The sequence below is a fragment of the Haematobia irritans genome, chromosome 3 (genome assembly GCF_050003625.1).
Source record: "Haematobia irritans isolate KBUSLIRL chromosome 3, ASM5000362v1, whole genome shotgun sequence".
In the NCBI taxonomy this organism is placed as follows: domain Eukaryota; kingdom Metazoa; phylum Arthropoda; class Insecta; order Diptera; family Muscidae; genus Haematobia; species Haematobia irritans.
In genome coordinates, this window is record NC_134399.1 from 70,231,859 (window position 1) to 70,303,947 (window position 72,089).

General features: G+C 35.9%; 1 protein-coding gene across 1 annotated transcript; it reads left to right on the forward strand.

The window, feature by feature from the left end:
* Window positions 1-22,637: 22,637 nt before the first annotated feature.
* LOC142230974 (uncharacterized) lies at window positions 22,638-58,458 on the forward strand. The gene is made up of 2 exons (XM_075301593.1): window positions 22,638-27,401; window positions 58,291-58,458. The coding sequence occupies exons 1-2, from the start codon at window positions 22,638-22,640 to the stop codon at window positions 58,456-58,458; spliced, it is 4,932 nt and encodes a 1,643-aa protein (XP_075157708.1).
* The last annotated feature ends 13,631 nt before the right edge of the window (window positions 58,459-72,089 follow it).

Below are 72,089 nucleotides of genomic sequence, written 5' to 3' on the forward strand. Positions count from 1 at the left end.
AGCATTGTAGCTATGCGTGCCAAATTTGGTTGAAATCGGTTCAGATTTATATATATCTCCCATATATATCTTTCGCCCGATATGCACTTATATGGACCTAGAAGCCAGAGTTTTATCCCGAATGGCTTGAAATTTTGCACAAGGAGTACAATTGGTATAGTCATGTGTGCCAAATTTGATTGAAATCGGTTCAGATTTAGATATAGCTTCCATATATATTTTCGCCCGATGTGGACTTATATGGCCCCAGAAGCCAGAGTTTTTGCCCAATTTGGGTGAAATTTTGCACTAGGAGTACAATTAGTAATATAGTAATGTGTGCCAAATTTGATTGAAATCGGTGCAGATATAGATATAGCTCCCATATATATGTTTTTCTGATTTCGACAAAAATGGTCAAAATACCAACATTTTCCTTGTAAAATCGCCACTGCTTAGTCGAAAAGTTGTAAAAATGACTCTAATTTTCCTAAACTTCTAATACATATATATCGAGCTATAAATCATAAATAAACTTTTTTCGAAGTTTCCTTAAAATTGCTTCAGATTTAAACGTTTCCCATATTTTTTTTTTACTAACATTATGTTCCACCCTAGTGCATTAGCCGACTTAAATTTTGAGTCTATAGATTTTGTAGAAGTCTATCAAATTCTTCCAGATCGAGTGGTATTTAAATGTATGTATTTGGGACAAACCTTTATACGAGTATATAGCCCCCAACACATTTGACGGATGTGATATGGTATCGAAAATTTAGATCTACAAAGTGGTGCAGGGTATAATATAGTCGGCTCCGCCCGACTTTAGACTTTCCTTACTTGTTAAACACTCTATTTTGGTTCAATTTCAATAATAAGTAATCATTCCATATTTACTTCGTCTCCATCAATTGTACAAACGCACACATCATGTAACTGCAAATAAAAATAAATTATATCATATAGCAAAATGCAGAACAAAAACCAGGTAAATTTTTCAATTACATTTTACCTTTTTGTGTTCACATAAAACCACGTGCCACTTATGAATAAATAAATTAACACAAAACACAGTAATTCCGCATTCTCCGTCCATTTCAACAATCAACACACGACTGACGCGCAAAATGAAAATCGTGTGTACCTGCTCAATGTTCTTATAAAATTCTTTTCGCTTCGAAAAAGTTAAAAAATTAAATTGTCACGAAAACACTCTAGATGGTCTTTATGGCCATGTCTGAACGTAACCTATAAAAATACTTTTTTCTGTGCAAAAAGTCAAAAAATTGAGTGGTCAGGTACATGATTTTCCCGACCATGTAATGGTCTCAAATTCTATCATTTAAATAATAGAACATGTTTGCGGCATTTGAGAACCATTTAAATGCTTACTGCCAGCATACATTTTTCTCTGCTCGAAATTATTTTTACAAAGACAAAATACATGGTTTTCGCGACAATTATTGCTATAAATAAGCATTAAACGGATGCGGCAACCAAACAAGTTTTTTCTGTGCGTGTATGTATAACAAAAATTTTTATACAAATTTAACTACTTAAAATTTTTTGGGAGCAATATAAAGGTTTATATTCCCAAAATCTCTAGATTTACAATTTAAATCCGCAAACTCCCTGGGACGAAACACAATGTTAGTAAAAATAGATATGCGAAATATAAAGCTAGAGCCATTTTTATGCAATGGCACAGAAGTGAATTTATGACTTATCGAGCGATACATACCATATGTTATCGCCACTATCCACCCTAATGTTTTGTTTAAATCGATTATTGATTGATGTTTAAACAATTTCTATCAATTCAATGTGAATATATGATAAATTTCTCTAGCTCGGTATACTATATCTTATGTATCATTTATAAATTAAAGTTTGAAGATAACACATAGGAAAATTTGTAAGGAGTTGCGCTTAGTTTTCACACCAAAAAGTATATGTAATTTCGAATACATTTCATTAATATACATTTAAAATTAATAGGAATTTTAACAAATCAAATATTCAACCTAAAACCTGAATTGTTGCGACGGTAATTTTTGTTCAAAATCCTGTAGAAGCTGAGCGCTCGGGCCAATTCCAGTAACAACATATGTGTTAGAATTATCTACCATATATTTCGCAAAGTTGTGATATTTTTAAAATTTTTGCAACTTAACAGTGGGAATATGGGGGTTGTGGGGTTTGTGTGGTGAAGGGTATAATATAGTTGGCCCCGTCCGACTTTAGTCTTTACTTACTAGTTTTTGGCTTACGTTTGTTATTAAGAAAATGAATAATTTCATAAATTTAGAAAACCCCACAATAAAAATGTATTATTTTAGGAATGTATTATGATAGTAGTTCATTTGTAAGGAACGTCTGAATGCACTAAATTTAAAATACAATTTTAAATATCAAACACAAGTCGCTTAATTTGGACTTTCCTTACACAGAAAAAAAAATGCTCTCGTAAATTTAAGAAGATTTTTACAATAATTTATTACAAGAATTTTCCAGAATTTTAGTTCATTTTTCGTATCTTCAACGAAAATTAACTACTCGATAGGAAATTTTACAAATTCTAAGTAGCAATCGTTTAGTTCATGGCCTACAAAATACGATGGAAATTTCCTGAAAAAATTTCTTAACTGGTAGTTAAAAATTCGTTTGTCATGCTATAAAACTACTTGTGAAATGTAAAGTATTTTCTAAATAATAAGTGCCATTTACTATAAGATTTTTTTGTATGAGAAAATATTTTTTTACGAAAAATGAACTTGAAGGTGGATAGCAATTTCTTACTGACAATTCCTATAGTTAATAATTGTTGGTAAAAAATTACCCAATGAAATATTTTTAGTTCACATGTAATTAAATTTATAGACATTTTCGTCAAAAATGGTAGATAACATTTCATGAAAATTTTGCAAATTTTAAGTTAAACGTTTCATCGTTCATAAACTGGTGTGCCTTTACGAATATTATTCTTAGAGTAAATTGTCAGCAGACGCTATGAACTAATGCATACTACAGAGATCTTTATCGGCATAGTGGAATGTGATTAATGTAAAGATGATGTTACTTGAGTTTTGTTGTGTATACATGAGTGTGGGGTTGTTTTTATTTTTGTCCATTTAGTGGTTTGTGTGTGTGTGTTTGTTATTCGCGGATGGTTTATTTGGCTGGATGAGGTGTTGTTTTCAATAAAGGCACATGTGTTTTTGTTGTTGTAGGAATGTTTTGGCTTTGCTTGGTTTTGTTTGGCATGCTTCAGTTGTATAGTTGGCGTGGGCTGTTGCATCTTTTAAGTAGGTATGCAACAAGGTAATATAAAGGCATGGAATATTTTGGATTTTTGAGACATATATTAGCGTTTGTTTATTAAACCTTTTAAATGAAAGTTATTAATATTTTATCGGTAGTTTAGAAAAAAGGTATTAAGAATATTTAGGAAAATATGTTGAAATTGAAAGTGTATTGAAATTTTTATTATTCTATGTAAAAAATTAATGTTCAATTCCAGATGAATTTGGATATCTCAGCGTATAGTTTATTCATAAATTGGTAAGTATTTTTATACCCTCCATTATAGGATGGGGGTATATTAACTTTGTCATTCCGTTTGTAACACATCGAAATATTGCTCTAAGACCCCATAAAGTATATATATTCTGGGTCGTGGTGAAATTCTGAGTCGATCTAAGCATGTCCGTCCGTCCGTCCGTCTGTTGAAATCACGCTAACTTCCGAACGAAACAAGCTATCGACTTGAAACTTGGCACAAGTAGTTGTTATCGATGTAGGTCGGATGGTATTGAAAATGGGCCATATCGGTCCACTTTTACGTATAGCCCCCATATAAAGGGACCCTCAGATTTGGCTTGTGGAGCCTCTAAAAGAAGCATATTTCATTCGATCCGGCTGAAATTTGGTATATGGTGTTGGTATATGGTCTCTAACAACCATGCAAAAATTGGTCCACATCGGTCCATAATTATATATAGCCCCCATATAAACCGATCCCCAGATTTGGCTTGTGGAGCCTCTAACAGAAGCATATTTCATCCGATCCGGCTGAAATTTGGTATATGGTGTTGGTATATGGTCTCTAACAACCATGCAAAAATTGGTTCACATCGGTCCATAATTATATATAGCCCCCATATAAACCGATCCCCAGATTTGGCTTGCGGAGCCTAAAAGAGGAGCATATTTCATCCGATCCGGCTGAAATTTGGTATATGGTGTTGGTATATGGTCTCTAACAACCATGCAAAAATTGGTCCACATCGGTCCATAATTATATATAGCCCCCATATAAACCGATCCCCAGATTTGGCTTATGGAGCCTCAAACAGAAGCATATTTCATCCGATCCGGCTGAAATTTGGTATATAGTGTTGGTATATGGTCTCTAACAACCATGCAAAAATTGGTTCATATCGGTCCATAATTATATATAGCCCCCATATAAACCGATCCCCAGATTTGGCTTGCGGAGCCTAAAAGAGAAGCAAATTTTATCCGATCCGGCTGAAATTTGGTACATGGTGTCACTATATGGTCTCTAACAACCATGCAAAAATTGGTACCCATCGGTCCATAATTATATATAGCCCCCATATAAACCGATCCCCAGATTTGGCTTGCGGAGCCTCAAAGAGAAGAAAATTTCATCCGATCCGGCTGAAATTTGGTACATGATGTTGGTATATGGTCTCTAACAACCATGCAAAAATTTGTCCATATCGGTCCATAATTATATATAGCGCCCATATAAACCGATCCCCAGATTTGGGTTGCGGAGCCTCAAAGAGAAGCAAATTTGATCCGATCCGCCTGAAATTTGGTACATGATATTGGTATATGGTCTCTAACAACCGTGCAAAAATTGGTCCACATCGGTTCATAATTATATATGGGCCCCATATAAACCGATCCCCAGATTTGGCTTGCGAAGTCTCCAAGAGAAGCAAATTTCATCCAATCCGGTTGTAATTTGGAACATGGTCCATATCGGTCCATAATTATATCTAGCCCCCATATAAAACGTTCTCCAGATTTGACCTCCGGAGCCTCTTGGAGGAGCAAAATTCATCCGATCCGGTTCAAAGTAGGAACGTGGTGTTAGTATATGGTCGCTAACAACCATACCAAAATTGGTCCAATCACACAAAAATTGGTCCATATCGGTTCATAATCATGGTTGCCACTAGAGCCAAAAATAATCTACCAAAATTTTATTTCTATAGAAAATGTTGTCAAAATTTTATTTCTAGAGAAAATTTTGTTAAAATTTTATTCGGTTCATAATAAAATTTTCATCAATGTCAAAATTTTATTTCTATAGAAAATTTTGTCAAAATTTTATTTCTATAGAAAATTTTGTTCAAATTTTATTCGGTTCATAATCATAGTTGCCAGTCGAGCCAAAAATAATCGACCAAGATTTTATGTCTATAGAAAATTTTGTCAAAAGTTTATTTCTATAGAAAATTTTGTTAAAATTTTATTTCTGAAAAAATTTTTGTTAAAATTTTCTTTCTATAGAAAATTTTGTCAAAATTTTTATTTCTATAGAAAATTTTGTGAAAATTTTATTTCCATAGAAAATTTTTTAATATTTTCTTTCTATTGAATTATATACGTATTGGATCGATCTTTTTATACCCTCCATCATAGGATGGGGGTATATTAACTTTGTCATTCCGTTTGTAACACATCGAAATATTGCTCTAAGACCCCATAAAGTATATATATTCAGGGTCGTGGTGAAATTCTGAGTCGATCTAAGCATGTCCGTCCGTCCGTCCGTCCGTCCGTCCGTCTGTTGAAATCACGCTAACTTCCGAACGAAACAAGCTATCGACTTGAAACTTGGCACAAGTAGTTGTTATCGATGTAGGTCGGATGGTATTGAAAATGGGCCATATCGGTCCACTTTTACGTATAGCCCCCATATAAAGGGACCCTCAGATTTGGCTTGTGGAGCCTCTAAAAGAAGCATATTTCATTCGATCCGGCTGAAATTTGGTATATGGTGTTGGTATATGGTCTCTAACAACCATGCAAAAATTGGTCCACATCGGTCCATAATTATATATAGCCCCCATATAAACCGATCCCCAGATTTGGCTTGTGGAGCCTCTAACAGAAGCATATTTCATCCGATCCGGCTGAAATTTGGTATATGGTGTTGGTATATGGTCTCTAACAACCATGCAAAAATTGGTTCACATCGGTCCATAATTATATATAGCCCCCATATAAACCGATCCCCAGATTTGGCTTGCGGAGCCTAAAAGAGGAGCATATTTCATCCGATCCGGCTGAAATTTGGTATATGGTGTTGGTATATGGTCTCTAACAACCATGCAAAAATTGGTCCACATCGGTCCATAATTATATATAGCCCCCATATAAACCGATCCCCAGATTTGGCTTATGGAGCCTCAAACAGAAGCATATTTCATCCGATCCGGCTGAAATTTGGTATATAGTGTTGGTATATGGTCTCTAACAACCATGCAAAAATTGGTTCACATCGGTCCATAATTATATATAGCCCCCATATAAACCGATCCCCAGATTTGGCTTGCGGAGCCTAAAAGAGAAGCAAATTTTATCCGATCCGGCTGAAATTTGGTACATGGTGTCACTATATGGTCTCTAACAACCATGCAAAAATTGGTACCCATCGGTCCATAATTATATATAGCCCCCATATAAACCGATCCCCAGATTTGGCTTGCGGAGCCTCAAAGAGAAGAAAATTTCATCCGATCCGGCTGAAATTTGGTACATGATGTTGGTATATGGTCTCTAACAACCATGCAAAAATTTGTCCATATCGGTCCATAATTATATATAGCGCCCATATAAACCGATCCCCAGATTTGGGTTGCGGAGCCTCAAAGAGAAGCAAATTTGATCCGATCCGCCTGAAATTTGGTACATGATATTGGTATATGGTCTCTAACAACCGTGCAAAAATTGGTCCACATCGGTTCATAATTATATATGGGCCCCATATAAACCGATCCCCAGATTTGGCTTGCGAAGTCTCCAAGAGAAGCAAATTTCATCCAATCCGGTTGTAATTTGGAACATGGTCCATATCGGTCCATAATTATATCTAGCCCCCATATAAAACGTTCTCCAGATTTGACCTCCGGAGCCTCTTGGAGGAGCAAAATTCATCCGATCCGGTTCAAAGTAGGAACGTAGTGTTAGTATATGGTCGCTAACAACCATACCAAAATTGGTCCAATCACACAAAAATTGGTCCATATCGGTTCATAATCATGGTTGCCACTAGAGCCAAAAATAATCTACCAAAATTTTATTTCTATAGAAAATGTTGTCAAAATTTTATTTCTAGAGAAAATTTTGTTAAAATTTTATTCGGTTCATAATAAAATTTTCATCATTGTCAAAATTTTATTTCTATAGAAAATTTTGTCAAAATTTTATTTCTATAGAAAATTTTGTTCAAATTTTATTCGGTTCATAATCATAGTTGCCAGTCGAGCCAAAAATAATCGACCAAGATTTTATGTCTATAGAAAATTTTGTCAAAAGTTTATTTCTATAGAAAATTTTGTTAAAATTTTATTTCTGAAAAAATTTTTGTTAAAATTTTCTTTCTATAGAATATTTTGTCAAAATTTTTATTTCTATAGAAAATTTTGTGAAAATTTTATTTCCATAGAAAATTTTTTAATATTTTCTTTCTATTGAATTATATACGTATTGGATCGATCTTTTTATACCCTCCATCATAGGATGGGGGTATATTAACTTTGTCATTCCGTTTGTAACACATCGAAATATTGCTCTAAGACCCCATAAAGTATATATATTCTGGGTCGTGGTGAAATTCTGAGTCGATCTAAGCATGTCCGTCCGTCCGTCCGTCCGTCCGTCCGTCCGTCTGTTGAAATCACGCTAACTTCCGAACGAAACAAGCTATCGACTTGAAACTTGGCACAAGTAGTTGTTATCGATGTAGGTCGGATGGTATTGAAAATGGGCCATATCGGTCCACTTTTACGTATAGCCCCCATATAAAGGGACCCTCAGATTTGGCTTGTGGAGCCTCTAAAAGAAGCATATTTCATTCGATCCGGCTGAAATTTGGTATATGGTGTTGGTATATGGTCTCTAACAACCATGCAAAAATTGGTCCACATCGGTCCATAATTATATATAGCCCCCATATAAACCGATCCCCAGATTTGGCTTGTGGAGCCTCTAACAGAAGCATATTTCATCCGATCCGGCTGAAATTTGGTATATGGTGTTGGTATATGGTCTCTAACAACCATGCAAAAATTGGTCCACATCGGTCCATAATTATATATAGCCCCCATATAAACCGATCCCCAGATTTGGCTTATGGAGCCTCAAACAGAAGCATATTTCATCCGATCCGGCTGAAATTTGGTATATAGTGTTGGTATATGGTCTCTAACAACCATGCAAAAATTGGTTCACATCGGTCCATAATTATATATAGCCCCCATATAAACCGATCCCCAGATTTGGCTTGCGGAGCCTAAAAGAGAAGCAAATTTCAACCGATCCGGCTGAAATTTGGTACATGATGTTGGTATATGGTCTCTAACAACCATGCAAAAATTGGTACCCATCGGTCCATAATTATATATAGCCCCCATATAAACCGATCCCCAGATTTGGCTTGCGGAGCCTCAAAGAGAAGAAAATTTCATCCGATCCGGCTGAAATTTGGTACATGATGTTGGTATATGGTCTCTAACAACCATGCAAAAATTTGTCCATATCGGTCCTTAATTATATATAGCGCCCATATAAACCGATCCCCAGATTTGGGTTGCGGAGCCTCAAAGAGAAGCAAATTTGATCCGATCCGCCTGAAATTTGGTACATGATATTGGTATATGGTCTCTAACAACCGTGCAAAAATTGGTCCACATCGGTTCATAATTATATATGGGCCCCATATAAACCGATCCCCAGATTTGGCTTGCGAAGTCTCCAAGAGAAGCAAATTTCATCCAATCCGGTTGTAATTTGGAACATGGTCCATATCGGTCCATAATTATATCTAGCCCCCATATAAAACGTTCTCCAGATTTGACCTCCGGAGCCTCTTGGAGGAGCAAAATTCATCCGATCCGGTTCAAAGTAGGAACGTGGTGTTAGTATATGGTCGCTAACAACCATACCAAAATTGGTCCAATCACACAAAAATTGGTCCATATCGGTTCATAATCATGGTTGCCACTAGAGCCAAAAATAATCTACCAAAATTTTATTTCTATAGAAAATGTTGTCAAAATTTTATTTCTAGAGAAAATTTTGTTAAAATTTTATTCGGTTCATAATAAAATTTTCATCATTGTCAAAATTTTATTTCTATAGAAAATTTTGTCAAAATTTTATTTCTATAGAAAATTTTGTTCAAATTTTATTCGGTTCATAATCATAGTTGCCAGTCGAGCCAAAAATAATCGACCAAGATTTTATGTCTATAGAAAATTTTGTCAAAAGTTTATTTCTATAGAAAATTTTGTTAAAATTTTATTTCTGAAAAAATTTTTGTTAAAATTTTCTTTCTATAGAAAATTTTGTCAAAATTTTTATTTCTATAGAAAATTTTGTGAAAATTTTATTTCCATAGAAAATTTTTTAATATTTTCTTTCTATTGAATTATATACGTATTGGATCGATCTTTTTATACCCTCCATCATAGGATGGGGGTATATTAACTTTGTCATTCCGTTTGTAACACATCGAAATATTGCTCTAAGACCCCATAAAGTATATATATTCTGGGTCGTGGTGAAATTCTGAGTCGATCTAAGCATGTCCGTCCGTCCGTCCGTCCGTCCGTCCGTCTGTTGAAATCACGCTAACTTCCGAACGAAACACGCTATCGACTTGAAACTTGGCACAAGTAGTTGTTATCGATGTAGGTCGGATGGTGTTGAAAATGGGCCATATCGGTCCACTTTTACGTATAGCCCCCATATAAAGGGACCCTCAGATTTGGCTTGTGGAGCCTCTAAAAGAAGCATATTTCATTCGATCCGGCTGAAATTTGGTATATGGTGTTGGTATATGGTCTCTAACAACCATGCAAAAATTGGTCCACATCGGTCCATAATTATATATAGCCCCCATATAAACCGATCCCCAGATTTGGCTTGTGGAGCCTCTAACAGAAGCATATTTCATCCGATCCGGCTGAAATTTGGTATATGGTGTTGGTATATGGTCTCTAACAACCATGCAAAAATTGGTTCACATCGGTCCATAATTATATATAGCCCCCATATAAACCGATCCCCAGATTTGGCTTGCGGAGCCTAAAAGAGGAGCATATTTCATCCGATCCGGCTGAAATTTGGTACATGGTGTTGGTATATGGTCTCTAACAACCATGCAAAAATTGGTCCACATCGGTCCATAATTATATATAGCCCCCATATAAACCGATCCCCAGATTTGGCTTATGGAGCCTCAAACAGAAGCATATTTCATCCGATCCGGCTGAAATTTGGTATATAGTGTTGGTATATGGTCTCTAACAACCATGCAAAAATTGGTTCACATCGGTCCATAATTATATATAGCCCCCATATAAACCGATCCCCAGATTTGGCTTGCGGAGCCTAAAAGAGAAGCAAATTTTATCCGATCCGGCTGAAATTTGGTACATGGTGTCACTATATGGTTTCTAACAACCATGCAAAAATTGGTACCCATCGGTCCATAATTATATATAGCCCCCATATAAACCGATCCCCAGATTTGGCTTGCGGAGCCTCAAAGAGAAGAAAATTTCATCCGATCCGGCTGAAATTTGGTACATGATGTTGGTATATGGTCTCTAACAACCATGCAAAAATTTGTCCATATCGGTCCATAATTATATATAGCGCCCATATAAACCGATCCCCAGATTTGGGTTGCGGAGCCTCAAAGAGAAGCAAATTTGATCCGATCCGCCTGAAATTTGGTACATGATATTGGTATATGGTCTCTAACAACCGTGCAAAAATTGGTCCACATCGGTTCATAATTATATATGGGCCCCATATAAACCGATCCCCAGATTTGGCTTGCGAAGTCTCCAAGAGAAGCAAATTTCATCCAATCCGGTTGTAATTTGGAACATGGTCCATATCGGTCCATAATTATATCTAGCCCCCATATAAAACGTTCTCCAGATTTGACCTCCGGAGCCTCTTGGAGGAGCAAAATTCATCCGATCCGGTTCAAAGTAGGAACGTGGTGTTAGTATATGGTCGCTAACAACCATACCAAAATTGGTCCAATCACACAAAAATTGGTCCATATCGGTTCATAATCATGGTTGCCACTAGAGCCAAAAATAATCTACCAAAATTTTATTTCTATAGAAAATGTTGTCAAAATTTTATTTCTAGAGAAAATTTTGTTAAAATTTTATTCGGTTCATAATAAAATTTTCATCATTGTCAAAATTTTATTTCTATAGAAAATTTTGTCAAAATTTTATTTCTATAGAAATTTTGTTCAAATTTTATTCGGTTCATAATCAAAGTTGCCAGTCGAGCCAAAAATAATCGACCAAGATTTTATGTCTATAGAAAATTTTGTCAAAAGTTTATTTCTATAGAAAATTTTGTTAAAATTTTATTTCTGAAAAAATTTTTGTTAAAATTTTCTTTCTATAGAAAATTTTGTCAAAATTTTTATTTCTATAGAAAATTTTGTGAAAATTTTATTTCCATAGAAAATTTTTTAATATTTTCTTTCTATTGAATTATATACGTATTGGATCGATCTTTTTATACCCTCCATCATAGGATGGGGGTATATTAACTTTGTCATTCCGTTTGTAACACATCGAAATACTGCTCTAAGACCCCATAAAGTATATATATTCTGGGTCGTGGTGAAATTCTGAGTCGATCTAAGCATGTCCGTCCGTCCGTCCGTCCGTCCGTCCGTCTGTTGAAATCACGCTAACTTCCGAACGAAACAAGCTATCGACTTGAAACTTGGCACAAGTAGTTGTTATCGATGTAGGTCGGATGGTATTGAAAATGGGCCATATCGGTCCACTTTTACGTATAGCCCCCATATAAAGGGACCCTCAGATTTGGCTTGTGGAGCCTCTAAAAGAAGCATATTTCATTCGATCCGGCTGAAATTTGGTATATGGTGTTGGTATATGGTCTCTAACAATCATGCAAAAATTGGTCCACATCGGTCCATAATTATATATAGCCCCCATATAAACCGATCCCCAGATTTGGCTTGCGGAGCCTAAAAGAGAAGCAAATTTTATCCGATCCGGCTGAAATTTGGTACATGGTGTCACTATATGGTCTCTAACAACCATGCAAAAATTGGTACCCATCGGTCCATAATTATATATAGCCCCCATATAAACCGATCCCCAGATTTGGCTTGCGGAGCCTCAAAGAGAAGAAAATTTCATCCGATCCGGCTGAAATTTGGTACATGATGTTGGTATATGGTCTCTAACAACCATGCAAAAATTTGTCCATATCGGTCCATAATTATATATAGCGCCCATATAAACCGATCCCCAGATTTGGGTTGCGGAGCCTCAAAGAGAAGCAAATTTGATCCGATCCGCCTGAAATTTGGTACATGATATTGGTATATGGTCTCTAACAACCGTGCAAAAATTGGTCCACATCGGTTCATAATTATATATGGGCCCCATATAAACCGATCCCCAGATTTGGCTTGCGAAGTCTCCAAGAGAAGCAAATTTCATCCAATCCGGTTGTAATTTGGAACATGGTCCATATCGGTCCATAATTATATCTAGCCCCCATATAAAACGTTCTCCAGATTTGACCTCCGGAGCCTCTTGGAGGAGCAAAATTCATCCGATCCGGTTCAAAGTAGGAACGTGGTGTTAGTATATGGTCGCTAACAACCATACCAAAATTGGTCCAATCACACAAAAATTGGTCCATATCGGTTCATAATCATGGTTGCCACTAGAGCCAAAAATAATCTACCAAAATTTTATTTCTATAGAAAATGTTGTCAAAATTTTATTTCTAGAGAAAATTTTGTTAAAATTTTATTCGGTTCATAATAAAATTTTCATCATTGTCAAAATTTTATTTCTATAGAAAATTTTGTCAAAATTTTATTTCTATAGAAAATTTTGTTCAAATTTTATTCGGTTCATAATCATAGTTGCCAGTCGAGCCAAAAATAATCGACCAAGATTTTATGTCTATAGAAAATTTTGTCAAAAGTTTATTTCTATAGAAAATTTTGTTAAAATTTTATTTCTGAAAAAATTTTTGTTAAAATTTTCTTTCTATAGAAAATTTTGTCAAAATTTTTATTTCTATAGAAAATTTTGTGAAAATTTTATTTCCATAGAAAATTTTTTAATATTTTCTTTCTATTGAATTATATACGTATTGGATCGATCTTTTTATACCCTCCATCATAGGATGGGGGTATATTAACTTTGTCATTCCGTTTGTAACACATCGAAATATTGCTCTAAGACCCCATAAAGTATATATATTCTGGGTCGTGGTGAAATTCTGAGTCGATCTAAGCATGTCCGTCCGTCCGTCCGTCCGTCCGTCCGTCCGTCCGTCTGTTGAAATCACGCTAACTTCCGAACGAAACAAGCTATCGACTTGAAACTTGGCACAAGTAGTTGTTATCGATGTAGGTCGGATGGTATTGAAAATGGGCCATATCGGTCCACTTTTACGTATAGCCCCCATATAAAGGGACCCTCAGATTTGGCTTGTGGAGCCTCTAAAAGAAGCATATTTCATTCGATCCGGCTGAAATTTGGTATATGGTGTTGGTATATGGTCTCTAACAACCATGCAAAAATTGGTCCACATCGGTCCATAATTATATATAGCCCCCATATAAACCGATCCCCAGATTTGGCTTGTGGAGCCTCTAACAGAAGCATATTTCATCCGATCCGGCTGAAATTTGGTATATGGTGTTGGTATATGGTCTCTAACAACCATGCAAAAATTGGTTCACATCGGTCCATAATTATATATAGCCCCCATATAAACCGATCCCCAGATTTGGCTTGCGGAGCCTAAAAGAGGAGCATATTTCATCCGATCCGGCTGAAATTTGGTATATGGTGTTGGTATATGGTCTCTAACAACCATGCAAAAATTGGTCCACATCGGTCCATAATTATATATAGCCCCCATATAAACCGATCCCCAGATTTGGCTTATGGAGCCTCAAACAGAAGCATATTTCATCCGATCCGGCTGAAATTTGGTTTATAGTGTTGGTATATGGTCTCTAACAACCATGCAAAAATTGGTTCACATCGGTCCATAATTATATATAGCCCCCATATAAACCGATCCCCAGATTTGGCTTGCGGAGCCTAAAAGAGAAGCAAATTTTATCCGATCCGGCTGAAATTTGGAACATGGTGTCACTATATGGTCTCTAACAACCATGCAAAAATTGGTACCCATCGGTCCATAATTATATATAGCCCCCATATAAACCGATCCCCAGATTTGGCTTGCGGAGCCTCAAAGAGAAGAAAATTTCATCCGATCCGGCTGAAATTTGGTACATGATGTTGGTATATGGTCTCTAACAACCATGCAAAAATTTGTCCATATCGGTCCATAATTATATATAGCGCCCATATAAACCGATCCCCAGATTTGGGTTGCGGAGCCTCAAAGAGAAGCAAATTTGATCCGATCCGCCTGAAATTTGGTACATGATATTGGTATATGGTCTCTAACAACCGTGCAAAAATTGGTCCACATCGGTTCATAATTATATATGGGCCCCATATAAACCGATCCCCAGATTTGGCTTGCGAAGTCTCCAAGAGAAGCAAATTTCATCCAATCCGGTTGTAATTTGGAACATGGTCCATATCGGTCCATAATTATATCTAGCCCCCATATAAAACGTTCTCCAGATTTGACCTCCGGAGCCTCTTGGAGGAGCAAAATTCATCCGATCCGGTTCAAAGTAGGAACGTGGTGTTAGTATATAGTCGCTAACAACCATACCAAAATTGGTCCAATCACACAAAAATTGGTCCATATCGGTTCATAATCATGGTTGCCACTAGAGCCAAAAATAATCTACCAAAATTTTATTTCTATAGAAAATGTTGTCAAAATTTTATTTCTAGAGAAAATTTTGTTAAAATTTTATTCGGTTCATAATAAAATTGTCATCATTGTCAAAATTTTATTTCTATAGAAAATTTTGTCAAAATTTTATTTCTATAGAAAATTTTGTTCAAATTTTATTCGGTTCATAATCATAGTTGCCAGTCGAGCCAAAAATAATCGACCAAGATTTTATGTCTATAGAAAATTTTGTCAAAAGTTTATTTCTATAGAAAATTTTGTTAAAATTTTATTTCTGAAAAAATTTTTGTTAAAATTTTCTTTCTATAGAAAATTTTGTCAAAATTTTTATTTCTATAGAAAATTTTGTGAAAATTTTATTTCCATAGAAAATTTTTTAATATTTTCTTTCTATTGAATTATATACGTATTGGATCGATCTTTTTTGATTTAATATATACCACGTATGGACATACAATTTAGAAGATGGTGTTAGGAGGTTTTAAGATACCTTGCCATCGACAAGCGTTACCGCAACTTAAGTAATTCGATTGTGGATGGCAGTGTTTAGAAGAAGTTTCTACGCAATCCATGATGGAGGGTACATAAGCTTCGGCCTGGCCGAACTTACGGCCGTATATACTTGTTTGATTTAATATATACCACGTATGGACATACAATTTAGAAGATGGTGTTAGGAGGTTTTAAGATACCTTGCCATCGACAAGCGTTACCGCAACTTAAGTAATTCGATTGTGGATGGCAGTGTTTAGAAGAAGTTTCTACGCAATCCATGATGGAGGGTACATAAGCTTCGGCCTGGCCGAACTTACGGCCGTATATACTTGTTTTAATATGACTTTCTTTTAAAAAGAATATTTTTATGTATATTATTATGTGTTAATTAATTTTTTTTTGGAAACCAGTTTAATGTTTTTCTTTGTTGTAAAAACAATATTTAATTTCAGAGCAACTCCAGATGGATTCGAACAAATTTGAAAAATAGAGAATTGGTAAGTTTTCTTTTAAAAATTGGCTTTATTTCAACTAGAATATTTACGTTTTTGTGACCTTTTTATTACAGGTTTTTAATGCCTTATTTTAGTATTTCTTTAATCAAATTTTTTGGAAACCAATGTAATATTTTTAATGTAAAAACAAATATGTAATTTCAGAATAACCCCTTAAAAATTTGGACAAATTTTTAGTACTCCTTTGCCTGTAGTTTAATAGTGAATTGGTAAGGATTCTTTAACTTTCTTTTAACCCTGGACAGTCATGATTATTTTTTGTACATTAACGTCATTCTTCGTCATTTTGAGTACGGCTGATTTCAAGACGCTATAATTTTCATCGTGAGCGAAAAAGTGAACCAAACTTGAATTTATTTTCTTATTCAATTTGGTTTTAAATAGTATAAAACAAAAATTCATAAAACGGTCGAATTTGTGTAATTTAAAGTTACCATTTCCCAATAGACTAAAATGCATTTTAAATCGACAATGAAATTACGTGTCATTTTGACGAATGATAACTCTCTAGGGTTATCAAGAATATTTGGTTTTTTATGCATATTATTATTTTTTCATTAGATTTTTTGAAAACCTATTTAATAATTTTATTTAGTGTAAAAAATAAATATTTAATTTCAGAGTAACTCAAATAAATTTTGATAACCTTTTATATTTCCCCTCAGCGTAGAATTTAATAGAGAATTGGTAAGTTTTATATTAAAACTTTGGCTTTATTTCAACTAGAATATTTATTTATATATATATATATCCTATATTTATATCCTTCACATCGACAACAACACAGTTTTATGAGTTTATTTCCAATACTTCATTATTTCTCTAATTGTTTCAGGTACAAATTTTATGAGATACGTTTTCCAAAGAAAAGTTGAATTCTTTACACCATTTGATAAAATGCCCTCAAATATGGTAAGTTACAAGCTAAAATGAAGAATTAAAAAGTATATTTCATTACAAGGTGTTAATTTTTAACAATTTTCATTATTGTTTCCATTTTTTCCAGCAAGATATGTGAAAAAATTACCTACGATGAATAAAACAAGTATATACAGCACTAAGTTCGTCCGGGCCGAATCTTAAATACCCACCACCATGAACCAAATATTAGGATTTCCTTTGAAATTTCAGGAGGGCTTGAGGACTTGAGGACACATCCCGAAGATAAATTTTATGATTTCACCTATGAGGACTATATCAGATTCTGGATTTATAAGAACCATCTCTGTTTGAGTTTTAGAGGAATAATTAACATCTCTTGTAAGTGTGCAAGAAAATTATAAAATAACGTCTTGATTTGAAATCTTAAAACTGTAGAAGTAAAATCTGGAAATTTTACATTGAGTTTCAAGTAATTTTCATGATCAGTGCGCCTTCTACACCCGCAAGAAGTGAAGTCGGTCTATATGGAGGCATTACCAAATGGACCGGTAAAAACTTAATCCGATACACGTTTCTGTGAGCCTAAAATACCAGAATATTTACAATTTCAGGTAAATCAGATAAAAACTACGGTTTCTAGAAACCCAAGGAGTTAAATCGGGAGATCGTTCTTATGGGGGCTATACTAAAATATGGACCGACACTCACCGTTTTCGGCACCTCTTTATGACCCGAAAATACCTCTAGATTTCCAATTTCAGGCAAATAGGATAAAAACTTCGGATTCTAGAAGCCCAAGAAGTAAAATCGGGAAATCGGTCTATATGGGGGCTATACCAAAATATGGATCGATATTCACCATTTTCGGCACACCTCTTTATGGTCCTAAAATACCTCTAGATTTCCAATTTCAGGCAAATAGGATAAAAACTTCGGATTCTAGAAGCCCAAGAAGTAAAATCGGGAAATCGGTCTATATGGGGGCTATACCAAAATATGGATCGATACTCACCATTTTCGACACATCTCTTTATGGTCCTAAAATACCTCTGGATTTCCAATTTCAGACAAATTGGATAAAAACTACGGTTTCTATAAGCCCAAGACCCCAAATCGGGAGGTCGTTTTATATGGGGACCATACCAAAACATGGACCGATACTCACAATTTTTGGCATACGTATTTGTGGTCCTACAATACCTCTACATTTCCAATTTAAGGTAAATTGAATAAAAACTGCGGTTTCTATAAGCCCAAGAAGTAAAATCGGGAGATCGGTCTATATGGGGGCTATACCAAAACATGGACCGATACTCACCCTTTTTGGCACACCTCTTTATGGTCATAAAATACCTCTAGATTTCAAATTTCAGGCAAATTGGATAAAAACTACGATTTCTATAAGCCCAAGACCCCAAATCGGGAGGTCGGTTTATATGGGGACTATATCAAAACCTGGACCGATATAGCCCATCTTCGAACTTGACCTGCCTGCAGATAAAAGACGAGTTTGTGCAAAATTTCAGCACGATTGCTTCATTATTGAAAACTGTAGCGTGATTACAACAGACAGACAGACAGACAGACAGACGGACAGACGGACATCGTTATATCTTCTTAGAATTTCTCCCTGATCAAGAATATATATACTTTATATAGTCGGAAATCGATATTTCGATGTGTTACAAACTTATTATACCCCCGTCACCATTCTATGGTGGTGGGTATAAAAAGGATAAGTCAAAATGTCCAAACAGCGGGTTCAAATGAACTACTCTCTGTTCCACGTGGTCATAACTTGTATTCACAAAAAACATTGTATTAAGAACTTTCATCATAAGTTTTTATAATAAAGTACTTTTGCTTAAAGAAAGTTTAATTTTAATGTATGAAAATGTTCATAATAGTAAAACGGTTTCTTGTTCCTTTAAATATTTAATTTCTCTTTACTGTGGAATGATTGATTTAAAAATAGTTTAGTCGTCGACATTTTAAAGAGACTGTTAACCAATTTTTATTATCGGGTTTCCCACAAAATAAGCAAGTAAACCAAAATAATACTGACTTTTTAACTTGGTAGGAGTATATAAATCTTATGGTGTTGTAAAAATGAACTAAACTACAATGTTATAGATGAACTAAAATTTAAGAGAATTATGAACTAGACAAGTTGAAAAAAATCTTAAGGGCTAAATCATGGTCAATATTTCTACAGATTAGTTCATTTTGCAATTGAAAAGGGTTCACTGTTTTTTCAGTGTAGAGGAGTATACTTAAGTTTAATTAAGCCCCATTCCTATACATTTATTTTTATACCCACCACCTTAGAATGGTGACGGGGGTGAGGGGAGTTTGTCGTTCCGTTTGTAACACATCGAAATATCGATTTCCGACTATATAAAGTATTCTTCTTGATCAGGGAGAAATTCTAAGACGATATAACGATGTCCGTCTGTCTGTTGTAATAACGCTACAGTCTTCAATAATGAAGCAATCGTGCTGAAATTTTGCACAAACTCGTCTTTTGTCTTCAGGAAGTTCAAGTTCGAAGATGGGCTATATCCAGGTCCAGGTTTTGATATAGTCCCCATATAAACCGACCTCCCGATTTGGGGTCTTGGGCTTATAGAAATCGTAGTTTTTATCCAATTTGCCTGAAATTTTAAATCTAGAGGTATTTTATGACCACAAAGAGGTGTGCCAAAAATGGTGAGTATCGGTTCATGTTTTGGTATAGCCCCCATATAAACCGATCTCCCGATTTTACTTCATGGACTTATAGAAACCGCAGTTTTTATTCAATTTACCTGAAATTGGAAATCTAGAGGTATTGTAGGACCACAAATACGTGTGCCAGAAATTGTGAGTATCGGTCCATATTTTGGTATATCCCCCATATAGACCGATCTCCCGATTTTACTTCTTGGGCTTATAGAAACCGCGTTTTTTAACCAATTTACCTGAAATTGGATATCGAGAGGTGTTTTAGAACCGTAAAGAGGTGTGCCAAAAATGGTGAGCATCGGTCCATGTTTTGGTATGGTCCCCATATAAACGGACCTCCCGATTTTACTTCTTGGGCTTATAGAAACCGCAGTTTTTATTCAATTTACCTGAAATTGGAAATCTAGAGGTATTGTATGACCACAAATACGTGTGCCAAAAATTGTGAGTATCGGTTCATATTTTGGTATAGCCCCCATATAGAACGATCTCCCGATTTTACATCTTGGGTTTATAGAATCTGTAGTTTATATACAATTTGCCTGAAATTGGAAATTTATAGGTATTTTAGGACCATAAAGAGGTTTGCCACAAATGGTGAGTATCGGTCCGTGTTTTGATATAGCCCCCATATAGACCGATATCGCGATTTTACTTCTTCGGTTTCTAGAATCCGGAGTTTTTATCCAATTTGCCTGAAATTGGAAATCTAGAGGTATTTTCGGGCCATAAAGAGGTGTGCCGAAAACGGTGAATATCGGTCCATATTTTAGTATAGCGCCCATAAGAACGATCTCCCGATTTAACTCCTTGGGTTTCTAGAAATCGTAGTTTTTATCCGATTTGCCTGAAATTGTTGTTCACGTAAGCATTGGACCCACTGTATTGAGTGGTATTACGTGAACAGATCGCCTTCGCTCTCTGCCGTTTGCCCCTCTCACTCTAATTTCGTTAAGTTCTATTTCGTTAAGTTTTACATTGAAGTGTCAAAAGGGACATTCAATTAATCCAAGTTTTCCTTCTTACAGTTGTTCTTTTAATCCACCAAGAGGCAGACGGCAGTGAATAGTGAAAGATTAAATTAAAGTAGAGACAATAATAAAATATGTTAAATAGTGATTTACCGTTTGTATTTGGAACAATAAGAAAACACTATTTCAAATAAATAAGCTAAAGTGAAATTCAAACGAAGTGTGTGGTTATTTACCAGAGGCAAAATAAATACGCGTTGCCCCAGCATTGTGGCCCTTACTCACGGTTGAGGTAACATAAATAAATAAAGATTAGTGCCCCAACTAAACATTGGTCCTATCGATCCTCCAATTGGAATCAGCAAAGGTACGTACATTTGGTATTTGTACATAATCACAATATTGGCTCGATGCAGATAAATAATTTTTTTTATGGCTCGGCTTATATGTGAATGTCTCGATTATTGACAACATAACCACTCCACTGAGTTTTACATTTGGCTCCCTTTTTATTGTCTGCAATTTCTTAGTTGAAGAAATTGAGAGAGGAATACTCCGAAAATTCAATTGTCTCGGGTGTCCGTTAACTTTTTTTAAAAATCTTTTTACACTGCTATTCTTGTGTTTGCAAATTTCTTGCATTTGTTTTTCGGCAGCATTTACGAAAGTCGGCAGTGGTTGGCTGTCGTCGTTGTCATAATAGTTGATGTTGATGCGCTGTTCGACAGTAGTTGGCTGTCGTTGTCGTCATAGTAGTTGACGTTGGAGCGCTGCTTTCGTACATTGGCTGTCATACGGTTGCCTCGTTGTTTGTTGCATCGTGTGTGTGTGCGTGTTGGTACGCACATTTTGAAGAGTAACTAAAGAGAAAAGCATTAGCTGTAGTCGATCATATAGAGTGACGTCATAGATTTGTCACTTGGTAAATAAAATATTTTTGTTGTTGTACATCAAGTGCAAAGTAATATACGAATATTTTATTGTGGTTGCCACATGAGAGAGCGCATGAAAGCTTCTCTTAATTTATTGTCTCTTAAGCCAACTGATTCGTTTTTGTTTTCAACCCCCATTTGCAAATACTATTGAGTGTTGATTTTTTTGTCTCACCTCGCTCACTGCTTTGGTTGCCCATATCAAGAAGAAGCATATTGTTGGAGTTTTTGTTTTGATTAAAGTATTCTTATATGGTATGGAGTTTTATTGGCTCGACAAATTGTAAATATTAAAAATACATCGAAACAAACTTGAAACAATAATTTTGATAGTATATGAACAAAACAAAAGTAAAATTTATAATTTTACGAATATATTTGGCTCATATATACGTATACATTACGAATTGGAAAATCTTGTTGGTATTATATTTTTTGTGCAACTTCATAGCAAAAAGGGAATTGTTAATATACACTATTTACACATTGAACTTGTCCCTGCAAATATTCTGAGTGGAAAACAGTTGACTTAATCTGTTTACGCGTATTGAAATTTTTATTTATATGGTTTTGGATATATATGCATACTATTGAAAATTTTATTGCCTCTATTGAGTGATCGGATTTTGTAATAATTATTTCAAATTTATATCAAAGCTATATCTGATAATTATTTGGTGAATAAATTTGCATGATTTTTTGGCTCGTTGAGAAAATTATACTACAATCAGAAATCGAAACACAAGTTCCAAATAAAAGCCGATATATTTCGAGAATTCTGATAAATTTGAGTAATTTTCTGTTCGGTCTCGATTAATTTAATCTTAGAGCAGATAATATTCCATACACTGAGTATTTCATAAGAATAAAATTAAACGGATTTTATTGAAATTTTGGCCCGTTGCTGTCAGTAAATTTTCGTTACTGGTTTACAAACTTTTGGTTCAAAGCAAAATTCAACCTTGAATTTTCTGCCATCATTTGTGGTAAACATGGGTTTAGTCGAAGAATTTTTATGTCTATGCGAAGACTTTGAAGCTCATGCTGAGCGAATGAAAGAAACCGACGCGAGTAGTTATAATGAATCGGCAATAGAGGCAGAGAAAAATGAATTGAATGAATTGTGGACAGAACTTAAGGAACTGTATAAAAAATGCAATTCTGACCCAGAGTGTTTGAAAACGAATAAGGCCACTATTAGAAAGAGGAAAGGTGAAGTCCATACGATTTATATGAAATGTATGACAATTGTTGGAAATTGGAAAACTAAATCTGTTGTCTCGTCAGTGAGTCCGAAGACATCTTCTGTTAGTGTCCCACCGTGCGACACAGAGGTATTTTACGGTGATTATGTTTCTTGGCCCAGCTTCCGCGATCTTTTCACGGCAATTTATATAAATAATAAGAAACTTAGCCCAGTAGAGAAATTGTACCACTTGTTTCAAAAAACGAGTGGAGAGGCTAGAGAGATTAATCGGGGAGTACAATTGACATCAGAAGGCTTCGATATAGCTTGGTCCAATTTAAAATCTCAGTATGAAAATAAAAGAATTTTAATAAACAATCAATTGAGAATTCTATTTAATTTGCCTCATTGCTCTCAGGAGTCATCTAGTTGTCTCAAAAAGTTACATAGAGATATTTCAAACTGTATATCTGTGCTTAAATTGTATAAAATTGATGTCGGGTCATGGGATCCAATTTTTGTGTTCCAATGCTCCTCAAAGTTACCCAAGCTCACGTTGTCGCTATGGGAACAGTCGATTGGGGAAAAAACAGAACTCCCAAAATGGGAAGATTTGAGTAAATTTTTAATAGAAAGATTTCAAACCATAGAAAGCGTATCTGATATGATGAATACGCAAGAATCTGGCCCACGACATAAGAAGATTGGCAATTTTGATAATTCGAGGCAATCAAAGGTTCACCACACGAAGGTTAATACGGTGAAGTGTGTGTTGTGTAAGGAAGGGCATGAATTGAAATTTTGTCCCAAATTTCTTAATATGAACCCGAAGCAAAGAATAACTGCAGTTAGAAGAGATAGAAGCTGCTTGAATTGTCTAGCCCGTGGTCATGGGGCAGCAAAATGTAATAGTAAGGCTACATGTACAAAATGTGGCGCTAAGCATCATACTATGTTGCATTTAGTAAGAGACGAGCAACAAAGTAATCCTGGTGTAGGTGATATGTCAGGTGATTTACAGACAACACAGAATATACAGTCCGCTCCAACGCCATCCACATCTCACAATGTGAGGGCATACCATATGTCCGTCTGTAATAAAACAATGTTAGCTACGGCTTGGATTAATATTTTGAAAGATGGTTTGGCTCACAAAGTCAGAGCTTTAATTGACCCGTGTTCTGATGACACATTTATTTCAAAGAAAATACAAAGATTATTGAATTTGCCAACTAAGCCCATCTCGGCCGAAGTAACAGGTTTGGGAGGTGGTGCTGTAACGCGATGTTCTCAAATAGCGTTTTTGACAATTGGCTCAATTCTTAATAACAATTTCACTGCGGAAATTGATGCACTAGTTGTGTGCGATGTTACAGGCGACGTGCCTACTTACTCATTTGATTATTCTTTGGTTGATCAACTTCCAAATTTGGAATATGCTGATCCAAATTTCTTCCATACTGGCCCGATAGATATCCTCATTGGAGGTAATTTATACCCGTTGATTTTGCGAGAAGGAGTAAAGCACGGGATTCTTGGCTCGCTGGTAGCTCAGCAAACAGTATTTGGCTGGATTGTTACTGGCCCAGCGAATGATAGAGATTCAGGACGTGTGGTTCGAGTCTCTCACTGTACTAGGGTGTCAATTGATGAGCAATTGACAAGGTTTTGGGAGGTAGAGGAAGTTGGTAGAGACACCACTATGTCTAAGGATGATTGGCTCTGTGAAAATATTTATAAAAATACGACAAAACGGATGGCCAATGGTAGATATATGGTAGATTTACCTTTTAAGACAGAAAATCCGTTATTTGCTTCAAAAAATTCTAATCGATATGTAGCACTTTGTCAGTTTTTGAGGAACGAAAAATCTTTGTCTCGAAAGCCTCATTTGAAAGAGATGTACGATGAAGTCATCAAAGAATATTTGTCACTAGGACATATGGAGAAAGTTGAAACTCCAAATATTGAAGCCTGCGATTATTTTTATTTGCCTCATCATGGCGTTTTTAAACCAGACAGTACCACGACCAAATTGCGTGTGGTATTTAACGCATCTTGCCCATCGGTAAATAGGAAAAGTCTTAATGACGCACTATATGTTGTCCCAGTGTTACAAAAAGACATCATTTCGTTGATATTAAATTGGCGCTTCTACAAATTCGTGTTTAACGCAGATATCACGAAGACGTATAGACAGATACTTGTCAATCCGAAACATGTCCCATACCAACGAATTTTATATCGTGACTCTCCTGACGAAGACATTCAAGATTACCAATTAAAAACGGTAACGTTTGGCGTCAATTGCGCCCCGTTTTTGGCTCTTCGAACGTTGCTTCAGTTGGCTGAAGACGAGAAAGAGAGGTTTCCGATAGGGTCAAAAATTTTAAAAGAGAACATGTATGTTGATGATTCTTTAGTGGGAGCTCATTCCGTTTCAGAGGCATTAGAAGCTCGAAACCAATTAATTGTGATTTTGGAATCTGCAGGCTTCCAACTAAGAAAATGGACCTCTAATAGAAGAGAAATTTTAGAAGATTTGCCTCGGGACCATTTACTCAATGAACAATTTTTGAGTTTTGATGACAAGAGTTCGGTTAAGACTCTTGGCATAAGGTGGGATGCTGTCTCAGACGAATTTTATTTCGTAACGGAAAAATTGGCCAATAAAGAGACATATACAAAAAGAGAGGTGCTCTCAGTCATAGCGAGACTTTTTGATCCATTAGGTTGGCTCTCACCGGTAGTGATAAATGCTAAAATACTAATGCAAATGATGTGGCTCGATGATATTGGATGGGATGATCCAATAAAACCATTAACATTGCTCAAATGGAAAGCGTTTGTTTCAAACTATAGAGAAATTGATCAGGTTAGAATAGATCGATGGTTGAATTATTCTCCAGAGTGTCGGATAGAGTATCACGGGTTTTGTGACTCATCTGAGCTTGCATATGCCGCCGTATTGTACGTTCGGGTGGAAGTAGGAGACATGACTCATTCTAAATTACTTGTGGCCAAGACAAAGGTGGCACCAATAAAGAAAATGTCTGTCCCAAGGCTCGAGCTTTGTGGTGCCCTGCTTTTGGCAAAGTTGGCAGATTTGGTACTGCCTCAACTGCATGTGCAACCATATACGTTGTTTCTTTGGTCCGATTCAATGATAGTGTTATCTTGGCTCAAGAAACCATCACATAGTTGGACTACATTTGTAGCCAACAGGGTTGCAATTATTCATGAGAAAGTTGGGAATATTTGGGGACATGTAGGTACATCGGAAAATCCTGCAGACCTAGCAACCCGGGGGCTGACCCCTTTTGAACTAAAGGGGAGTGATTTATGGTGGCATGGGCCATCTTGGTTACGCAAAGATAGAAGATTTTGGCCCTCAACACCAAACATTGCGGATACATCTTTAGAATCAAAACCTATGCAAGTTCTTGTTGCTAGGTCGGAGAAAATGGAAGACATTTTAGATAGGTTTTCTTGTCTCTCAAGGGCATTACGCGTGTTATCATACGTTTTACGATTTGTGGCGCATACTCATCGCTCTTTGAATCAAAATTGCGTTCATGGCTCTCTCGAATTATCGTCCGAAGAATTGACTCAAACGAAATTTAAACTTATTACTTTGTCGCAAAAGATGTATTTTCCTGCCGAATTCAATTGTCTCAGTCGTAAACAAAAACTGCCGTCGAACAGTCCTCTTCTCACTCTTACCCCGTTTTTAGATAAATACGATATTATTCGCGCTAATGGGCGCCTTGGATCTACATTGGCCCTTTCTTACGAAGAAAGGCACCCTTTTGTCCTCGCTTATAAAAGCAGATTGTCTCTACTTTATGTTGAGTTCATACACCGTCAAACTCTACACGGTGGCATCCAGTTAACTCTAGCGACTATAAGATTGGAGTGCTGGATAATTCGTGCGAAGAATCTAATTAAGGCCCGAATAAACGGGAGAAACTTTGTTGGCGCAGCCAGAGAGCTAGATTCAAACCTAAAAAAAGTTGTCTCTCAGCTGGGTGATGAAATTGTCTCACGATATGGTTTCCAGCAGGTAGAATGGCATTTTATACCGGCCGCAGCTCCTCATATGAGAGGGCTGTGGGAGGCCGGTGTCAAAAGCTGCAAAACACATCTGAAGAAGGTTTCCGGTCAAATCCGGCACACTTTCGAGGAGTTCGCAACTATACTTAGCTCAATCGAATGCTGCATGAATTCTAGACCTTTGTCTCCACTTTCTGATAACCAAGAGGATATCGCTGCACTTACGCCAGCACATTTTTTGGTTGGTTCTTCACTTCTTTCGCCCGCACAAAATGAGGAAATTCCTACAAAAACCTCGCTTCTAAATAGATGGCGTAAAATCAAAATTATCCAACAAGAATTTTGTCGCCGTTGGAAGTCAGAATACTTGACTGAGCTCAATAAACGATTTAAATGGAAATCGCCCAGAGAAAATTTGGCTCTAAATGACCTTGTTGTCTTACGGAATGAAAATGTTTGTCCCACCGATTGGCGACTTGGACGCATTGTTCAGCTGCACACGGGGAGAGATGGTCAAGTGAGGGTAGTCGATGTGCGAACACAAGCTGGCATCGTCACTCGCCCTGTACATAAGCTCGTGCTTCTTCCCCGAGAAAAATAACTAACTAAATATCGGTCAGCCCATTACCTTACATTTGTCTTTTTGTTTTGGACCAATCAAGATTGACGTCGAGTTGGACAAACATCACATTTAAAATTAAATTCAAACTTTATGTATACAATTTTCTCTTGAAATATTTATTATTTGAATTTCGATTAAATTCTTTAAACGTTGGCTCATTATAAATTGGATTTTCCGTAACCAATATGAATTGTTATTTAACGAATTTTTATACTCTTTTTTATATTCTCTTTTTTATATAAACTTATGTTATACCACTAAATTCTATTATTTCTATTATTTATTTTTGTTTTGCACAGTTGGTGCAAGGGGGGCGGTATGTTCACGTAAGCATTGGACCCACTGTATTGAGTGGTATTACGTGAACAGATCGCCTTCGCTCTCTGCCGTTTGCCCCTCTCACTCTAATTTCGTTAAGTTCTATTTCGTTAAGTTTTACATTGAAGTGTCAAAAGGGACATTCAATTAATCCAAGTTTTCCTTCTTACAGTTGTTCTTTTAATCCACCAAGAGGCAGACGGCAGTGAATAGTGAAAGATTAAATTAAAGTAGAGACAATAATAAAATATGTTAAATAGTGATTTACCGTTTGTATTTGGAACAATAAGAAAACACTATTTCAAATAAATAAGCTAAAGTGAAATTCAAACGAAGTGTGTGGTTATTTACCAGAGGCAAAATAAATACGCGTTGCCCCAGCATTGTGGCCCTTACTCACGGTTGAGGTAACATAAATAAATAAAGATTAGTGCCCCAACTAAACAATTGTAAATATTCTCGTATTTTAGGCTCACAAAAACGTGTATCGCATTAAGTTTTTATCGGTCCTTTTGGTAATGCCTCCATATAGACCGACTTCACTTCTTAAGGGTATAGAAGGCGCACTGATCATAAAAATTGCTTGAAACTCAATGTAAAATTTCCAGATTTTACTACTCGGGTGAAAATCTACAGATTTAAATCTGTTATTTTATAATTTTCTTGCACACTTACAAGAGATGTTAATGATTCCTCTAAAACTCAAACAAAAATGGTTCTTATAAATCCAGAATCTGATATAGTCCTCATAGGTGAAATTTTTAAATTTATCTTCGGGAAGTGTCCTCAAGTCCTCAAGCCCTCCTGAAATTTCAAAGGAAACCCTAATATTTGGTTCATGGTGGTGGGTATTTAAGATTCGGCCCGGCCGAACTTCCTACTGTATATACTTATTAAAATACCAATTTATTATTTTAGACTTGCCATTAAAATCGTTTGCTATATTCTAGCACCTCCTAACATTTGAATGTACTTCAGGAGTCCATTCTATTTGATTGTCCTGTGAATGTTCATAAACCTTTTCACTTCACTGAATTATAATCAGAGACATTTATTAATAAAACTTATTACCATATATAGTTACGAGTACGTATACATATGTATATATGCATATGTTTTGTATGGACATAAATAAATACGTTTACAAGATTTCCAATATGTTCTACATGATTACATTTTACTTACTTCACCATGGAATGGAAGGTATAATAAGATTGTCATTTCATTTGCTACATATTGCAATAATAATCGCACCGTCCGCTGATATTTTTTGATTCAAATTTTTAATTGAATTTTACACTCAAAAAAATAAAAATAAAAGTGAACCCTCTATTTCAGCCAATTTAACTTTATTTTAGTTCATGAAAATATTATGTTTGGAGAAGGTTTCCTTTACTCTAATTAAATTAACTAATTAGTTAAATTAACTAGAAAAATTTTAGAGAAATGAAGCATAAAAATTTACTAAATTCGTACTTCTCACAAAATAGTTCATTATTTTTTTGAGTTTGTATATTTCACTAAAAATGCGTTCATCGTGAACTTCGTATGGAACTAAAGACATTAATTATGTCAAAAAATTTCTTGAATTTGTCCAAAAATATTTACTTATTTTTATACAATTATCATGATGTCCGCGTTTTTAACACTGTTTAGTTAAAAAAAAATAATCAAAATTTTCTAAAATTAAACTAATTTTTTTCATGTGAACCCACCACTGTTTTTTTTCAGTGCAAGAAGATTCAATTAAAAATTTAATGACTATATTATACCCTTCACCACTTTATAGGCCGAAATTGTTTCAAATCCTGCAAATTTGTCGGGAGCTATATAAAAGATTATATTCCGATATAAATAAATTTAAATCTTAACAGATTTTGACAAAGTTTTTTACACTTATAAAAAATCTCTAGACATAAAATTTAAATTCGTTTAACGTCCTCACGGACGAAAAATACTGTTTTTCATATGTTTGGGCGTAAAAATTATATGTTTGGAACTCAAATTTTCTAACACAATATTTTTAAGTGCATGCGTACAATGTTCATAAACTAGCATTACATGTTTAGGACATGTTTGTTGATATGTTAGAACATATTATGTTTGGGACATAAAATTTTTGTAAATATAATATGCTTAGATGCATATATATATTAATTTGGAAATATCCTATAAACATATATGTGTTTAGAAAGAGAGACCTAGAGAGTATACTGGAAGTAAAATAATGGAAATAACCAATTGGCGCCTTAAAAATATATACATAAAGAAAATTTCATTAAAATTTTTAACTACCACTGTATGCCCTAAGGTGAAACATAATATGTTTGAACAATACAAACAATATTTTGTTTGGACCAATTCTGAAAATATATATGCTTGAAGCAAAATGTGTTTGGGGTATATGTTACAGAAGCGATTTTATTTTTGAGGGTGCTGGGACGAAAGAAAATGTTAGTAAAAAATTTGGTTTCAAATAATGTCTCCAATTTGGACAGATCGGGCGACATTTACACAAGTAAAAGCTTTATCTAAATCTTCATCGTTCTATACAAAGTCAGTCATTACAGTATTTAGGATATAAAATATGGGGAAAATATCAAAGAATTCTGTAAAATTGTGGGTATATGGAAGCTTTTGTTTAAATTAGAACCGATTTGTATCAAATTCGCCACGCTTATATTCTCTCTATTCTCTGTGTAAAATATCAAGTCAAATCGAGTAAAATCCTGTTGCAAATGGGTGTAACACATGAAATTTTCCACCATATTTCACAAATCTGGCGTACCTATACGATTTGAACCATATTTGGCACACACACTGACAAAAAGTATGCCCGGTACAAAAGATTTTGTCTTTACTTTGAAAATTTTGGTATTGATTCCGAGCCAAAGAAGCGGAGAATACAAGTAAGGAATTTGGGTTTTGTGTACTTGCTTCTAGGAAGCAATTTTTATACCCTCCACCATTAACTTTGTCATTCCGTTTGTAACACATCGAAATATTGCTCTAAGACCCAATAAAGTATATATATTCCGGGTCGTGGTAAAGTTCTGAGTCGATATGTGCATGTCCGTCCGTCCGTCTGTTGAAATCACGCTAACTTCCGAACGAAACAAGCTATCGACTTGAAACTTGGCACAAGTAGTTGTTATTGATGTAGGTCGGATGGTATTGCAAATGGGCCATATCGGTCCACTTTTACGTATAGCCCCCATATAAACGGACCCCCCAATTTGTCTTGCAGACCCTCTAAGAGCAGCAAATTTCATTCGCTCCGGCTGAAATTTGGTACATGGTGTTGGTATATGGTCTCTAACAAGTATTCAAAAATTGGTCCACATCGGTCAATAACTATATATAGCCCCCATATATACCGATCCTCCGATTTGATCTCCGGAGCCTCTAAGAGAAGCAAATTTCATACGATCCAGCTGAAATTTGGTACATGGTGTTAGTATGTATATGGTCTCTACACGGTTGAAAAAGACTGTTTTTCATATGTTTGGCTATAAACATTATATGTTTGGAACACAAATTTTTAAACACAATATTTTTGAGTGCAAGCATATAATGTTCATAAACTGGCATAACATGTTTGGGACATATATGTTAATATGTTAGAACATATTATGTTTGGGACATAAAATGTTTGTAAATTTAATATGCTTGGATGCAAACATATATTAATTTAGAAATAACCTATAAACATATATGTGTTTAGTAGCTTGGAGCGCTATTTAACAGGGAGCGATATTGAATTAAGTTGGTGCTTGTTTCTTGTTATTACAAAATTAACATTTTATTTTTCCTTGGGCAATTGATCAGCTACTTCTTTGATCCTTACAAACTGTGTGGTCCGCTGTTCGAATCCCCGTCCGGCAAAAGGTAAAATTGAAATAAAATTGAATAATTTCTTCTACAATGTTTGTATTACAGAAAAAGGTGCTAAGAACTAAAAAATCTCGTGGAAGTGAGAAAGATGTCGGGCAATATACAATTGGGCAGAAACAAAATTTTGAGCATTCAGGTCGAAAACCTATGTTGTTAGCACCTATATTACCTGTTTATTTTCATAATTCATTATGATTGTAAATATATAAATAAATAAATAAAATTTTGAGCACAATATTGTTTGGGAGATTTTTTTTTAAGCATATAATATTTTTGGGTGCAAAATGCTTCCAAACATATTATATGTTCACATAATAACATATTGTTTTTTGGAAGACAACATTATTGAATTTGGATGCAAAAATACAAAATGCTTGGAACTTAGACTACCCAAACATATATTGTTTAGACCAATATGCTTTCAAACATATTATATATTGGAAGAGATCAAACATATAAATGTTTGGGCAATACCCCAAAATGTATATGATTGAAGCAAAATATGTTTGGGAGTATATGTTACAGAAGCGATTTTTTGTGAGCGTGTAATGACCATGCAAAAATTGGTCCATATCTGTCAATAATTATATATAGCCCCCATATAAACCGATCAACAGATTTGACCTCCAGAGCCTCTTGGAAGAACAAAATTCATCTGATTCAGTTGAAATTTGGTACGTGGTGTTAATATATGGCCTCAAACACCAATGCAAAAATTGGTCGAAATTGGTCAATAATTATATGTAGCCCCCATATAAACCGATCCCCAGATTTGACCTCCGGAGCCGCTTGGAAGAGCAAAATTCATACGATTCGGTTGAAATTTGGTACGTGATGTTAGTATATTGTATCCAATAACTATGCAGGAATTGGTTCATATCAGTCCATAGTTATATACAGCCCCCATATAAACCGATCCTCAGATTTGACCCCCGGTGCCTTTCGGAGAAGCAAAATTCATTCGATCTGGTTGAAATTTTGGTACGTGGTGGTAGTATATGATATTTAACAACCATGCCAAAAGTGGTCCATATCAGTCCATAATCATATATAGCCCCCATATAAACCGATCCCGAGATTTGGTTTTGGAGCCACTTGGAGGAGCAAATTTCATCCGAGTCAGTTGAAATTTGGTACATTGTGCCATTAACAACCATGCCTAACTAAGTCCATATCGGTCTATAGTTATATATAGCCCTCAGATAAATCGATTCCCAATCACACAAAAATTGGTCCATATCAAGTTCATAATTGTATATAGCCCATATATAAGCGATCCCCATATTTCAATTGTGGCTCTCTACGTACCGTGGAAAAGTCCATATCGATTCGTAACTATTTGTAGACTTACCTATACATACCTTTTTTGTCTAATGTATACCACGTGTGGACTAACTCACAATTTAGAAAACGATGTTAAGAAGTTTTAAGATGCCACAACCCAATTAATTCGATTGTGGATGACAGTCTTTCGTAGAAGTTTCTACGCAATCCACCGTGGAGGGTACATAAGATTCGGCCTGGCCGAACTTACGGCCGTATATACTTTTTTTTAGTTCATTTAACGTACACAAAAAATTATTAGAGTAAAGGAAAATTTCTCCAAACTTAATAATTCCACGAACTATAATAAAGTTAAATTGGCTTTAGTGAAATGGAGGGTTCACTTTTTTTGAGTGAAGAAGCCCGGAATCAATACCGGAATCCATAAGGGAAGGTCAAAATCTTTTAGTATATATTTTCTCAATAGATTATAAAGATTTCAATCCATCGCGGAAGGTATACGAGATTCGTCTCAGCTAAACCTAGAATCGCTTATGCTTGTTTTATATGTGTGTATGACATAAACATTTATTGATATCCATGTTATTGTCTATAAACACCATTTACATATATACATATGTAAATTCATATTTATTAATGTTGATATATGGAAATGTCATTACCTTTACTACATTCTCATATAATCTCTCCAAACAAAGTTTGCCTTTGACTGGGTAGCTTAAGATTTTCGTTACCATGACAAGGGTTTCCATTGTGAAAAGCCGCAAAAAAAAAATGAAACCGATTTTTTCAATTGACTTGCACACATGTCGTTGTTGGAAAACCAAAATAAAAACAAAAAAAAAACATAATTTCATTCATTAAATGGAATTGTTCAGTAGTGGTGTTTTAAGCTTAACAATTGCTACTAAAGACAATGACATTAAATGATTGCCTTGCTCTGCTTTTCCGCACATACTCTTCATGTGTGGCTGATATAACTCCAAAGACAAAGTTTTGAATTTCTGTCTTAAAAAATTGTCTTTAATGAACTTTTTCTTACCGAATGATATAAACAATATAGTACAACATATTGTTAAAGTTTTGAGATGAGCAAAACAGTTTTAGTCCAATGGAAAATGTTCACAAGCAGCTTATTCAACACTTATGGCACATGCGATTCCATCAGTATGGCAAAGTTTTTTTTTTTTTGTTTTAATAATTTCATAAATTCTGAAAATGCTTACCAAGGATGTTTTGTGTATGCTTGTTAAAAAGAAAAAAATTTTTCCTGAAGAATCTGCTCTTTTCTTTTAAAGTTTTTACATAAAGTGTAAAAATCGTGATTTTCGTACAAACTCAGATATTTACAACTACAATTTTTTTATGTTTCTCAACTTTTCCAACTAGATAGTGTTAAATGACAAATGTCCATAATAAAATTTATGCGATTTTAATGACGAAATATTCATGTCCATTTACACTTCCATTTTTTGACTAAAAATAGAGTGATTATGTGCATTTATATCTTAAAAGTTTTTCCACATGTTGGTGATAAGAAATTTAAATTAAATCAGTATATTATATATCGGATCCACCAGCATGGAACGCATACACTACCCAGCAAAACAAAAGCGTCGCCACCAAAATAGTGAACATGTTCTTTGTGGATCCGGAAGTGGTGCGAAATTGGCGCAGAAGCGTTGAATTTAACATGGGGGTTTCATCGGACATAAGTCCACAATTTCAACAGCTGTTGCACTGAATTTGCATCACTTCTTAAAGTGTAATTCGAATTTTTGTCATATTTTATGATTTTTAATGCATTCTGACGCTTGCTTGAAAACTTTGAACTTAAATATTTTCAAAAATTCGCATTTTTTCTAGAATTTTTCGACACAATTTAAATAATTTGTACCATTTTATTAATTCTTACAAGCAAATAAAGCCGTAAGTACAGCCAGGCCGAATTTTATGTCCCTCCACCATGGATTGAGTAGAAAGTTCTACCCAGGATTCCGCTCCGAACCCTTTTTTTGCCGGAGCGGGGCAATATTTATAAAACCCATAGCTGAGCATTTTCCAAAAGAAAAACCGCTCCGATCCGAAAAAATATATATTTTAATCAAAAGCTTTTTTCCTACCAATTGTTAACAATTCAAGTCGTTCTTGAAATTCCAAAACCGAGGCAATGTATAAAATTATTGTAAACATGATGATGCTATTTTTATACCCTCCACCATGGTTAGGTTAGGTTAAAGTGGCAGCCCGATTAATTTTCAGGCTCACTTAGACTATTCAGTCCATTGTGATACCACATTAACTAAAAGTACCTATTATATATGGGCACTTCTACTCTTAACCACTGAACCTTCTCTATTATTTACTTTTGTGGAACCAACCAGATTGCTTCAAAAATATTAACAAACTGCTTAAGTTAACGTTTTCCAGGTCAGCCAGTAATCTAAAGCTATATGCTCCTAAAATTCGCTTACGCCTTACACAAAAAGCAGGACACTCACACAAGAGGTGTTTAATTGATTTCTTTTCCTCCACATCATGACAGCTTATACAATAGTCATTATACTTCACACCTATAGTTTTTGCAAATTCGCCTATCAGGCAGCGACCCGTTATAGCAGATATCAGGAGTTGTATCTGACGCCTTGAGAACACTAGCATATCTAGTGTGCGGTTTAAGTTTAAATGGGGCCATATTTGCTTGGTGTCGTTACAGCCCTTGCAATTCTCCCGTCGAACATTTGCCATCATAACAGCCTTCTCACGCAGCATGAGCTTGAAGTTAGCCAGGGGCATACCAACAGATTCTAGTTCCCCTGGAATATGTACGGTAGTTCCTAGCCTTGCCAACTCATCCGCTTCGCAGTTCCCCGGTATGTTCCTATGGCCAGGCACCCATATTAGGTGAATATTGTACTGCTCAGCCATATCGTTGAGAGATTTGCAGCAGTCTATGGCCATTTTCGAGTTAAGGAACACAGAGTCCAAGGATTTTATTGCAGGTTGACTGTCTGAGTATATATTAATGCCAATATTTGTTGGAACATTACTTCTCAGCCAATTCACCACCTCTCTTATTGCCAATATTTCAGCCTGAAAAACACTACAGTGATCAGGTAATCTTTTCGCTATTCGAATTTCCAGATCTTTAGAATATACTCCGAACCCCACTTGTCCATTCAATTTGGAGTCATCAGTATAGAAATCTATATATCTTTTATTCCCCGGGGTCTGTGTACACCACGCCTCAATGTTGGGAATTAGAGTTTCAAACTTTTTGTCGAAAAGTGGTTTTGCCAGGGTGTAATCCACTACGTTAGGCACATCTGGCATTACTTTGAGGACCGAACTATGACCGTACATTTTTTCCAACCACAGCGATAGCTCGGTCAACCGCACAGCCGTTGTTGCAGCTGACTGTTTGGCCAAAATGTCTAAAGGCAATAGATGTAGCATGACATTAAGGGAGTCTGTTCCTGTCTTACTAAATGCGCCTGAGATACATAAGCACGCCATACACTGAACTTTATCTAAACAAGTCGGTTTCTGAAGTGCCGGCCACCAGACTACAACACCATATAGCATTATAGGTCTAACTACTGCCGTGTATAGCCAATGCACAATTTTTGGTCTTAGTCCCCACTTTTTATACCCTCCATCATAGGATGGGGGTATATTAACTTTGTCATTCCGTTTGTAACACATCGAAATATTGCTCTAAGACCCCATAAAGTATATATATTCTGGGTCGTGGTGAAATTCTGAGTCGATCTAAGCATGTCCGTCCGTCCGTCCGTCTGTTGAAATCACGCTAACTTCCGAACGAAACAAGCTATCGACTTGAAACTTGGCACAAGTAGTTGTTATCGATGTAGGTCGGACAGTATTGAATGGGACATATCGGTCCACTTTTACGTATAGCCCCCATATAAAGGGACCCTCAGATTTGGCTTGTGGAGCCTCTAACAGAAGCATATTTCATCCGATCCGGCTGAAATTTGGTATATGGTGTTGGTATATGGTCTCTAACAATCACGCAAAAATTGGTCCACATCGGTCCATAATTATATATAGCCCCCATATAAACCGATCCCCAGATTTGGCTTGCGGAGCCTAAAAGGGAGGTAAATTCCATCCGATCCGGCTGAAATTTGGTACATGGTGTTGGTATATGGTCTCTAACAACCATGCAAAAATTGGTCCACATCGGTCCATAATTATATATAGCCCCCATATAAACCGATCCCCAGATTTGGCTTGTGGAGCCTCTAAGAGAAGCATATTTCATCCGATCCGGCTGAAATTTGGTACATGGTGTCGGTATATGGTCTCTAACAACCATGCAAAAATTGGTCCATATCGGTCCTTAATTATATATAGCCCCCATATAAACCGATCCCCTGATTTGGCTTGTGGAGCCTCTAAGAGAAGCATATTTCATCCGATCCGGCTGAAATTTGGTACATGGTGTCGGTATATGGTCTCTAACAATCATGCAAAAATTGGTCCACATCGGTCCATAATTATATATAGCCCCCATATAAACCGATCCCCAGATTTGGCTTGCGGGGCCTAAAAGGGAGGTAAATTTCATCCGATCCGGCTGAAATTTGGTACATGATGTTGGTATATGGTCTCTACTAACCATGCAAAAATTGGTCCACATCGGTCCATAATTATATATAGCCCCCATATAAACCGATCCCCAGATTTGGCTTGCGAAGTCTCCAAGAGAAGCAAATTTCATCCAATCCGGTTGTAATTTGGAACATGGTGTTAGTATATGATCTTTAACAACCGTGCCAGAATTGGTCCATATCGGTCCATAATTATATATAGCCCCCATATAAAACGTTCTCCAGATTTGACCTCCGGAGCCTCTTGGAGGAGCAAAATTCATCCGATCCGATTCAAATTAGGAACGTGGTGTTAGTATATGGTCGCTAACAACCATACCAAAATGGTTGCCACTAGAGCCAAAAATAATCTACCAAAATTTTATTTGTATAGAAAATTTTGTCAAAAATTTTATTTCTATAGAAAATTTTGTCAAAATGTTATTTCTAGAGAAAATTTTGTTAACATTTTATTTGGTTCATCATAAAATTTTCATCATTGTCAAAATTTTATTTCTATAGAAAATTTTGTCAAAATTTTATTTCTATAGAAAATTTTGTTCAAATTTTATTCGGTTCATAATCATGGTTGCCACTCGAGCCAAAAATAATCTACCAAGATTTTATTTCTATAGAATATTTTGTCAAAAGTTTATTTCTATAGAAAATGTTGTTAACATTTTAGTTCTGTAGAAATGTTTGTCAACATTTTCTTTCCATAGAAAATTTTGTCAAAATTTTTATTTCTATAGAAAATTTTGTTAAAATTTTATTTCTGTAGAAAATTTTGTCCAAATTTTATGCCTACTTTGTCAAACTGAATTATATACGTATTGGATCGATCTTTTTTGATTTAATATATACCACGTATGGACTTACATACAATTTAGAAGATGGTGTTAGGAGGTTTTAAGATACCTTGCCATCGGCAAGCGTTACCGCAACTTAAGTAATTCGATTGTGGATGGCAGTGTATAGAAGAAGTTTCTACGCAATCCATGATGGAGGGTACATAAGCTTCGGCCTGGCCGAACTTACGGCCGTATATACCTGTTCCTTATTGCCTTTTTGCACGAGTACAAAGCTACCGTGGCTTTTCTCGCCCTCTCTTCAATATTAAGCCTAAAATTCAGCTTCATAACGCCAAGGTATTTTGCACACTCACCAAAGGGAATTTCAGTACCCCCTAAGGAAATGGGCCTAAGAGTGGGAGTTTTGTGATCTTTGCAGTACATGACTAGTTCTGTCTTTGCTGGATTTACACCAAGACCATTATCTTTCGCCCATTTCTCAGTCATCCGGAGAGCTCTCTGTATAATATCTCTGATTGTGGATGGGAATTTTCCCCTGACTGCTAGCGCCACATCATCTGCGTATGCCACCACTTTTATCCTTTCTTTTTCTAGGGAAACCAGAAGGTTGTTTATAGCAACATTCCAAAGAAGAGGTGATAGAACTCCTCCTTGGGGAGTGCCTCTGTTCACATACCTTTGTATGTTTGCTTGCCCTAGTGTGGCTGAAATACGTCTCTTTATTAGAAGTTTGTCTAACAGCCTAAGTATACCTGGAACAACATTCAGAGTTGTCAGTCCATTTAATATCGAGCTCGGATGGACATTATTGAACGCCCCTTCGATGTCTAGAAACGCCACGATTGTGTATTCTTTGACATATAGTGAGCTTTCAATAAAGCTGACTAGTTCATGCAATGCGGTCTCAGTAGACCTGCCCTTCGAGTATGCATGCTCTCGTTTCGAGAGCATACTTGAATCCACGCTAGTTCTAAGATACATGTCTATCATCCTCTCCAGGGTCTTAAGTAGGAATGAGGATAAGCTGATTGGTCGGAAATCCTTCGCACTCGAGTGAGAGGCTTTTCCTGCTTTAGGTATGAAGACGACTTTTGTTTCCCTCCACTTTTCTGGAATATATGCTAAGTTTACACATCGTTTATATATCACCGTCAACCAGGGGATAATTCTTCCAGCCACTGCCTGTAACTCCGCCGGAGTAATTCCATCAGGTTCGGGGGATTTGAATGGTCCAAAGCTATTTAAAGCCCATTTTATTCTAGATTCCGACACAATTTCCTCGATAGGAAATGATCGCTGAGCCTCTGTTACACCGCCGGAACATGGTTCAACCGTCTGATTTCCAGGGTAGTGTGTGTCCAAAATTACCTCCAACGTCTCCTCACTGGACGTTGTCCAATTGCCCTCCGACGTTTTAATAAAACCTGAAGCGGAGTGGGTGGATGCTAGCACCTTCCGTAGTCTGGAAGCCTCTGACGTATTCTCAATACTGCTACAGTAATCATCCCAAGAGTTTTGTTGAGACCTTCTCAGTTCTCGTTTATATTCTCTCAGATTTATCTTGTAAGTGTCCCAATCCTCCGGAGCTCTTGTGGACTTTGCTTTGTTAAAGAGCTTCCTGCAGGATTTCCTCATATTACTTAACTCCATAGTCCACCATGGCGGCCGATTTTTTCCCCTTGGCTTTCCTCTAGGGCAAGCAGCTTTCAGTGAAATGTTGAAGGCCTTAGTAATCCGCTCCACTGCGTGTTCGATATCTTGCACAATGCTCATATTTGTCTCCGGCATTTCCGGTATCATCAAATTGAACGATTCCCTATACCTATTCCAATCAGCTTTCCTAACACTTGGCGGAAATATGGTCTTTGAAGTACGAACAGCCAATCTGAAACTGATGTAGCGATGATCTGAGAAGCCATGTTCCCTCAAAACTTGCCACTCAGATATCTTATCATTCAGTTCCGGAGAGGTCATCGTGACGTCCAAAACCTCTTGTCTGTTCCTGGTGACGAAGGTTTGTGCATCTCCCTTATTGCAAACTACCAGGTTAGTACGCAAAATAAACTCTATTAGCGACTCTCCCCTTGCATTAGTATCACTACTTCCCCAAATACTATGACGTGCATTTGCATCGCATCCCATAATCAGTTTTGTCTTTGTTTTTAGTGACTCCTCACCTAAGGTCTTAACGGCACAGGGTGGCATCTCCCTATCATGTCCCATGTAGACCGAAGATACCCAATATTTGCATGTGGATATCTCTAGACTGGCTACGACAGTGTCTGCATTGCTCAATGAAGGAAGCAGAAACAAGTTTAGTTCGTTTTTAGCAATTATACATGCTCGATTTATATCGTTACCGGTATTATGCAAAAGTTTGAAACCCGGAGTGCTTAATTCACAGATCTTGTTCTTATATATGTATGGTTCTTGAATAAGAACTATATCTATGTCTCCTTTCATCAGGAGAACTTTTAAGGCAGCACAATCGGCCTTACAATGGTGAAGATTTATCTGGAGGAACCGTAGAACCATCCAAATTTTCAACCACCGTCACATCAGCCGCTTCAATTGAGTCATCAAGGGCTTCCGCTTCACAGATCTCGGTGACTCTCGCAACAATCCGCAGTTCAGTTTGGTGAGGCTTGAGCCTGTAGAAACTTCCCGCATATGATTTTCGCCATAGTCTGCAGGTTTTATGTCTCCTTCGGCTTCGCTAGGAGATTTTTTCACTGCTGACTCTACCGGAGGCTTGTCCGTTTCGGAATCCTTTGGCTGATTCCGAAACGGACAAGCCTCCACCATAGGATGGGGGTATATTAACTTTGTCATTCCGTTTGTAACACATCGAAATATTGCTCTAAGACCCCATAAAGTATATAAATTCTGAGTCTATCTAAGCATGTCCGTACGTCCGTCTGTTGAAATCACACTAACTTCCGAACGAAACAAGCTATCGACTTGAAACTTGGCACAAGTAGTTGTTATTGATGTAGGTCGGATGGTATTGCAAATGAGACATATCGATTCACTTTTACGTATAGCCCCCATTTAAACGGACACCCAGATTTGGTTTGCGGAGCCTCTAAGAGAAGCATATTTTATTCGATCCGGCTAAATTTAAATACAAGGTGTTGGTATATGGTCTCTAACAACCATGCAAAAATTGGTCCACATCGTTCCATAATTATATATAGCCCCCATATAAACCGATCCCCAGATTTGGCTTGCAGAGCCTCTAAGAGAAGCAAATTTTATCTGATCCGCCTGAAATTTGGTACATGATGGTAGTATATGGTATTTAACAACCATGCAAAAATTGGTCCATATCGGTCCACCTTTACGTATAGCCCCCATTTAAACGGACCCCCAAATTTGGCTTGCGATTGCTCTAAGAGAAGCAAATTTCATCCGATCCGACTGAAATTTGGTACATGGTGTTAGTATATGGTCTCTAACAGCCATGCAAAAACAGGTCCACATCGGCCCATAATTATATATAGCCCCCATATAAACCGATCCCCCGATTTGGCTTGCGGAGCCTCTAAGGGAAGAAAATTTCATCCGATCCGGCTGAAATTTGGTACATGGTGTTGGTATATGGTCTCTAAAAACCATGCAAAATTGGTCCACATCGGTCTATAATTATATATAGCCCCCATATAAAACGATCCCCACATTTGGCTTGCGGAGCCTCAAAGAGAAGCAAATTTCATCCGATCCGGCTGAAATTTGGTAGATGATGTTGGTATATGGTCATTGGCGTAGCTAGGGGGGTGCTGGGGGGGGCTATGCCCCCCCCAGAATAGTTCTTGCCCCCCCCAGAATAATCAAAGCTACAGTTGTTTTATATTTTAATTCAAGCTTTGCGATGTGTTTAATCCAATTAAGATTGTGGCAGAGAGAGTATGTTAAGCATATTTTTTAGTATTGATATTTACATTACAACTAAAAACACGTAATAAAAACACTAAAAGGAAACTTGAGACGCACATTTTCAAAAATAGTCAATTTATAACTACGTTGATTAAAATCATGAATCGTCACATGCCCAATTTACCATCTAAAATCGTCAAAATCACGAAAAATCCACAGAGTTGGCACCGCTGCTCTCAACAGTTGCTTCGTTGTATTCTGTTCTCACAGAATTTTTAAAAACTAATCGAAGATAGACGTTTTATAGTATTCAATTTATTTTTTGCCTTTTATTTAATTTTTTATTCTTAGTATTTTTTATACACGATGAATATGTTAAGTTTATGTTTTGCTTTATGATTTCTAGTCCTGTTTTAAAACACACATTTTAAATAAAATATTTTTCAAACACATACTTAAAGCAATGCTTTTATTTTTTGTTATATTAAATAATGGTAAGTTGCTATTTGATTATTTATAGCGGTGTCGTGGAACCGGCTCCCACACACAATAAAATATTTTTTGTCTTCAACCATGAAATTAATTGATCTAATTAATTATACCCTTCACCACTACTGTGGTCAGAGATGGTCTGTATCAAATTTTTTTAGGTTTGCGACTGTCGCAAAGTTGTAAACGTCACATACACGTCGTAAATGTAGAAAAAGTAACAAAAGTCGCAAACTCAAAATACTTTAGTCGCATCAGCTAGGCAGCGAATTCGATGATATGCAAGACGATGGTATGCGCGAAGAAGTTTCAATTCTTAGGAATGTTCACAAATTTCGGTTTCAATTCCCTATTGGCTTTTGCACGAGTACAGGGTAACCGTGGATTTTCTCATCCTTTCTTAGCTTTAAGTTCAGTCTCCTGTCCAATATAACCCCAAGGTATTTTGCACACTCACCAACGGGAATTTCGATACCACCTAAGAAAATAGGCTTGACCGTGGAAAAATTTTCACAAATTTCTGCAGAAACTCACAGCGAATGCTGTCAAACTAAATTAAAAAATGTTCAGGATTTCTTCTATTCAAAATTAGGTTTTTACAGTAGGTTTACGACTTTTGCGACATACGTATTATACCGTCGCAAATGTATGTCGCAAAAGTTACAGTTTGTGACAGGCCAACCCTGACTGTGGTACAGGGTATAATAAGTTTGTGCATTTGTATATAACGCCAAGAAATAGTGGTCATAAACCCATCTTTTAGTATACCGATCGGGTAAGAATTAAAATCTGAGTCGATTTAGCGATGTCCGTCTGTCTGTCTGTCTGTCCGTCCGTCTGTCTGTATATGTTATTTTGTGCACAAAGTACAGCTCGCAATTTAAGTCCGATCGTCCTCAAATTTGGCATAGGGCCGTTTCTTGAGACAGAGACAATTGCTATTGGTTTTGGAAAAAAATCGGTTCAGATTTAGATATAGCTGCCATATATAATTATCTACGATGTGGTCATAGTTAGCGTGTTTATCAACCGATTTTCTTGAAATACTGTACATCCAAATATTTAATGAATCTCGCAAATCTTGCAAAATATCAGCCAAATCGGTTCAGATTTAGATATAGCTACCATATATATCTTTCGTCCGATTTAGACTCATATGACCACAGAGCCCAAAGTTTACTACCGATCTTCATGAAATTTTGCACAGAGGGTAGAATTGGCATTCTACCAATGCTTGGTACACTTGATTGAAATCGGTTCACATTTAGATATAGCTCCCATATATATCTTTCGTCCGATTTGAACTTATATGGCCTCAAAATCCAGGGTTTTGCCGTGATTTGCTTCAAATTTCGCACAAGGAGTACGTTTAGTAGTATAGGTAATTGTGCCAAATTTGGTTGAAATCGATTCAGATTTAGATATGGCTCCCATATATATCTCCCGTCCGATTTGCACTCATATGACCAGGGGGCCCAAAGTTATACTCCCATTTACGTGAAATTTCGCATAGATAGCAGAATTATTATTCTAACTATGCATGCCAAATTAAGTCAAAATTGGTTCAGGTTGTATATAGCTCCCATATATACGTACAACAGAGTTGGGGAAATATGGTCGACTGTTTCATATTTTAGACCCATTTTCAATGGGATTTTCCTCCAATTGACTGGATAGTTTCCACAGAGAATACAAATATGGCCAAAATTCTCACAGTTTACACAAAATTCTGTGATGATTTCCCCATATCTTAGCCATATCCTACACACTGCAATGCCAAAATTTCCACAAAACGGATGAGTTTTAAATAAGGCTCCAAGTCGCCCTACACATATCTTGGCGAGATCTAACCAATATCCTTGTAAAATCGCCACTGCTGAGTAGCAAAAATTGTAAATATTACTCTAATTGTCCTATATCTCGAATACATATGTATCGCCTGAAAAATCATAAATCTCTTTTGTACAATTGCATTAAAATTTCTCTCGCTTCATATTTCCCATATTTTTTACTAACATTGTGTATCATCCCAGGGCGTTAGCCGATTTAAATTTTAATTCTAGAGTTTTTGTAGAAGTACAAAAAATTGTTTCCATTAAAAGTATTTGTATCTGGAAATGCAAACCTTGTATAGCTCCCAGCAAATTTTAAGTAGTTGAGATGGTAACACAAATGTTTGTCTACATAGTGTTGAAAGGTATAATATAGTCGGTTCCGCCCGACTTTAGACTTTACTTACTTGTTTTTAATTGAAATGTATTCAATAAAAAAAATGATAGTATCAATCATCAAAGCCAATTAAAAAATTAATTGATACAACTAATTTTTGTGATTGAGTTTTTTTTTGTTTTTGATTGATTTTGCTGCATATTGCCTTTAACACCGCAATAAAATTGTGGATGTATAGTTTTATCAATAGGCGTAATTTATCGCTTCGGAAATTTCGACAAAATTGTGAAGGGTGTCTGGGGGGGGGCATAGCCCCCCCCAGAGAAAATTTCTAGCTCCGCCAATGTATATGGTCCCTATCAACCATGCCAAAATTGGTCCACATCGGTTCATAATTATATATAGCCCCCATATAAACCTATACTCAGATTTGACCTCAGGAGCCTCTTGGAGGAGCAAGAGTTGGTCCATATCGGTCCATAATTATATGTAGCCCCCATATAAACCGATCCCCAGATTTGACCTCCGGGGCCCCTTGGGAGAGCAAACTTCACCCGATCCGGTTGAAATTTGGTACATGGCGTTAGCATATGGTCTCTTACAACCATGCAAAAATTGGTCCATACTGGCCTTAATTATATATAACTCCCATTTAAACCGAACCCCAGATTTGACTTCCGGAGCTATTGGAGGAGCAAAAATCATCCGATCCAGTTGAAATTTGGTAAGTGGTGAAATTTGGTACATTGCGCTAGTATATGGCCGCTAACAATCATGCCAAAATTGGTCACTATCGGTCTATAGTTATATATGGTCGACCCCCAAAATAATCTACCAAAATTTTATTTCTATAGAAAGTTTCGTCAAAATTTTATTTCTAAAGAAAATTTTGTCAAAATTTTATTACTCTACAAAATTATGTCAATATTTTATTTCTATAGTAAATTTTGTCAAAATTTTATTGCTATAGAAAATTTTGTCAAAATTTAATTTCCTTTTTTGCCTCTTTTGTTTAATATATACCCAGTATGGACTAACTTACAATTTTAAGAAGTTTTAAGATACCTTGCCATCGGCAAGTTTTACCGCAACCCAAGTAATTCGACTGTGTATGACTGTCTTTAATACAAGTTTCTATGCAATCCATGGTGGAGGGTATATAAGATTCGGCCTGGCCGAACTTACGGCCATATAACATACAGATTGGTTGTGACAATCGAATTTATAGTTGCTACAACTGCCAAAAGAAGGTTGGCACATTTGGCAGTTGTAGCAACTACCAGTTGGCAATATCTCATATGGTGTTGGTTGGGTCTGCTGACGACATCGGTTATAGCTACCTTCATCATTCGGTCCCGTGGACTATTTCCATTAGTAGGTATAATCGAATTCGGAAATAATTTATTTCAGCCACCAAGTTAAAAGACTTATAAAAACAGATATTTGTTATTGATTTGTATTTATTTAAAGGGAAATTAAAGTATAGCATAACCGTATAACTACATGTATTAGTGAATGCAAGTATTTGAAAGAAGTTTATGAGTATGGATGTAGGGAGTGTGTGTAAATCATAACGTAAAAATCGAGCGTGAGCACGTGTAAAATTTCACTGACGTGCACACATCTAATAACTCTATTGCGGCCATATTAAAAATATTGGCACATGATAAGGATTTACACTTCGAAGCAGTCAAGAACTAAGAACGAGGTAACGGACAGTACGGGGGCTATATCACAAACAAGGACCACTATTTACCAACTTAATTAATTTTTTGGTTGTCTCAAAATTAGTATGGATTTGTATTGAGTTTTCTCAAAAATTAAAATCTCTTGATGTTACCTTAAGTTCGAGTAAACTGGACCGACGAGGGCTGTGGTGTCGAGCCAATTTTGCTCGACTCCGACTCCATCATATTTCATTTCCGGAGTCGACTCCGGGTAATATAAATAAATCTCATTTTAATACCACTAATTTGTAGTTCTATATGTGGAGGGTACCGTAATTAAATTATCGTATTTATTTATGTGTGCAAAAAAGATCTTAATTTCACATTTGATGCCAATTGAACTCTATATTTCAAAATTTAAGGCAATGTCGGTCCAATGTTTAATAAATAAAATAATAATATAAATACCCATCACAATATGAGCAGATACCGACAGTCTTCGGTATATGTATTTATAGACAAGTAAAGAAAGTTCAAAGTCGAACTGGGCTTATTGTATTATACCCTTCAACACATTGTGGGTCAAAATTATTGATACCATCTCAAATCCTTTAAATTTGTTGCGAGGTTTATATTCCCATATGCATGAATTTGAATCTGAACCGATTTAGACAAAATTGTATACACTTCTACAAAATCTATATACTTAAAATTTAAATCTAACATTATATTAAGGATGTTTTTATTACATTCGACCTGTATTTGTACTTTTCCAATTGATAATTGTTGATAAAAACGAGCTCGAGGTCTGTATGTTTAGTTGAGTAATGCAACAGACACCGAGTCGTTAGCTACTTACTCCACAGTTGGTGTATTATTTTTGTTCTTTTCAAAAATGTTGCCGATGAAGTCTTTCAATGAAAAGACGAAATATTGAATAAATAAAAAATAGAAATTTAACAACAGACCTCGAGCTCGTTTTTACCAACAATTATCAACTGGAAAAATTTAAACCTAACGTTGTGGAATGAAACACAATTGTAGTAAAAACCGAATAAGGAAAATCTGAAGTAGGGCGGGACAGACTATAATATACACTGCCCAACTTTGTACTTAGATCTACATTTCGACAATATCTCTCAAATCCTTCAAATTTGTTGAGTCCTTTATATAAGGTTTATTATGTTCCCATTAACCAATACTTAAAAATATTTTGTCAGACTTCTACAAAATCTAGGGCACAGTGTGGCGCAGGGTATAAATATGGGAAATATTTGTAATATTAATAATTTTTAGGCAATTCTTCAAAAATGCATTTATGATTCATCAGTCGACAAATATGAATTAGAGGTAGAGGAAAATTTGAGTCATTTTTACAAGTTTTCGTCTCAGCAGTGAGTATCAGTGAGCATCAGTAAGAAACAAAATTTTGAGAAAATTTGCTATAGAAATAAAATTTTCAGAAAATTCGATATAGAAATAAAATTTTTAAATTTTATTTTTGAGAAAATTTGCTATCGAAATAAAATTTTGAGAAAATTTGCTATGGAAATAAAATTTTGAGAAAATTTTCTATATAAATAAAATTTTGACAAAATTTTCTATAGAAAAAAATTTCGACCAAAATATCTATAGTAATAAAATTTTGAGTAAATTTTTTTTAGATGTAAAATTGTGAAAAATTTTTCTATAGAAATAAAAATTCTACAAAATTTTCTATAGAAACAACATTTTGACAAATTTTTTTGTAGAAATAAAATTTTGACAAAATTTTCTATAGAAAGAAAATTTTCCGTTTTTGTTTTTTATTGTTGGTTTGTACTTCAATCATATTTGTTGTTTTGGTCTCAGCTTTAAAACTATTGCGTTGACTAAACTACAAGAGTAGCTTAACCAACAGAGGAAAATAATGTTTGTCAAATTTATTTGGGCAAAGCCCTATAGACTGCAAGACGGTTGGATGGACGCACGTTTCGGAATTACCACATTTCTTTTCAGCATCCTCTAGTTGCAGCAAAACTATCAACCAATTATCAGAATAAATTTGGGTAGTTCACAAAACCCAAAGTGAACCACACTCGAAAAAAGTTTTATGATAGTTGGTCATTTGTATACTTCTACAAGGTCTCTAGGCTTTAAATGTAAATCGGCTAACGAAACACAATTAAGTAAAACAAGTATATACGGCCTTAAGTTCGGCCAGGCCGAATCTTATGTACCCTCCACCATGGATAGCGTAGAAACTTTTACTAAAGACGGTCATCTACAATTAAATTACTTGTGTTGCGGCCGATGGCAAGGTATCTTTATACTTCTTAATATCATCTTCTAAATTGTAAGTTAGTCCATGCGGGATATATAATAGACAAAATAAAGGTCGATTAAATAATTACAAACCGATATGAACTTTTGTGCGGTAATTATAGAGTCAGAATTGAAATATCGGGGTCGCTTTATATGGGGTCTATATACAATTATGAACACGAGTCTTCCAAAAATGACAGATTTTTTACTGTTTGGTAGGTTGGTAGAATTCTTGATGTTTGGGAAGATTTTGAAAAATATTCCTCTCCAACTTCATACATTTTCTATAGAAATAAAATTCTGACAAAATTTTCTATAGAAATAAAATTTTGACAACATTTTCTATAGAAATAAATTTTTGACAAAATTTTGTGTAGAAATTATATTTTGACAAAATTTCCTAAAGACATAAAATGTTGACAAAATTTTCTATAGAAATCAAATTTTGACAAAATTTTCTATGGCAATAAAATTTTTGATTATTTTTGACTCGAGTGGCAATCGTGATTTTTTTTGTGATTGGGGATCGGTTTATTTGGGGGCTATATATAATATAGATCGATACGGACTAATTTAGGCATGGTTGTTATCAGCCATACACTAGCGAACTGTACCAAATTTCAACCGGATCGGATGAATTTTGCTCTTTGAAGAGGCTCCGTAGGTCAAATCTGTGGATCGTTTATATGTGGGCTATATATAATTATGAACCGATATGGACCAATTGTTGCATGGTTGTTAGAGATCATATACTAACACCACGTACTAAGTTTCAACCGGATCGGAAAAAATTTGCTCCTCCAAGAGCTTCCATAGGTCAAATCTGGGGATCGGTTTATATAAGGGCTATATATAAATATGGACCGATATGGACCAATTCTGGCATGGTTGCTAGGGACCATATACTAAGACCACGTATCAAATTTCAACCAGATCGGATGAAATTTGCTTCTCTTAGAGGCTCCACAAGCCAAATCTGGGGATAAGTTTATGTGGGGACTATATATAATTATGAACCGATGTGGACCGATTTTTGCATGGTTGTTAGAGACTATATACCAACATCATGTTCCAAATGTAAGCCGGATCGGATGAAATTTGCTTCTCTTAGAAGCTCCGCAAGCCAAATCTGGGGATCGGTTTATATGGGGCCTATATATAATTATGGACCGATGTGGACCAATTTTTGCATGGTTGTTAGAGACCATATACCAACACCTTGTACTAAAATTCAGCCGGATCGAATGAAATATGCTTCTCATAGAGGCTCCGCAAGCCAAATCTGGAGGTCCGTTTATATGGGGGCTATACGTAAAAGTGAACCAATATGGCCCATTTGCAATGCCATTCGACCTACATCAACAACTACTACTTGTGCCAAGTTTCAAATCGATAGCTTCGTTCGGAAGTTAGCGTGATTTCATCAGACGGACGGACATGCTTAGATTGACTCCGAATTTCACCACGACCCAGAATATATACTTTATGGGGTCTTAGAGCAATATTTCGATGTGTTTTCAAACGGAATGGCAAAGTTAAAATACCCCCCATCCTAGGGTGGAAGGTATAAAAATCACTGTTCTCAAATAAAATTCCTCTACAAATTTACTTGAATATATTTCAAATTTAGTAGGTTTTGAAATTTCTTAAATGTATAATATTTATGATAGACCATAACCACTAAAACATTCAATAAATTTGGATACATAATCATGATAACCCACAAAACATATTTAATATTTATATTTGTAATATTGTTCATAATAAAATTATTATCAATGCCCTCACACACAAACATTCATCATTTATCAAAATCTTTGTGAAAAAAGGAAAATAAAAATAATATGCAGACAACTCGGCTGGGAAGTTAACGAGCAAAGGTTGTTTGCATGTTTGAACTAGGCCAGCAAATCATTGGAAAAGCCTTAAGCTGGTGTTAATTTGTGATTTTCATATCATAAATAATTTATCATCCACAAAAGAGACTCCTGCCAGCACTTTGGACATCACACAGGCAAACCATAAAAGTTATCTACTTGAGTCGTTGGGCAATTTGTCATTTGAAATAATTATTACCAGTTATAATGAAACGATGTTGCTTCATGATTAATTGGATGAAATTTTATGAAGTTGATTATTTGAAATACAAAACGTCAACTGACACTCATGGATGGCTCATGGATTTAAATTTAATTAAAGACAAAGACATTCATTGATTGTTCACTTCATTATAAAACGATTTAAAATTAAACTAACATAATCGACACAAAATCTTAATTTAATTAGGCTAAATGGTATTCATACCAAAAAAGTGTATACTTTTTCAAAATTTGTATAAATTAAATTTTTCGGTTCATTGAAAATGTGAAAACGACAACGTTGCACTTTTGCCAAAATGGGAAATGTTGGCTATTTGAAAAATTCGACTTCATAAAATATTGAAACCTTGACATTATATAAAAGTAGACATTCATCGGCACTTTCGGCATTTTGCGTTAGAAGGTACCTGGGGATCCTTTTCATTTTCAAACTGAAATTATCCTTGATGGTCCAAGGGAAGTATACCCACTCACACAAGTATTCCAGGGAAATTTTATCTAGACCCGTTTCAAAGCTATCCAACCAATAGTTTAGTACTCATCATGCACTTGTCCTGAAATTCCAAGAAGCCGTTAGTAAATGCACTGTCTTTTCGCTTTTTTTATTGATTGAAGACATTTCTGAAACAGAAACAGAAACACATTTAGTCATCAATGATAAAATTAATGATGACGACGATGGTGAAGAAGAAGCTCAGCAAATGAAATGAATCAATTTCCCCATGGTAATTGTAGAGTCAAAATTTTACCGGATCAAAAATTTGCTAAATACATCAAAAGTGAATTCACAGCATTTTTCGAGATATGGCCATACGAAAATTGCAAAAAAAGTGCTCAAAATCGAATTTGGCGACAAAATTTTAGATGCTCATAAAACACGAACGGCAACCAATTTAGCAAAATCCATAAATTACTTTTCTCCTCTCATCGAGTATCTTCGGCAGGGATAAGTAATTTTTTATTTGTTGGAATTAATAGGTTGAATTTTGCGTCACAGTGTACTTTTACACGGGCATGACATTGGAGGAAAGTGCTTCGGTACAATCATACCAGCAGTCGAAAAATAAGTACATAGTCGCAAGTATACCAGTTCTCCTAAATAATATCTTTACCATAATCATACTCAAAACGAGCGAGTGTGTTGCTGCTCCCATATCTATTTATAGATTTTATTCTATCTTATAAATTCGCTTCGTATACTCGGTCTTGCTATACCCTCCACCATAGGATGGGGGGTATAATAACTTTGTCATTCCGTTTGTAACACATCGAAATATTGCTCTAAGACCCCATAAAGTAAATATATATTCTGGGTCGTGGTGAAATTCTGAGTAGAGGTGTGCACGTGACACGAAATTGTCGTGAGTCACGGAAATTTTCGTGAGTCACGCTTAGCGTGAGTGTGCGTGAGCGTGATGAGTACACATTTTCTTTTCGTGAGTGTGCGTAAGTATGATTTTTCAGGCGTGAGTGTGCGTGAGCGTGAGCAAACTATTACTCACGTGCACACCTCTAATTCTGAGTCGATCTAAGCATGTCCGTCCGTCCGTCTGTTGAAATCACGCTAACTTCCGAACGAGACAAGCTATCGACTTGAAACTTTGCACAAGTAGATGTTATTGATGTAGGTCGGATGGTATTGCAAATGGGCCATATCGGTCAACTTTTATGTATAGTCCCCATATAAACGGACCCTCAGATTTGGCTTGCGGAGCCTCTAAAAGAAGCATATTTCATCCGATCTGGCTGAAATTTGGTACATTGTATTATTATATGGCCTCTAACAACCATTCAAAAATTGGTGTATATCGGTCCATAATTATATATAGCCCCCATATAAACCAATCCCCAGATTTGACCTCCGGAGCCTCTTACAGGAGCTAAATTCATCCGATCCTGTTGAAGTTTGATACGTGGTGTTAGTATATGGTCTCCAACAACCATGCAAGAAATGGTACATATCGGTCCATAATTATATATAGCCCCATATAAACCGATCCCCAGATTTGACCTCCGGAGCCTCTTAGAGGAGCAAAATTCATCTGATCCGGTTCAAATTTGGAACGTGGTGTTAGTATATGGCCGCTAACAACCATACCAAAATTGGTCCATATCGGTCTATAGTTATATATTGCCGATCCCCAATCACACAAAAATTGGTCCATATCGGTTCATTATCATGGTTGCCACTCGAGCCAAAAATAATCTACCAACATTTTATTTCTATAGAAAATTTTGTCAAAATTTTAATTCAATAGAGAATGTTGTCAAAATTTTAATTCTATTGGAAATTTTGTCAAAATGTTATTTAATAACCATGCCAAAAGTGGTGTATATCGGTCCATAATTATATATAGCCCCAATATAAACCGATCCCCAGATTTGACCTCCGAAGCCTCTTGCAGGAACAAAATTCATGCGGTTGAAATTTGGTACGTTGTGTTAGTATATGGTCTCTAACAACCATGCAAGAATTGGTCCATATAGGTCCATAATTATATATAGCCCCCATATAAACCGATCCCCAGATTTGCCCTCCGAAGCCTCTTGCAGGAACAAAATTCATCCGATCCGGTTGAAATTTGGTACGTGGTTTAGTATATGGTATCTAACAATCATGCAAAAATTGGTCCATATCGGTCCCTAATTATATATAGCCCCCATATAAACCGATCCCCAGATTTGTCCTCCGGAGCCTCTTGGAGGAGCAAAATTCGTCTGATCCGGTTGAAATTTGGAACGTGGTGTTAGTATATGGCCGCTAATAACCATAACCATTGGTCCATAACGGTCTATAGTTATAGTTGGTCCATAACGGTCTATAGTTATATATAACCGATCTCCAATCACCCAAAAATTGGTCCATATCGGTTCATGGTTGCCACTCGACCCAAACATAATCTACCCTAAATGTTATATCTATAGAATATTTGGTCAAAATTTTATATCTATAGAAAATTTTGTTAAAATTTTATTTCTATAGAAAATTTTGTTAAAATTTTATTTCTATAGAAAATTTTAACAAAATTTTAGTTCCATAGAAAATTTTATCAAAATTTTATTTCTATAGAAAATTTTGACAAAATTTTATTTCTATAGAAAATTTGGTTAAAATTTTATTTGTATAGAAAATTTTGTCCAAATTTTGCTTCTATGGAAAATGTTGTCAAAGTTTTATTTTGTCAAAATTTTATTTCTATTATTTCTATAGAAAATTTTGTCAAACTTAATTATATACGTATTTAATCGGCCTTTTTTAGTTTAATATATATCACGTATGAAAAACGGTGTTAGGAAGTTTTAAGTTACGTTGCCATCGACAAGTGTTACCGCAACCCAAGTAATTCTGTGGTGATGACAGTCTTCAGTAGAAGTTTCTACGCAATCCTTGTTGGGGAGTGGTGCATAAGCTTCGGCCTGGCCGAATTTACGGCCGTATATACTTGTTAAACCTAATTCTCCATATGAATTCTTTCGATAAACTGTTTATAAACTATTTGGAATATGGACATTAGATTCCTTGTGTCAGCCATACAAAAAAGAATATCAGTAGGCCATATTATTCGGTCCAATATTGCAAAATTTTGTTTGCTTTAATTAAAATCATTATTCGTTCGAACATCATACCCTTCCCATAGCTACGTCTATAAGGCGATTTTAGTTAAACTAAATCAAAGTTAAAAATCTGAACTCTTTAAAAGTTGAGGCTTTTTGCCTTTGATGCTTGTGGGTTTTCTGTTTAACTTTAGCTGTGGGCAAACAAACGAAAGTCCAAGTGACTTCAAAGCAAATACGATTAGGACCATAAATCGCTTTTATTGCTTCCATGATGCCTTTGGTAAATACACGCATTGTTGCAGCCACAGTTGAGTTATTTTATGGTACCTTAGCAACCAAATGCAAATATCTATGGTCGTAAATAAAAGGGACGCGTTTGGTCAAAGTAGCCATATCCGCAGCAATCATCGCTCTTTTTCGGAAATTTAAGTTGAAATTGAAAATGCATTGCCACTGAAAACAGAGTTGGCAGCAAAGTTTTCTTTTGTTTGTTTGGTTTTATCAAACCATACGTCATACATCATGTCGATGTAGTAATTTGGTATTTCTTGTTGAAACGCATTGAGAAATATGTAAATATGAAATTTTCATGCAATACATTCAACGATTTAAATTTGTCGAGCTGTGTTAGCGCACAATCCGTTTTAGTATGCACGCAAAAAAAACACGTTTGGAAATTGGGTGTAGAACACGTTATTTTTTCTTACAATTTTATATAGTCCCATATAAAGCGATATCCACATTTACTTCTGTGGCCTCCTAGAAAAGTAAATTTTATCCGATCCGGTTGAAATGTGGTTCGTGATATAAGCTTTAGCTTTCTACTAATCCCGCAAAAATTGGTCCACATCGGCCCAAACTTATACATAGCCCGCATGTAAACAGATTTGCCTCACGGAGCCTTTTGAAGAGAAAAATTTCATTCGATCCGATCGACATTTTATACATGGTGTTAATGTATGATCTCTAACAGCTGTGCGAAAATTGGTACATATCGGCCGAAATTATATATAGTCCCCATATAAACCGATCCACAAATTTGTTTTACGCAGCCTGCTGGAAGAGCAAATTTCTTCCGATCCGGTTGAAATGTGGTACAAGAGGCTATGTTCTCTAACAACCATACAAAAATTGGTCCTTATCGATCAATAATTATATATAGTCCCCATAAAACCGATCCTTTAATTTGACCTCCAGAGCCTCTTGAAGAAGCAAATTTTATCCGACCCTATTGAAATTTGGTACGTGATGTAAGTATATGACCTCTAATAATCGTGCAAAAAAATGTCCATATCGGACCATAATATATATAGCTCCCATATAAACTGACCCCGTAAGACATAACTTTGGAAGCCTCATGAACAACCAAATTTAATCTGATACGGTTGAAATTTGGCCCTCTAATTACCATGCCAAAATTGGTTCATATCGGTTCATAAGTATTTCTGGACTCCTGTATATAAAACTATTAATAACTAAAGAGGTATTTATTTTGCCCTTTTCTATCTGGCAAAGACTCCATATACCTAACATACTATTTAGAAGACAAGGTTAGGAAGGTTTAATATATCTTGCAATTGGTAACTGTTCCCATAACCAAGTAATTCGATAATGGATGACAGTCTTTTGTAGAACTTTGTATGCGAAAGAGTACATAAGATTCGGCCTGACTAAACTTTCGGCCGTATTTACTTGTTTTTAATTAAAAGAATCCATTTTTTTTTTTATTTTAAATATTTCAAAAATTTAAATGTCAACTTTTACCAAAGTAGAAGTCCAGAATTTAACATTTTTATACCTTCCACCATAGGATGGGGGGTATATTAACTTTGTCATTCCGTTTGTAACACATCGAAATATTGCTCTAAGATCCCACAAAGTATATACATTCTGGGTTGTGGTGAGTCTGAGTCGATCGAAACATGTACGTCGGTCTGTTATAATATTAACGGGCCCCATATTTGGCTAGCGGAGCCTCTTAGTGTAGCATATTTCATCCGATCTGGCTGAAATTTGGTACATAGTGTTAGTATATAGTCTCTAACAACCACACAAAAATTGGTCCACATCAGTCCATAATTATACATAGCCCCCATATGAACTGTAATGTTCAGGAGACTATACGAATCCTTGATGCCATTTTTAATCTTCATTTGTGCATCCTTACGTCTAGGAGAAGTGTAGGACTACGGGAGCCATTATATCGCTAGCACAATCGGGTGGGGGGTTCGCGTCCTTCTTTCCCTAAACTAAATTCCTATTACAATAATTATTATTTTAGACTCCCTTTTTATTTGTCTATTGACTCTAAAATGGGCAAACTTAGTCCAAAGACCAATTCCAAACAAAACCTACAAAAACATTATCACACCTAACCTGACTTGATGGTATTTATCGACAGACGACCATAGAAATTGTTCCCTCAGATGTTGTTGAGAGAATTGTCTCAAAACCCGCGCCTTCCATTTGTCCCAGAGACACAAAACCTTTTATCTAGGACCCCAAAGTTCAAAGATTCTATCCCATTTTTATTTCCTTACATCCCTTAAAGAAAACATTAAAATCAATTTAGCTTTCCATATTGAATTATCAAATACAAATATTTTTATTCATATAAATTTCATATTAAGAGGAATATCCAAATAATTGTAATATTTATAGTTCATGTTAAAATAACAATCATGTTCCTAATATATACGTACATTTGAAGTAATGTTTTATGGTAAAGAAATATCAAACAAAATTTTTTGAAAGAAAACTCCAAATAATTTTAACAAAAAATCAGTAAATCCAAAATAGATACCCTATTGAACAATATTCTATTTTGCGTTTGAGATATGTTTTCATTTTTTTCCTATTCATTCATATTTATGCTATTTTGGCAATAACATATGTAACACCAGTGTGTGCAAAAAAACAAAAAAGATTAATGATAAGTTCTCTGAGATCGATATAACACATTTCACTATGATCAAACAAAAAGCAATATCAAAACTGTTATACTAAAGCTCCACACATTTTTGGGAGACAAGAAAAAAAGGTAAACAATCAAAATCATGTGCATATCAAAATAAATGAATGTAGTAAAATGCAATTATGAATGGAATGTATATTGATCTAAAGAAAGAGAACACACTGACGTTACATATTAACGCGTAGTATTTTAACACTCGAAAAAAAAACTTAGTGCAAGTAAATGAAATATTTTGTTTTAAGCAATTTTTGTTTTTTTAGTTTGGAACATATTTTTTGATTCACTTACCAGCTTTACGGGTCCATGATGAAGGCCTTCCCACGGTGTATAGCTGTGCTGGGCTAATATTGGGATTTTTAGAAATATGTCAATACTTGCATTAAGCCTGAATTTTGACGGTGCTTTCTCAAACGAAATTAGATGATGGCTTTGAAAATTCTGTATATACTTAAATAATTTTTATGATAGAGGAAATATGAGTTTTCCTCGCATATTTACATTATGTTGCTCATGAGCTGCTAATATTCATGGATCTTGATGATTGTTGAGATTTCTTGATTTACGACCAGATTATTTGATTGAAGAAATGTGTGTTGACAAATTGATTAACTTGATGATTTTTAAAGACAATCGAACGATGGACAATTTATTCTTGTGTGTAGACCAGATGGGGCAGTTGATGAATGCAATTAAGCGAATATTTGGGGTTTCTTCTGGAGTGCAGACTGCTCCACCAACATGTGGCTTGCCTCGTGGAGGTTTTGTTGAAAAATGTTCGAAGTTGTATTTGGCAGTGATATGGAAATTTGCTCCTGCAAGGGTGCCTCGTGGACAATTTGTGGTCTTGAAAATGAATTTCTGCGATCACAATCCGTGCTCTCGAGGTTATTAGAATTGTTTTCTCGAGATTTTCTTGAACTAAACTGATTGTACCCACTTGCACTCGGAAACCAATAGTATTCTCATATATGCGGAGATGTATGTTGGCCAAACATTTCCAACTTGCCATGCGATATTTCTGACAGTTTAATGACGTGACCTGGTAGAAACCAATGGAGCCAAAATTATGGAAGAAATTTCTCCAATGGAGGATTTTGCCGTCCACTGCTCCGGTGTAGAACCAGGTATAATTTCCCAACCAGGGGTTATCTTTCCAAAATATATAATAGCACTTATGAAAACGTTTATAAATTTTTGATTAAGCGTGATTACGCGTTTCAAACTCGTCGGATTTAAATAAAAATTTTAGATTTTTTCTAACTTTCTTATTACGACTTTTCTTGTCACGATGCTTTTGGTTCGCCAGTAAAAAAGGAAAGGAAGTAGTGAGTTTTTGCAAAAGCTTCTTTGATGCTTTGATGCGACAGTAGAGCAAAAATGCAAAAGTTATCGAACAATCGATATGCCCACTGTAAATATCGCATTATGCATTCAAGGTAATATATGCTAGCACAACTGGTAATAAAAAGTTGCTACTTTCGCACAGCATATTTTTATAGATTTTTCCCTTATAGTTTAATTAAAAAGAATTATTCAAATAATAACTAATTCAATTACTATTTGAAAATAAAAATTATAATTATTCGATTACTATAGAAAAACAAATTTTCTAAAAAACACAAGAAAAAATGCTTGTCATATTAAAATAGCGTTTCCATTAAGTTTTGCTTAACCTCAAAGACGACCATTACAAACCAGATAATTTTCCTTGATTTCAAGAAAAAAAATTAGATGGAAAAAAGGTCGTTTAAGCTTTGATGTCTTTTCCATGAAAAGTTCCAACAATTTTACCATCCATGTCCTCTAATACGTAATAGTGGTTCCCAAGTCGTTCGCGGACCTTTGCCTTGATAAAGACTGGAGCCAGTTTAGCGTTGAAGCCTTTCTCGAAATTACTCTGGGCGAAATTTCGCCTATAGACTTCTTGGCCCACATCGAATCTCTGCAAACGTGTACGAAGGTCATATTGATGCTTATTGCGATCGTAGGCCTCCTTGATATGTTTCCGCAATTGTTGCCTCAACAATTGCAACTGATCGTCTCTACAAATGCTATTTGTGGGCTCATTCAACATTTCTAATTTTCGAAGCAATTCATAGGACGAGCCATGAGTAATCATGTCAAATCCATACAATGCATGGTACGGGGAGCAATTTATACTCTGATGGAAAGAGTTTCGAAGTGCACAACTAATTGCACTCAAATGTTGATCCCATTCACGGTGATCCGATTTTAAAAAGGCCCTTACCCCAGCAATTAATGATCGATTTACTCGCTCCGAGGCATTTGCCTGCGGGGAGTAAAAGGCTGTATAGATATGGTTTATACCATAACGTGTAAAGAACGCGTTCAAATCATGGGCCTTAAATTGGCTACCATTGTCCGAAACAATAGACTCTGGTACACCATAGGTATGAAAAATCTGGTCCTGGAGAAAATCTTTTATGCCTGTAGATGTAAATTTCCTCATGGGACAAAGCCAGTGAAATTTACTGAGGTGATCCAACACGATCAATATACCAATATATCCTGACTTACTCCGGGGATAAGGTCCCAATAAGTCAATATAAAGGCGCTGGAATGGCCGTATCGATATTGTGTGGTTCCCCATTGGAGGCTTCATAACTATATTTGACGATTTTGTCGTTTTACAAACCTCACAATTTCGTACGTAATCGCGCACATCCCGAACCATTCCAGGCCAATAAAAATGTCTTCGTAGCAATTCTAGCGTTTTCGCCATTCCACCATGGGCTGTTATGGCTGTATTATGAGCTCTGGATATGGTATCTGCCCGAAGTCCATATGGCAACCACAGCTTCCAAGCATGATTCTCTTGATTATCGTCACCGGAATAGTGTTCCGTGCGATAGTAGACATAGCCATCTACAATTTTAAGGTCGGGGAATTTTGACTGATTCTCCTCAACTTTTTCCCTCAATTCCAAATAATCTTTGTCCTTGAAAAATTCGGAATTCAAATCAACTTCCGGAAGTGTGATGTCTATGGACGAAATTTCTCCCGAAGGAATTCGAGAGAGAGCATCAGGGACAATGTTCTCCTTACCCTTCCTATGGCTGATTGTGAAATTATAGGCTTGAAGTTTGAGCACCCAACGAGCTAATCTGCCGCTCAAGTCGGGTTGCCTCATCAGCCATAGGAGGCTGGAGTGATCTGTGATCACCTCGAATTCCTGAAGCTCTAGGTAACACCTAAACCTCTTTATTGCTTCCACGGCAGCTAAACACTCGCGCTCTGTTACGCTATAATTGCGTTGCGCTGTGTTTAGTTTTTTGCTCATGAAAGCAATAGGTTTTTCATTACCATCATCATGCAGTTGGACTAGAACGGCTCCGATACCGAAGTCGCTCGCATCGCACTGGAGTATGAATTTCTTAGTAAAGTCTGGGTTAGAGAGGACTGGGGCAGAAGTGAGTAATTTTTTGAGATGTTCAAATGCTCTTTGAGCATCCTCAGTCCATTGGAATTTTTTTCTGCATTTCAGTACCTCTGTAATGGGAAATGTTTCGGTAGCAAAATTCTGTACAAACCTTCTGTACCACCCTGTAAGTCCTAAAAACCCACGGACTTGCTTAAGGTTTCGTGGAACAGGCCAATTTGTGATGGCAGCAACCTTTTCAGGGTCCGTGGTAATGCCACCATTACCTATAACGTACCCTAAATATTTTACTGATGTCACACAGAATTTGCTTTTCGAAACATTCAAAGTGAGATTAGCCTTGCGAAACTGCGACGATATCCTAACTAAAACTTCCAAATGTGAGGGGAAATCTTCGGACACGATGACGAGATCATCTAAATATCCGAAAACGCAATGGCGCAAATCGGGAGGGATGATCTCGTCCATTAGCCTGCACATCGTCTGCGGAGCGTTACAGAGCCCGAAAGGCATTACAACAAATTGATATAATGGCCTTCCTGGCACTGTAAATGCTGTCAGATGTTTGGACTTTTCGTCCAGGCTAATTTGCCAAAAAGCATCTTTAAGATCTAATTTAGAAATTAAATTAGCTTTTGGCAATCGTGCGAAGATTCCCTCAATATTCGGTAAAGGATATGCATCCTTTATCGTCACCGAATTAAGTCTACGCGCATCAAGACATAATCTCACTTTGTTGGGTTTTAGGACAAGCCTCATTGGGGAGCTCCAAGATGATGTGGAGGGTTCAATGACCCCTAGGGCCAACATTCTGTCAATCTCGGCGAATATTAGCTTCTCCACCGCAGGCGAAACAGGATAATATCGCTGCTTTATTGGTGGTGCATCGCCAACATCGATCGAGTGTGTAATGAGCTTTGTCCTACCCAATCCCTGAGTTTCGAAATTGGGAAAAAGATCGATAACAGACTTTAATTGTCTAGTCTGTTGATCGTTCAATGGATAAATGGATAGTTGCTCAAGTTGATCCCCTATCTTGCAACCTCCATTTATCGCTGTCAAATCAAGTGAACTTCTGGAAATTCCTTCAGACGCAATTAAGTCTACAGATTTTAGAATGTCCGGAAAGAGTCCGTAATTACGCCAAAAATCTGTGCCGAGTATTAATCTTTGTTTAATAGATGGTATTACAAAAAGTTTTATTTTGGAAGTTTTATTTTTAAAATAAATCGTAACATCAATCCAACCCAAAACTTTCTGTATAGTACCATCGGCCGTTTTTACTTGTGATTTACAAGGAAAAAAGTTTGAATATTTTGTAAAGTCTTCTGATGCAAGTTCAGCGCCAATGCAACTTACATTCGCTCCCGTATCGAGAAGACCATACTCTTCATAATCCAAGAATGAAACCTTTGCATAATATCGCATATCATCCGGGTTAGAAAAAATTGTGGAAACAAATAAATTTTTATATAATTTCCTTCTTTTGAAGAACATTCGAAGACGAATGGTTGACCGTTTTGGTTTACTTCTGGAAAATTCAGAAATGGAAGACACATTAAAAATTTCATTCCTTTTCTTCATATATAATTCATAGCGCTTATGATATGGTAATCTTGGGAAAATAATTTCCCGAAAATTTTCGTGGCTTTCTGTATTATGCAAAATGGGTCTTTTCAGAATTTGAAAAGGGTTTATTGGAAAATCTACTCTATCCTCTTCTTTGCCGGGTAACTGTATATTGAAATTGTGATCATTTTGTTTCGAAATATGAGGTGGGTTCACAATGGGATTTAGTCCTTGTGAGGACCCACTGGTCTGAAGTTTTTTGATTGGTTTGGTTTTTTGACCTTACAGTCATTGCAGTTGGGTTTGAAAATTCCTTTCGCCCCACAACCATAACAAAAAATTGATCTCTCCTCCATGCAATCTTGCCAAAAATGACCATTAGAGTCGCAATTCCAACACTTAGAAGAATTCGGTTTGGTAATTGCAGCTACATTGGGTATCAAATTATCTCCGTCGTCGACCTCATCTATACCAACTTCAGCAATTTGCCTTCTTGGTATTCCAGAATTATAGCCAACATGACGAATTCCAAGATTTTTCTTAACGTATTCGTCGTTAAGAAAATTTTCTCTAGTATGAACTAGGTGACGTAAGTGGGAAATTGACGTTACTTTAATATATAAAAGGTCCTGCCGAATCTCTGGCCTTAGATTTCGAGTAAGGATCTCGATGATTTCCTCCTCGCATATAGGCGTCGACAGCCGATCCATTATCGCAGAAACCGAATCGAAAAATGAATCGAACGACTCATTTGACTTTTGTTTACGATTTCGTATTTCCTCCTTAAGCTCAAATGAGGTTTTAAATTCTTTGTATTGATTACGAATCTCTACACAGAAATCATTCCAATTCATGGTAGAGGCCTTTTTATGGTACCTCCAATAACAATCCTTGGCCTTTCCTACTAACAAAGTGTTCAAATTCCGAATTATGACAGAGAAATCTCCGTTAAAATTATCATTTGTTAATGAAATAATCCTATACAAAAATTCTTCTACACTTAGGCCACTAGAAGATCCATCGAATCTTATATTCCAGCTTTGAATGATAGATGTGATCTTATCTGATGCCATACCGCTAGAATGTGAATGTGAAAATGTGTTTGGCGATAAATTCAAAATGCGTGAATTACTAGAACCACGGTCTGCGTGAGACTGAAAATTGCCCTCATTTGGGACATTATGATTCCTGTTGGCGACATCGTCAAAAACTTGATTCAAATTACTTGCTGGTCTCTGAGTAGAGGAAATATCTTGATTCACACCAGGTTGAGGTAAAATATTCATAGTTTGAAGCACCCTACTCAAATTGGTCTCAATAAGGCGATTAATCTCATTGTAGTCTATTAATGCAGACGTATGAGTATTAGGAGCAGGAGCTGGTGAAGCCACATGATTTGGATTAGTGGGAAACAGATTTCGATTAGGAGTTCCTTGTGCTTCCAAACTTTGGTTCAATTGTTGAGAATGCCCGTCTTGCAAATTACGGGTTGTACTGCGAGTTACATAGTGTTTTGGGACTGCTCCCCTACCTTTACCTCGATGGGAAACTTTATATGGTGGTACTGACTTGTGAGTTATTTGCAGGATTCTTAAGTCACTAAGCTGACACGGTTTTCTACATACAGGACATTCTGCTGTAGTGGACAAATGGTCTTCTATGCATCGTCTGTGGAACGGATGCGAACATTCATTTATTATCAAACAATCTTGTCCCTCGGTCATCGTAACGTGACATATTTGACAAGCGGATGGTTCTATAGCAATGGGCGCCATTGCTGGAGGCGGTTCTAAAGAAAGATCTGGACCTGATGCTCCAGATGGAGGCGGTGTACGCTCCAAATTCATGGTTAGATATGGAAAAATGAGAATAAAAAAAAATGCAATTGGAAACAAATTCCAATAAAAGTATGAAAAATTTAATTCTAAATTTCGCGAAAACTCGAACTTTTAAAGTTCAATACAATGGAATCAAAATTCCAATAAAAGTACGAAAAATTGAATGTTAAACTCCACGAAAACTCGAACTTTTAAAATCCAATTCAGAAATTCGATAAATTCATAAAAAATAGATTTTCAACGTAAAATTTACGAGAAATCAAAAGCAATATTTTTACCAATAAAATTCATAAAAAATATGTTTTCTTATAGGATATGTAAGGTTAGTAAAATTGAATAGCAAATCGTCATCGAGTCGATAAATATGGGATAACAAAACCAGTCTATGGAGTATCTGACAATCTTTAAAATTTTCCTTAGTGGGGCACACCAGATTGGAAATTACCATAACCAAAAATTCCACCTCTGAAAAAATGGTCAGCAAAATGCACATAGCGAAATTGATGAAATCCGAAAATTCTCAGGTACTGATAACTAAGTCCCACATACAAAATTTAAAATACTATCAGAAACTTTCAAAATTATAAAAAGAGTTGTTTCCAATTATACTGAGATTTGGAAAAGGTTATCTGTAAAAAATCGGTTAGTAATTTCGAACTCGAAATCAAAATACTAAAATCCAGAAAATTACAAACAACTATTCCAAAAACTGGTATTCTCGAAAGCAAATATATTTATAATTTTCCTGTTCTTCTTGAAAACTAAAAACTGAAAACAAAGCTAAAATAGAGCCTTTGGGACAGCGTCCTTCGGGCCCCACGTTGGGCGCCAAATTATGTAATGTTCAGGAGACTATACGAATCCTTGATGCCATTTTTAATCTTCATTTGTGCATCCTTACGTCTAGGAGAAGTGTAGGACTACGGGAGCCATTATATCGCTAGCACAATCGGGTGGGGGGTTCGCGTCCTTCTTTCCCTAAACTAAATTCCTATTACAATAATTATTATTTTAGACTCCCTTTTTATTTGTCTATTGACTCTAAAATGGGCAAACTTAGTCCAAAGACCAATTCCAAACAAAACCTACAAAAACATTATCACACCTAACCTGACTTGATGGTATTTATCGACAGACGACCATAGAAATTGTTCCCTCAGATGTTGTTGAGAGAATTGTCTCAAAACCCGCGCCTTCCATTTGTCCCAGAGACACAAAACCTTTTATCTAGGACCCCAAAGTTCAAAGATTCTATCCCATTTTTATTTCCTTACATCCCTTAAAGAAAACATTAAAATCAATTTAGCTTTCCATATTGAATTATCAAATACAAATATTTTTATTCATATAAATTTCATATTAAGAGGAATATCCAAATAATTGTAATATTTATAGTTCATGTTAAAATAACAATCATGTTCCTAATATATACGTACATTTGAAGTAATGTTTTATGGTAAAGAAATATCAAACAAAATTTTTTGAAAGAAAACTCCAAATAATTTTAACAAAAAATCAGTAAATCCAAAATAGATACCCTATTGAACAATATTCTATTTTGCGTTTGAGATATGTTTTCATTTTTTTCCTATTCATTCATATTTATGCTATTTTGGCAATAACATATGTAACACCAGTGTGTGCAAAAAAACAAAAAAGATTAATGATAAGTTCTCTGAGATCGATATAACACATTTCACTATGATCAAACAAAAAGCAATATCAAAACTGTTATACTAAAGCTCCACACATTTTTGGGAGACAAGAAAAAAAGGTAAACAATCAAAATCATGTGCATATCAAAATAAATGAATGTAGTAAAATGCAATTATGAATGGAATGTATATTGATCTAAAGAAAGAGAACACACTGACGTTACATATTAACGCGTAGTATTTTAACACTCGAAAAAAAAACTTAGTGCAAGTAAATGAAATATTTTGTTTTAAGCAATTTTTGTTTTTTTAGTTTGGAACATATTTTTTGATTCACTTACCAGCTTTACGGGTCCATGATGAAGGCCTTCCCACGGTGTATAGCTGTGCTGGGCTAATATTGGGATTTTTAGAAATATGTCAATACTTGCATTAAGCCTGAATTTTGACGGTGCTTTCTCAAACGAAATTAGATGATGGCTTTGAAAATTCTGTATATACTTAAATAATTTTTATGATAGAGGAAATATGAGTTTTCCTCGCATATTTACATTATGTTGCTCATGAGCTGCTAATATTCATGGATCTTGATGATTGTTGAGATTTCTTGATTTACGACCAGATTATTTGATTGAAGAAATGTGTGTTGACAAATTGATTAACTTGATGATTTTTAAAGACAATCGAACGATGGACAATTTATTCTTGTGTGTAGACCAGATGGGGCAGTTGATGAATGCAATTAAGCGAATATTTGGGGTTTCTTCTGGAGTGCAGACTGCTCCACCAACATGTGGCTTGCCTCGTGGAGGTTTTGTTGAAAAATGTTCGAAGTTGTATTTGGCAGTGATATGGAAATTTGCTCCTGCAAGGGTGCCTCGTGGACAATTTGTGGTCTTGAAAATGAATTTCTGCGATCACAATCCGTGCTCTCGAGGTTATTAGAATTGTTTTCTCGAGATTTTCTTGAACTAAACTGATTGTACCCACTTGCACTCGGAAACCAATAGTATTCTCATATATGCGGAGATGTATGTTGGCCAAACATTTCCAACTTGCCATGCGATATTTCTGACAGTTTAATGACGTGACCTGGTAGAAACCAATGGAGCCAAAATTATGGAAGAAATTTCTCCAATGGAGGATTTTGCCGTCCACTGCTCCGGTGTAGAACCAGGTATAATTTCCCAACCAGGGGTTATCTTTCCAAAATATATAATAGCACTTATGAAAACGTTTATAAATTTTTGATTAAGCGTGATTACGCGTTTCAAACTCGTCGGATTTAAATAAAAATTTTAGATTTTTTCTAACTTTCTTATTACGACTTTTCTTGTCACGATGCTTTTGGTTCGCCAGTAAAAAAGGAAAGGAAGTAGTGAGTTTTTGCAAAAGCTTCTTTGATGCTTTGATGCGACAGTAGAGCAAAAATGCAAAAGTTATCGAACAATCGATATGCCCACTGTAAATATCGCATTATGCATTCAAGGTAATATATGCTAGCACAACTGGTAATAAAAAGTTGCTACTTTCGCACAGCATATTTTTATAGATTTTTCCCTTATAGTTTAATTAAAAAGAATTATTCAAATAATAACTAATTCAATTACTATTTGAAAATAAAAATTATAATTATTCGATTACTATAGAAAAACAAATTTTCTAAAAAAACACAAGAAAAAATGCTTGTCATATTAAAATAGCGTTTCCATTAAGTTTTGCTTAACCTCAAAGACGACCATTACAGAACCGATCCCCAGATTTAGCATGATGTTAGTGTATGGTATCTAACAACCACACAAAAATTGGTCCATATCGATCCATAATTATATATAGCCCCATATAAACCGATCCCCAGATTTGGCTTGCGGAGCCTCTAAGGGAAGCAAATTTTATCCGATCTGGAAATTTGGTACATGGTGTTAGTATATGGTCTCTAACAACCATGCAAAAATTGGTCTACATCGGTCCATACATATATAGCCCCTATATGAACCGATACCCAGATTTGACCACCTGTGCCTATAAGATAAGCAAATTTCATCCGATCCGGCTGAAATTTGGTACATAGTGTTAGTATAGTGTTAGTATAGAGTCTCTAACAACCAAGCAAAACTTGGTACATAATTATATACAGTCCCCATATAACATAAACCGATACCCAGATTTGACCACCGGAGCCTCTTGGAGGAGCAAATTTCATCCGATTGATTTGAAGGTTTGTGTAACTATATGGACACAAACAACCATGCAAAAATTGGTACATATCGGTCAACAATTATATATAGCCCCCATATAAACTGGTCTCTACAATTGACCTCCGGAGCCTTTTGGAGAAGCAAATTTCATCCGATCCGGTTGAAACTTGGTCAGGTACATGATTTTCCCGACGTAATGGTCTCAAATTCTATCATTTAAATAATAGCACATGTTTGAGGCATTTGAGAACCATTTAAATTCTTATTGCCAACATATATTTTTCTCCGCTGGAAAATTATTTTTAACAAGTATATACGGCCGTAAGTTCGGCCAGGCCGAATCTTATGTACCCTCCACCATGGATTGCGTAGGAACTTCTACTAAAGGCTGTCATCCACAATCGAATTACTTGGGTTGCGATAACACTTGCCGATGGCAAGGTATCGTAAAACTTTTTAACACTGTCTTCTAAATTGTAAGTTAGCCCATACGGGGTATATATTAAACAAAAAAAGGCCGATTAAATACGTATATAATCTAGTTTGACAAAATTTTCTATAGAAATAAAATTTTGACAAAATTTTCTATAGAAATGAAACCTTGACAAAATTTTCTATAGAAATAAAATTTTGACAAAATTTTCTATAGAAATAAAAATTTGACAAAATTTTCTATAGAAATAAAAACTTGACAAAATTTTCTATAGAAATAAAATATGGAAATAAAGTTTTGGTAAATTAAAAAATTTTCTATAGAAATAAAACTTTGACAAAATTTTCTATGGAAATAAAATTTTGACAAACATTTGTATAGAAATAAACTTTTGACAAAACTTTCTATAGAAATGAAATTTTGACAAAACTTTCTATAGTAATAAAATTTGACAAAATTTTCTATGGAAATAAAGTTTTGGTAGATTATTTTTGGCGATATGGACCAATTTTTGTGTAATAAGTCATCGGCTATATATAACTAAAGACCGATATGGACCAATTTTTACATGGCTGTTAGAGGCCATATATTGACAAAATGTACCAAATTTCAACCGTATCGGATGACTTTTGCTCCTCCAAGAGGTTCCGGACGTCAAAACTGGGGACGGTTTATATGGGAACTATATATAATTATGGACCGATATGGACCAATTTTTGCATGGTTGTTAGAGACCATATACTAACACCATGTACCAAATTTCAACTGGATCGGATGAATTTTGCTCTTCCAAGAGGCTCCGGAGGTCAAATCTGGGGATCGGTTTATATGGGGGCTATATATAATTATGGACCGATATGGACCAATTTTTGCATGGTTATTAGAGGCCGTAAACTAACATCAGGTACCAAATTTCAACCGGATCGGATGAATTTTGCCCCTCCAAGAGGCTCCGGAGGTCAAATCTGGGGATCGGTTTATATGGGGGCTATATATAATTATGGACCGATATGGACCAATTTTTGCATGGTTGTTAAAAACCGTATACTAAGACCACGTACTAAATTTCAACCGGATCGGATGAATTTTGCTCCTCCAAGAGGCTCCGGTGGTCAAATCTGGGGATCGGTTTATATGGGAGCTATATATAATTATGGACCGATATGGACCAATTTTTGCATGGTTGTTAGAGGCCGTAAACTAACATCAGGTACCAAATTTCAACCGGATCGGATGAATTTTGCCCCTCCAAAAGTCTCCGGAGGTCAAATCTGGGGATCGGTTTATATGGGGGCTATATATAATTATGGACCGATACGGACCAATTTTTGCATGGTTGTTAGAGACCATATACTAACATCAGGTACCAAATGTCAATCGGATCGGATGAATTTTGCCCCTCCAAGAGGCTCCGGAGGTCAAATCTGGGGATCGGTTTATATGGGGGCTATATATAATTATGGACCGATATGGACCAATTTTTGCATGGTTGTTAGAGACCGTATACTAAGACCACGTACCAAATTTCAACCGGATCGGATGAATTTTGCTGCTCCGGGAGGCTCCCCAAGCCAAATTTTTGGATCGGTTTATATGGGGGCTATACGTAAACGTGGTCCGATATGGCCCATTTCCAATACCATCCGACCTACATCAATAACAACTACTTGTGCCAAGTTTCAAGTCGATAGCTTGTTTCGTTCGGAAGTTAGCGTGATTTCCACAGACGGACGGACAGCCGGACAGACGGACAGACGGACGGACGGACAGACGGACAGACGGACGGACGGACGGACATGCTTAGATCGACTCAGAATTTCACCACGACCCAGAATATATATACTTTATGGGGTCTTAGAGCAATATTTCGATGTGTTACAAACGGAATGACAAAGTTAATATACCCCCATCCTATGGTGGAGGGTATAAGAAGACAAAATACATGGTTTTTGCGACAATTACTTACTGATGATAAGCATTAAATGGATGCGGCAACCATGTCCAAACATATTTTTTCTGTGCGTGTACAATTTAGAAGACGATGTTAAGAAGTAAGTGTTAAGTATTACCACAACCCAAGTAATTCGATTGTGGATGACAGTGTTTCGTGGAAGTTTCTCAACAATCCATGGTGGATGGCACATAAGATTCGGCCAGGCCGAACTTACGGCCGACATTAGACTGACATTAAGACTCAGTTAAAATACATAGACTATTCAGTCACAATGGACTGACTAGTCTAAGTGAGCCTGAATCTTAATCGGGCTGCCACTTTAACCTATATGCAGGGAACATCCTACATATATAAGAGAGGAGTTCACCAATGTGGTATCACAATGGACTGAATATTCTAAGTGAGCCTGATACATCGGGCTGCCACCTAACCTAACCTAACCTCGTCTATTAAACATTTCGTGATTCTTTATATCCGGACAACTTTCTTTATTGCCTTGTTAATGAACATAAATTCAGTCCATTGTGATACCACATTGGTGAACTCCTCTCTTATATATGTAGGATGTTCCCTGCATATAGGTTAAAGTGGCAGCCCGATTAAGATTCAGGCTCACTTAGACTAGTCAGTCCATTGTGACTGAATAGTCTATGTATTTTAACTGAGTCTTAATGTCAGTCTAATGTCGGCCGTAAGTTCGGCCTGGCCGAATCTTATGTGCCATCCACCATGGATTGTTGAGAAACTTCCACGAAACACTGTCATCCACAATCGAATTACTTGGGTTGTGGTAATACTTAACACTTACTTCTTAACATCGTCTTCTAAATTGTACACGCACAGAAAAAATATGTTTGGACATGGTTGCCGCATCCATTTAATGCTTATCATCAGTAAGTAATTGTCGCAAAAACCATGTATTTTGTCTTCTTATACCCTCCACCATAGGATGGGGGTATATTAACTTTGTCATTCCGTTTGTAACACATCGAAATATTGCTCTAAGACCCCATAAAGTATATATATTCTGGGTCGTGGTGAAATTCTGAGTCGATCTAAGCATGTCCGTCCGTCCGTCCGTCTGTCCGTCTGTCCGTCCGTCCGTCTGTCCGTCTGTCCGGCTGTCCGTCCGTCTGTGGAAATCACGCTAACTTCCGAACGAAACAAGCTATCGACTTGAAACTTGGCACAAGTAGTTGTTATTGATGTAGGTCGGATGGTATTGAAAATGGGCCATATCGGACCACGTTTACGTATAGCCCCCATATAAACCGATCCAAAAATTTGGCTTGGGGAGCCTCCCGGAGCAGCAAAATTCATCCGATCCGGTTGAAATTTGGTACGTGGTCTTAGTATACGGTCTCTAACAACCATGCAAAAATTGGTCCATATCGGTCCATAATTATATATAGCCCCCATATAAACCGATCCCCAGATTTGACCTCCGGAGCCTCTTGGAGGGGCAAAATTCATCCG

Excerpts from the sequence above, each read along its gene's own strand:
- LOC142230974 (XM_075301593.1), top strand. The coding sequence starts at position 22,638 with ATGGGTTTAGTCGAAGAATTTTTATGTCTATGCGAAGACTTTGAAGCT. Across the intron at positions 27,402-58,290 it reads ACACGGGGAGAGATGGTCAA|ACTGCTCCACCAACATGTGG; the intron begins GTGAGGGTAGTC and ends TCTGGAGTGCAG.